Raw genomic sequence first — 72,089 nt, 5'->3', positions numbered from 1 at the left:
AGAACGCAGATACGCACGGCTGGGGGGCATGTAATTACTCCTATTGGACAGTGCACGGCTAGAATCCAGATTCGTACGTCAACGTTTGTTGTCAGCTGCGTCGTTCTCCGGGAATGTTCTCGTGATTTGTATCTCGGTGTGGATTTCCTGCGCGAATATGGCGCCATCATCGATCTCCGACAGCGAACGGTCTCGTTCTCAACGGAGAAAGCGGCTGCCAGCCCCACGGACGGCCAACGTACGTGCGCCCTACGAGTTTCAGCCGAGTGTGTTTCAGTGCCTCCCCGCACCAGCTTGTTTGTGAGTGTTGTATGCGACGGGCTTCGTGACGGGCCTATAATTGCTGAAGGTAACCGTTCGCTTTTATTTTCTCATGGCATCTGTGCAGCTCGAAGCTTAATTATTCTCAGCAATGGTCAATCTGAGCTTCTGGTCACGAACTTCACGAATGAATCTCGCCACCTCTATTGCTCTACTGCCATCGCTTTCGGCGAACTGTTAAACGAAGTTTCTGAATGTTTTGCGTTTGACATTATTGACACTCCTAGTGTTCTAGACCACATCCATGTTAGCAGTGACCTTTCTGTCTGTCAACAACGCGACCTGCGTGTCTTACTGCTGGAGTACGCCCCGTGCTTTACCTCATAATCGGAAGTCCGGCAAACTTCCATCACCAAGCATCGCATCTTAACGTCTGACGATGCCCGACCTATTCGACAGCAGCCGTACCGTATTTCGACCAAAGACCGTGAGGCAATTCGGACACAAGTTCAGGAAATGATGCTTAATGAGGATGTTATTCAGCCGTCTAAAAGTCCGTGGTCGTCGCCACTCGTGTTGGTTAACACACAGGATGGCACGCTGCGTTTTTGCGTTGATTACTGGAAACTGAATGACATCACGAAAAAAGATGTATATCCGTTGCCCTGTATCGACGATTCGCTCGATCGACTTCGCAACGCCAAGTTCTTTTCCTCCATTGATTTAAAAAGTGGTTATTCGCAGATAGAAGTGGATCAGCGCGATCGGGAAAAGCCTGCCTTGTGACACCCGATGGCTTATTGAATTTAAAGTATTGCCTTTCGGTCTGTGTTCAGCGCCAGCGACGTTCTAGAAAATGATGGACACCGTACTTGCTGGTCTTAAATGGCAAATCTGTTTGGTTTATTTGGACGACGTCATCGTGTTTTCAGAAGCGTTTGACCAACATCTTAAGCGGCTGCGAAGGGTATTGGACGCTCTTCGCTCGGCCGAATTGACACTCAAACCGGAAAAATGTCACTTTGGATGTGAGCAGCTGAAATTTCTCGGTCATGTGGTTAGCGCTGACGGTGTCCGGCCTAATCCTGACAAAACAGCCGCTGTAGCTAATTTTCCCATCCCTACCACGAAGAAAGCAGTCCGACGTTTCTTGGGCCTGTGCTTGTACTATCGCCGTTTCATTGCCGATTTTGCCAAGATTCCAGAACCTTTGACGCGCCTGACACGTGATGACGTCCCATATGTCTGGTCTTCCCAGCAGCAGGAGGCATTCACCGAGCTGCGCCAACGGTTGCACAACCCTCCCGTTCTTGCGCACTTCGATGAGGACGCTGCCACCGAAATTCACACCGACGCCAGCAACGTCGGTCCAGCACCAGCAAGGCAAGGAAAAAGTGATTGCTTATGCCAGCCGCACCCTTTCTCGGGCAGAATCAAACTATTCAACTTCTGAAGAGGAGTGTCTCGCCGTCGTTTGGGCCACAATGAAATTCCGACCTTACCTCTACGGCCGTAAATTTTAAATTGTGACAGAACATCATGATTTGTGTTGGCTGGCTAGTCTTCGAGATCCATCAGGACGTCTTGCACGGTGAAGTCTTCGTATGCAGGAATTTGATTACTCTATTGTTTATAAATCTGGACGTAAACATGAAGATGCTGACGCACTGTCTCGATCACCCGTGGAGTTGGCCCATGACAGTACGGATGAAGACGCCCGTTTTCTTGGCATTATCAGTTCATCTGATTTAAAGGCCCGGCAACGGGGTGATCCTGACCTCAAAACTATGATCGATCATCTGGAGGGTTTTGATTCTACAGTATCTCGACTGTTAGCTAAGAATTTGTCATCCTTCTGTACGCGTGTCGGAATCCTCACAAGAAAAGCGCCGGCAACAGTGACCGAGCCTATCTTCTAGTCATCCCTGCAGATCTCCGCGATGAAATCGTTCATATTTGCCATGATGAACTCACCGCTGGACACTTGGGCTTTGCACGCACTCTTACCAGAGTGCGCCAGGCCTACTACTGGCCCAAACTTGCCGCCACCGTTCATCGATATGTTAGAGGTTGCCGCAAGTGCCAGCGACGCAAGACACCGCCATTGGAGCAACCGGGTTTCCTGCAGCCTATTCCCCCACCGGTGGTCACATTCGACCAAATTGGAATGGCCTTTCTCGGCCCTTTTCCTCTATCGTCAGCTGGCAATAGGTGGGTTATCGTGGCTACAGATTATCTGACACGTTACGGGGAAACTATGGCGGTACCACGTGCAACATCCTCCGAAGTTGCACAATTTTTCATGACGCAGATTGTCCTCCGCCATGGCGCCCCTTCATACGTCATCACTGATCGTGGCAAGGCATTCACAGCGCATCTTCTTGAAGAAGTTTTCCATACTAAAGCACACTTCACCGAAAGACTACTGCTTACCATCCTCAGTCTAATGGCCTTACAGAGCGACTAAACAAAACAATAGCGGACATGCTCGCCATGTACGTGGATGTGAGGCACAAAACATGGGACGAGATATTGCCTTATGTCTCATTTGCATATAACACTGCCGTCCAAGAAACGACTCGATTGACTCCGTTTCGCATAGTATACGGACGCGATGTACAGACCATGCTCGACGCTATTTTGCCATAAGCGGCTGACGACCAGCTGCTTACTGCTGAAGCAGAAGGATTCGCCAACTACGCTGAGGAAGCTCGCCAATTCGCCCGTAATCACATTACAAAACAGCAAGCAACAGATGCACGCCGATATAACGACCGACATCGCTATGTCGTGTTCCATCCTGGTGACAAAGGCTGGGTGTGGACACCTGTCCGGCGCCCAGGCCTGTCAGAAAAACTTCTCAATCGTTACTTCGGACCCTACAGAATATTGAGTCGCCTCTCAGAACTTACGTACGAGGTTATTCCAGACGGAACTGTACCGAGTTCTAGTCGTCAGTGCTCGCCTGACCTAGTGCATGTGCTTCGCATGAAGCCGTATTTCACCCGCTGAAAGTCGTATTTGCCATCCGGATCAGTTTTTTTTTTCTTTGAGCTTGCGTTTTTTTTAAAGGGGGGGAATAATGCCACCTAACGGTTTGAGGTAGCGCTTTAAAGACGAAGAAGTTGGAGTCTCTCGCGCGCTTCGGCTATATAGGTCTGTGGACTCTTGAGCCTGTCTTTGTGTTACCGTTTCCCGTGAACCTCTGTCTTGACTCTGTGTCTCTGCCCCTGTCGCCGATTTCCAAAAATCCCTGCCATCATGACAATATAAAGAAGTGCAGCGGTGATGCAGCGGTAGAACATCCGCCTCGCATGCAAGACGACCGGGGTTCAAATCCCGGTACCGCGCAAGTCTCCACCAGATAAAAAAATTACAAAATCCGCGTGTCGATGGAATTGCTTAAACAGGTTTGGAGTGCGGCCTGATGCTGTTGAACACCTCCGGCAACGCACTTCCTCACCAGAACAGGAGTAGGCCACCCTGGTGCGGTAATTGGCAGCAATCTCTCGTGATTAGTTCCATAAAACGGCGGCCTTCAGTCAACAGCGCCTGCGGAACAACTGACCACGGCGGCGGTCAGACCTGTGACGCAGCAGGGGGTGGTAAAAATTCCTGGGTCCGCTGGACATGTCGCCATTGGAAACTGACCCTGGCAACGTTTAACGCTAGAACCCTAGCTAGTGAAGTTAGTTTAGCAGGGCTGTTAGAGGAACTAGAGGATATGAAATGGGATGTCATAGGACTAAGTGAGGCTAGGAAGCCGAATGAGGCATATACTGTACTGAAGGATGGGCACGTACTGTGTTATTGAGGTTTACCGGAGAGGCGAGAACTGGGAGTAGGTTTCCTTGTCAATTCATATATAGCGGGCAATATCGATGAATTCTACAGTATTACCGAGAGGGTAGCAGGCATCGTAATTATGCTTAATAAGCGGTATAAACTGAAGGTTGTACAGGTCTATGCACCTACAAGTAGTAATGATGACCAGGCAGTTGAAAGCTTCTACGAAGATCGGCAATGCGAAAAGTAAAGACGCAGTATACTGTACTAATGGGCGACTTCAATGCCATGGTAGGGAAAAACAGGCAAGAGACCAGGCAGTAGGTGACTTTGGCATTGGTTCTAGGAATAACAGGGGGGAGTCATTAGTTGAATTTGCAAAGCGTAATAAGTTAAGAATCATGAATGCCTTCTTCACCAAACGGAAGAAGCGGAAATGGACATGGAAACGTCCTAACGAGGAGACTAAAAATGAAACTAACTTCATACTGTGTTCAACCTCCGCCATTATGCAAGATGTAGAGGTAGTTGGGAAAGTGCGATGCAGTGACCACAGGATGGTGAGGTCCCGAATTAGCCTATATCTGAAAAAGGAACGCAATAGATTAGTAAGAAACAAACCCATCAACAAATTAGCAATGAGGGGAAGGGCAGAAGAGTCAGGACCTCGCTACAGAATATATATTCAGCTCGAACCAAGGATACCGATAGGCTGTCTAAGGAGACGAAAGATTTGATTAAGAAACGCCATATAGTATGAAAGCTTTCAATCGAACACACAGGATAGAATTGGCCGAGATATCAAAGCTAATCAATAAGCGCAAGTTGGTCGATATAAGGAAGTATAGCATGGAAAAAATTGAGCATGCTGTAAAGAAAGGGGGAAGCCATAAAGCGGTAAAAAAGAAATTGGGCATAGGCAAAAACCAGATGTATGCGCTAAGGGACAAGGCGGGCAACGTCATCACGAATATGGACAAGATAGTCAAAGTAGCCGAAGAGTTCTATACAGATTTCTACAATAGCCAAACTAGTCAGAACCGTAATGAGATTGGCGGTAGGGAAAAACAGTCAGACGTTCCACCAGTGACGAAGGACTAGGTCAAGAAAGCATTAAAAACTAAGAAAACGGGGAAATCAACTGGAGTGGATCAGATAACTACAGATTTGATTGAAGGACGGGGGGACATCGTTCTAGTAAAAGTGACCAACGTGTATACGCAGTGTCCAGTGTCATCGACGGTACCGGAACCATGGAAGAATGCAAATATTATCCTCATTCATAAGAAAGGGGACGCTAAGGACCTGAAAAGTTACAGAATAATCAGCTTACTGTCTGTTGCGTATAAGGTATTTACTAATTTAATCGCTAATAAAATCAGGACAACCTTAGACTGCAATCAAGCAAAGGATCAAGCAGTTTTAGAAGACGGTACTCTACTAGCGATCATATCCATACCATACACCAGGTGATAGACAAATTCTCGGAATATATATAACCAGCCCTTATACATAGCATTCATTATAAAGAAAAAGCATTTCACTCAGTAGAAACCTCGGCGGTGATGCAGGCATTACGAAATCATGGGGTAGACGAGCCGTACGGGAAAGTGCTGAAAGATATATGCAGTGGCTGCACAGCAACCATAATTATGCATAAAGAAACTAACAAAGTTCCCATTAAGAAAGGTGTTAGGAAAAGAGACACGATCTCCCCAGTACTATTCACAGCTTGCTTAGAGGAAGTATTCAGAGACTTGGAAAGGGAGCAGTCAGCGGTAAGGGTAGATGGGGAATACCTTAGTAATCTACGATTTGCTGATGACATTGCCTTGCTAAGTAACTCGGGGGATGAACTGCAAATAATGACTGATGATCTAGAAAGGAAAAGTAGAAAGATAAGTTTGAAAATCAATATAGAGAGGACTAAGGTAATGTTCAACAGCCTCGGGAAGGAACAGCAGTTTACGTTAGGTAGCAAAGCACTGGAAGTAGTAGGCGAATATATCTACTTAGGACAGATAGTAACCACAGATCCGGACCATGAAAAGGAAACAACGAGAAGAATAAGAATGGGATGAAGCGCATTTGGCAAGCACTCGCAGATTATGACTAGCAGCTTACCGGTATCGCTCAAGAGGAAAGTATGCAACAGTTGCATCTTACCTGTACTCACCTATGAGGCTGAAACGTGGAGGATAACCAAGAGGGTTCTCCTTAAGTTGAGTACAATTCAGAGGGCTATGGAACGAAAAATGGTAGGGGTAACATTAAGAGATAGGAAACGTGCAAAGTGGGTCAGAGAAATAACTCAAGTTTCTGATATTCTAGGGGACATCACCCCTTCATGGATCACTGCCTTGTCGTGGCGGAGGGGCATGCGAAACTCGATGAAGTCGTGAACTCTGCTGTGTAGGGCCACCCAAGATGGACAGGTCACGGCAGAGAGTTCTGACAAAATGTGATTCACTGGAGAAGGTAATGGCAACCCACTCCAGTATTTCCTGCCATGAAAACCCTACGGCCAGTCACAATACCATTAATGATATGGCGCCGGAACATGAGCCCCCCAGGTTGGAAGGCGTCCCACATGTTACTGGGGATGAACAAAGGGCGATTCCTAGTAGCTCCAGGCCGAATGAAGCGGCTGGGCTAAAGCCAAAAGGACGCTCAGTTGTGGATGTGTCGGGAAGCGACCGGAAGTCCGATGTTGCAAGGAGATGTATCACATAGCAACATGGAATGTAAGATCTATGACGCAAGGTAAACTGGATATCGTCAAGCGAGAAATGGACAGATTGAACATTGATATCTTGGGTATCAGCGAGCTCAAGTGGACCGGAATGGGAGAATTTAACTCCAGCGACCATTATGTCTTTTATTGTGGGCACGATTCCAAGAGAAGAAATGGGGTAGCTCTCTTAGTAAACAGAAGAATGGGCAAAGCAGTGCTAGGGTACAACCCCAAAAACGACCGAATGATTTCACTTCGGATCCAAGGTCACCCTTTCAACATAACAGTTATCCAAGTCTATACACCGACCCCTACTGCTGAAGAAGCTGACGTTGAGAGATTTTATGCGGACCTACAATGCCTTTTAGACCGCACCCCATCTATCAGACGTCGTTTTTCTCATAGGAGACTGGAATGCTAAGGTAGGGAGTGAAGAAATATCCGGAATTACAGGCAAGTTCGGTATTGGTGAGCCAAATGAAGCTGGGCAGAGGCTAGTAGAGTTTTGTCAAGAAAACAACCTGACCATAGCGAATACTCATTTTCAACAGCACAAGAGGTGCCTGTACACATGGACTTCACCGGACGGTCTGTACAGGAATCAGATCGATTATATTATTTGCCGACAGAGATGGAGAAGCGCTATACAAGCAGTAAAAACAAGGCCTGGGGCCGATTGTGGCACCGATCATCAGCTTCTTGTTGCCAAGATGAAGCTTCGATTGAGGAAAACGCAGAAAACTAGAAGGCCTTTCAGGTATAATCTGGATCAAGTTCCATTAGAATATGCTGTGGAAGTGAGGAATCGATTTCAAGAATTAGATCTAGAAGACAAAGAGCCCGAAGAGATGTGGACTGATGTTCGTGATATAATACAAGAAGTTGCTACTAAGGTAGTTCCAAAGCAAAAGAAATGCAAGAAAGCAAACTGGTTATAAGAAGAGGCTTTGCAAATAGCTGAGGAAAGGAGGATGGCAAAAGTTATGGGGGAAAGAGAAAGATACAAGGTTCTCAATGCGGATTTTCAGATAATAGCAAGGAGAGATAAGAATGCCTTCCTTAACATATAGTGCCAAGCAGTTGAGGACAACAGCCAATTAAGGGACACAAGAGCTCTGTATAAGACAATCAAATATATCAAAGGAGGCTTCTGTGCTAAGCTCGGCGTGATAAAGGACAAATGAGGCAAGGACCTCACTGAACCCGCAGAGATAAAGAAGAGGTGGCAGGAATACACAGAACTGTACAAGAAGGACCCGAATGTGCAAACCCAACATAAGACGGTTGTGATCACTGATCTCGAGCCGGGCATCCTGAAGAGTGAAGTTGAATGGGCCTTAGCCAGCCTTGCTAAGAACAAAGCTAGCGGAATTGACAGCCTTCCAGCTGAGTTGCTTCAAAACCTCAACCATGACGCTGTTAACATTCTGCATACATTATGTCAGAAGATTTGGACAACCCTGCAGTGGCCACAGGATTGGAGGAGGTCAGTTTACATCCCCATCCCAAAGAAAGGCAGTGCCAAAGATTGTTCCAACTACTGCACGATCGCGCTTATTTCGCATGCTAGCAAAGTGATGTTGAAAATCCTCCAAGGTAGGCTGCAGCAGTATGTGGATCGGGAGCTACCGGACGTGCAAGCTGGGTTTCGCAAGGGCAGAGGAACTAGAGACCAAGTTGCCAACCTTCGCTGGATCATGGAAAAAGCAAGAGAGTTCCAGAAAACCATATACTTCTGCTTTATTGATTATGCGAAAGCGTTTGAATGCGTAGATCACAGCAGATTGTGGCAAGCTCTCCAAGAGATGGGAGTTCCAATTCACCTCATCTGTCTCCTCAGGAACCTGTATGAAGGGCAAGAGGCCACAGTCAGAACTGGGCATGGTCTTACTGATTGGTTTCCGATTGAGAAAGGAGTGAGGCAAGGCTGCATACTGTCGCCCTGCCTATTTAACCTATATGCAGAGTGCATAATGAGGAAGGCTGGTCTGGACGACTCTTCAGCTGGAGTGAAGATTGCTGGAAAACGTATCAACAACGTGAGATATGCGGATGATACCACTTTAATGGCAGAAAGTGAAGCGGAACTCAAGAGACTTCTGATGCGCGTACAAGAAGAGAGTGAGAAGATTGGGCTTAAACCTAACATTAAAAGGACAAAGATCATGGCGTCGTGCCCTATCAAGTCCTGGAGCATCAAGGGACAAGAAGTGGAAGCTGTGACAGATTTTCTCTTCTTGGGCTCCAAGATTACCTCGGAAGGAGCCTGCAGCCATGAAATTAGGAGATGCCTGCTTCTGGGAAAGAGAGCAATGGTTAGCCTTGACCTCCTAGTAAAGAGCAGAGACATTATTCTGCCAACCAAGATCCGTATAACTCGTGCTATGGTCTTTCCAGTTGTGATGTATGGATGCGAGAGTTGGTCTGTGAAAAAGGCTGACCGCCGAAGAATTGACGCGTTTGAATTGTGGTGCTGGCGAAGACTCTTGAGAGTTCCTTGGACTGCCAGAAGATCAAATCAGTCGATATTGCCGACCAAAAACCCTGACTGCTCATCGGAGGGTCAAATTCTAAAGTTAAAGCTCAGCTACTTTGGTCATCTGATGAGAAGAGAGGAGTCGCTGGAGAAAGATTTGATGTTGCGAAAGGTTGAGGGTCGCCGGAGAAGGGGTAGGCAGCGAACGCGATGGTTAGATGGCATCCTCGAGGCACTGCAGATGAAGTTATGTGATGTTAGGAAGATAGTGAGAGACCGGAAAGCGTGGCGTGACATGGTCAATAGGGTCACGAAGAGTCGAACACGACTGAACGACTGAACTGAACTGACAGGGAACATCAAGAAGGAGAAACGGGCATGGACATGTAGTGCGAAGAGAGGATAACCGATGGTCGCTTAGGGTAACAAATTGGATTCCAAGGGAAGGAAAGCGTAGCAGCGGGTGGCAGAAAGTTAGGCGGCGGATGAGGTTAAGAAGTTCACAGGGGTCAAGTGGACGCAGCTAGCACAGAACAGGGTTAATGAGAGAAATATGGAAGAAGCTTTCGCCATGCAGTGGGTATAGTTAGGCTGATGATGATGATAGGTAGGTTGGTGATGGGAGTAGGTTTCAGTGAGCCAGTTTACTGCATAACGTCCACTTTACGATAAACGCGACTGTTCATTTCCAAAGTTTATTGTCACAATAGTTTCGCAGAATGGCATTCCGTCCGGCAGGGCAGCGTTAAAATGTATATATCTTGAGGGAACAAGACGTACTTGACTGCCTAAACAAATAAAAGGTGTAAAGCGAGGTGTACGCTTCATTAAAAGAAACATTTATCTGACTATACGTTTCGACCGGGGGATCGATCCTTTTCATGAGAGTACGTACGTACCGTCTTTGCCAAAAGTAACCAGGCTGCTCCGAAGGCTGGTGGAGCAAACACGCTGCCGTGTGGCGGTGTTGCGCTCGCTGTGGCTTATTGGTGCGCGTCGGCTCCGAGGGTACAACAGCTGACGTAACTTCACATCCTCACTCTCGCCCGTTGGATGATAAAAAACTAGGCGTGTATGATGTGCGGGTTACGGTTTCACGCGTGCGAAGCCTGGTTGTGCCCAGCGAGGGCGCGCAGTATAGCGACGATGCTATTCGCCCTTCTCGGCAACTGCGAAAAATAGAAAAGCAGGTTATAATAGACACGGTGAGCTGTTGTTCTTTCTAGGACGAATATGTCCTAGGTTTACCCGACAGTGTCGCCCTGAAATAGCGGTTCCGCGAACGAGAAAGCAATCATGTGCATATAACGGCTAAACTCGAAGAAGGTTTCGTTTTACTTCCTTACTTAAACCAAAACTTATTGTAAGGCCGCGGTGAAAAGCGACTCGCACGTGGAGTCGAGCTGGCGGTCGAACCCCCCACGCGCCGAGGCCAAGGAGCGAGCGCTGTTGTTTTTTTGTTCTCCTTTTTTCCCCTCTTCTTGGATGCCCTTCTTGGATGCTGAATGCGCCTCGCGGGGTGCGCGGGAGGCTTGGTTTGTTTCTTTCCCTTCGCCCCGAGGCGTCGCCAAGGAGCGAACGGCAGACGCACCCAATTATCGGCCGGGAACAACAGCAGCACGCTTCTGCGAACCACTTTACGGCCAGCTCGTCCAGCAATCTCAGCGATCTCCCGCCGTGGCGCCAAGCATGGGTGCAGGGCGACGCCGTTAATGAAGCTTTTTGCACTGCCACAAGCGCTCGCTAAATGTCCTGCAGAAGGCGACAATAGGCACGACCCTCGGCCCTCCAAAGTAGGCAATCAGTCCAGCGATCTCCCGCTGTGTCGCGAAACATCGGGGCAGAGAGACCCCGATAATGAAGCCGTTTTGCCCTGCCTCAAGCGCTCACTAAACGCCCTGTAGAAGGCGACTGTACACTGCTCTGGGACAGTGCCCCCCCCCCCCTTTTTTTCTTCGAACGGGACGGCGGGGTGGCCTAGTCTCCAGAATCCCCCGCGGCGTTTCTTTCACAAAGGCGGCCGCTGCAAGGTCGCGTCGCAAACACGCTGAGGAGGGGAGGCAAAGATAGGCGCCGTGTGAGAGGGTTTGGGGACCAGCGAGTGGAGAGAGCGTGTGTTTTGAATGTTGTATTTTTATTTGACGTAATTAAGGACCTGGGTCCGAGATTATTCCCAACCCACAGGAGTTGTGGCATGTTTTTAAATAATTTGATTGGCTGCTTCATTTTCGGGGCGGATCATCTAAGGTGACCGCCCTTGGGTCTTTGTTGATGTCTGGTATCAAAAAGCGGTCCTCGGACCATGTTCGTCAGATGAGATTGAGGCTCCGTGCTTAGCACCTATTTACACCCCCTAGGCTTTAACCGAAACGCTCGGTAGGAAAGTAAGGGCTTGCAGAGTGACTTCTCTGTGGGAGAGTCTATTTTGTTTTAAGTTGCAGTTGTCTGTGTGACTCTTGGTACTGTAACTTACAGTTTGCCAATGTAAACTATTTTGCTTCTGAAAATATATATCTCCTCCTGACCATCATCAGATCATCGTCTTCTGCTTCTCTACCTGCCGAACACGAACTTAACATCACTCTTACCTACAAGCAAATGCAAACATTTGATATAATCAATCATAGCACTTATGTTTAAACAGCCTCCCCAATGGGCTAACACAATTTCGCAAGCATAAAAGAGACGTAAGGTGGCTTGAAAGGGTTCACAAGCTTTCCCATATCTTTGTACTAGAGTTACGACCCGTGATGTGGCACTACGCAAGGCACCTTGGAGAAAGCATATTGAAATTTCGAGGTGCGTTATATTTCTTCAATGCACCGGCGCATCAAACACGCAGGAAAGCGCAATACTGCTGGGGCGTTTAGGCGGCGTATTACAGAACACAAGCACGTGAGAAACGCGACATAATATCTGCTTCAGGGAAGTTGCCGAGAAGAGCGAATAGCCCCGTCGCTATACTGAGCGCCCTCGCTGGGAACAATCAGGCTTCGCACACGTGAAACCGAGCCCGCACAACTATGCGCCTAGTTTTTATCATCCAACGGGCGAGAGTGAAGGTGCGAAGTTACGTCAGCTGTTGTACCCTCGGAGCTGACGAGCACCGATAAGCCACAGCGAGCGCAACGCCGCCACACGGCCACGCTCTTGCTCCGCCAGCCTTCGGAGCAGCCTGGTTACTTTTGGCAAAGACGGTACGTACGTATACATACATACATACATACATACATACATACATACATACATACATACATACATACATACATACATACATACATACATACATACATACATACATACATACATACATACATACATACATACATGGTAATATGTTTATTGGTAAGAGCACTGCAACGACGTTTTGGCCGTGGGACCGTCCTTCGTCAGGAAGGGTGCAAATGATTACCAGTGTAACTAACCATCTCATCATAGACTACAAAATAACAAAGCTATGCAACCCGTGGAAGGCAGGTGGCGCTGCACTAAAATAAATTTCAGTCAGGCAAACAAGATATGTGCTATAGTGTATCTATTGTAGTTTAGGGACGCTGAAAAGACTGAAAAAAGCGATTCCACGGGGCAAATTGCCGACCAAGCACAATGAAACTTGGAGCAAGCAGTCGTTTCCTAAAGGCACAAAATAAGCGTGTAAGATGAAAACGATACACATTAGTAGGAAATATGGTAAGAGTACTAGGAAATCGACAAATACAAATGCAACAGCCCGTAACATTAAGTTTTATGCACAAAATGAAAGGTTTCGTTTGGTTTGGTTTCTAGAATTTAGCGTCCCAAAGCGACTTGGGTTATACGAGACGAAGTAGTGGAGTACTACAGAAATTCCGACCATTTGAGTATCTTTTAACGTCCACTGACATCACACAGCACACGGGTACCTTGCTTTTCGCCTCCACCGAATAGAGGCCTCCGCGGCCGAGATACGATCCGGCGTCATTGGGCTCAGTAGTGAGCGCCTTAATCACTGAACCACCGCGGAGGAGCACGTTTTGGAAGGGATATTCTTTATGTGGCTTAACAAAACGCACCTGGAACAGGACATATATTATACCCGTCATAGAAATGCCCTGAAAATGAGGTGCTTCGTTATGCAACACATATGAAAACAGCCAGCGGCCTCTGACCCCCCAAAAAATACATCAGCGACCTTTTTGATGTTGTATCAGTGTAAAACTATGATGGAATCGTTTCGATAATGAATCCGTAGATTGTCACAGGAAGAACTCGGGGGCTGAAGTCTTTTTAAAAATAAGTGCCGAGTCACTTCCGTTCCTTCAGCACATCACTTCTATGTGGTCAATCTGTGGGTTTAAATGACACTCAAAGAGGTCATTAAAACTCATAGCTGTCATCTATAGATTTCTATGGATGACAGCTTGCATCCATAGAAAACTGTTGTGTAGTGTGTGGGACGTTTTAGCGCCCTCATGACATCGCTAAAAGGGTTTTGTTTTCGCGATATTTGAAATTTATTATTTTTATTTCACCCGACTTTACTCAGGTTTCTCGCTCAGCGTGCCTGGAAGTTCTCACTCTTCAGGAGACTTGGAATACCGGGACCTCCTCCCAGCTTCATTTATGGAAATCTTAAGGAGATCCGAACAAAGGTATTTATTACTGGACACCTGCCGTGTTATGTCTCTTAAGTGGTAACACTGCACGAAAGTCCTGCACGATTATTCCACTTCATTCCTGCATGCTAGCCTCTGATGCTGCCTTCCCAGATCACATTCTTTTGCTTTGATCGGTCGTTTCGTCTTATATTTGTTCCGATACCTCCTCTTAACAATCTCGCTCTATTGCACCTCTCCCGCCTGGCTTGGTGTACATACTTCCTCAAAGTAGCGTGTGTATGGACTGGTATAGTTCCTTATGTGATTTTACTATTTTGAAACCTTGCCATAGATAACACTTCAGTTTGATTCAGCATAGAGACGAAATAGTAGGGGGCTGGTGTAGTGACTGCGCATTGATATTGCGTGCTTCTCATCCTATTGTAAGCCCCATTTCTCTGCCATCAACCGATGCACGCAAGACGGTGTCAAGCTGTGCGCATTACTTCGTTCAGTTCAGTCGTGTCCGACTCTTCGTGACCCTATGGACCATATCACGCCATGCTTTCCGCTCTCTCACTATCTTCCTAACATCACATAAATTCAAATGCAGTGCCTCGAGGATGCCATCTAACCATCGTGTTCGCTGCCTACCTCTTCTCCGGCGACCCTCAACCTTTCGCAACATCAAATCTTTCTCCAGCGACTCCTCTCTTCTCATCAGATGACCAAAGTAGCTGAGCTTTAACTTTAGAATTTGACCCTCCGATGAGCAGTCAGGGTTGTTGGTCGGCAATATCGACTGATTTGATCTTCTGGCCGTCCAAGGAACTCTCAAGAGTCTCCGCCAGCACCTCAATTCAAACGCGTCAATTCTTGGGCGGTCAGCCTTCTTCACAGTCCAACTCTCGCATCCATACATCACAACTGGAACAACCACAGCACAAGTTATACGGATCTTAGTTGGCAGACTAATGTCTCTGCTCTTTACTAGGTGAAAGCTCCCGTATTATGTGACCTCGGCAGAGGCTCATGGAGACAAAGACGGTTGCGTGTAGCTCAGTCCATAAAGTTACATGCACTATTTGGAGTCGACTTACGCACATTGCAGGAGCCTGATTTTCGTTTTTCAGCATCAAGGAAGCGTTTGTACAAGAGTTTAATTTCTGTGCTCTTGTCTCCATGCGCCCATGTGACGTTCTTTGTATCTTGGTTTTACCGAAACACTGTATACTCCAAACAGCAGAAAAAGCGCATTTATTGGCATGTACAAACACTTTCTTTTATAAGCTATTTATTGAGACTCTGCCCGTTAAAACGTGGTTAGGAAAAAATGGCATTTTTTATCTACGGTAAATTCCTGCCTTTGCGATTCTCTAGATACAGTTCATCATTGCTTTTAAACTTCAAGGATGCAATACTGGTCTGGAATATTATGCAACGGACACTCTAAAAAGACAGTTTGACACCGCATTCTGTGCGATATTTCATAGCACTGCAGTTTGTTGATGAACCCTTGAGCAGGTTCTAGATTCCATAAACTCTGGAAAAGGTTCATGGTAAACAGACATTGTGATTCTGTTGTTTTTGCAAAATACCGCTTCTGTAGGATAATTGTTCGTTTAGAGAAATAGCATGCGTAAGCCGAATGCATAGGCGGAACATCTTCACGGCGGCGGAATACACTAAGCGTACGTTGAGCCGAATGCTGAAAGGTGTGGAGGGCGTCGTTTCACGATCGACGATATTCTTGTCTTCGGGCATTCGAAGGAAAAACATGCCCGACGTGTCTGCCAAGTGTTGCAAAATCTAGACGAATCAAGCATTGAAGTGTACAATCGTCCAATTTAAGGGTGAACACGGTTCAGCGTGGCCGCGCTCCACGGAGCGCCAGTGCATCCGGTGCGGTCGCGCTTCGAAGCGAAGCCGCGCACGCACGAATGAACCTAGGGGAGGAGCTTCGTGTCGTCTGCTGCAGCGCTGGAGAGCGCCGCTTTTCCTTTGCAGCAAAGCACACTGAGATACGCCCGACGGCGGGAGCATAGAAAAGAAAAGCGCACTTCACTCTGTTTGGCATATTGTAGAGCTCTGTTTTAGCTTTGCGCCGTCTTTCATTTTCCGGCACATGCGAAATAGCTGATGTCAGAAAGCGCTCTGGAAATGAAACTGCCTTGCACTGTTAGAGCTTTTTTTATCGGCGAAGAGAATAAAAAGCAACTCATTTTCGATAACTCATAACGCGATGTTATCGCAAGTTAGACAGAAGCACGTCCAGTGGATACAAGTCTCACGGATTGGTTTTTGACAAATAACCAGAGCATAATGCACGTGTGTCTGACTGGACATTTAGTTGCGCAGTGACTTGCGGTCGTGTATCAGCATCACAAGCCGATAAGACAGGGCCGGATGGCTCTTGCTACCACGGTCCAACAGGCGATAAATGTAGGCCGAGCTCATGCTCGGGCTGTACGACAATCCGTCTCTACGCTGTGAGCAGCATTCACACAGGCACCTGAACTAAAAGTAAAGGTTTTTTTTTTCCTGTAGTCGCACAGGCAGGACTTTGATGAATAAAGTATTCCTGTTTTTTTTTTTTATGGAAAAGGGGATTTTATGTGCCTCGACATACCAGTGAGCAGACAAAAGCCAGCTTTTGCTATTTCGCGTATTGACAGCAGAGTCTCTGGCTCTCATCCATTATCGTACTCATCATACCAAATTTATCCAGATCCCTCAACTACGGCCCACCAATAAGCTCATGTGCCACTTCGATGCAAATAATAACTAAATATAAAATTAAAATTATCGTTTAGGTCAGTTGCGGTCATTCCAGTCTTATTTTGTCATATTGCTCGTTTCGTAGTCATGATAAGTCATGCCTATTTGCTATAATCGATATCACTCATCAGTAAGCATTTTTACTCCTTTCCAGGCCGTTGCGGTCACTCTAGTCGTCGTATGACATATTGGTCGTTTTGTAGTTATGATGAGTCATGCCTAGTCATTGTATTCATTACCACTGATAGCAAAGTATTTTCAATCAGATGCGTCATTTGAAGCCGTCGGTTAACATTAGCAATCATGATCACTCATGCCTAGTCATAGTTATTATTACTACTCATCGCTGAGCTTTTTACTCATTTTGAAATCGGTTGCAGTCATTGCAAATCGTATTTTCACATACTGGTGATTACCGAATATTTTAGTCGCTATTAATCCTTTTCATTGCCATTAGAATTATTCAATAACTCTATCCATGCCTATGACTTATTCATTACTTATCACCTTCAATCGTTTTCATTCCTAACCTCTCACCTCACACGTTCTTTACTTACGAGTGACACATCAGCGCACAGATACGACGCACAGATGACGCGCACAGCTCCTGCGCACACATTTTTGCTTCATAAGAATGGAAAAGCTTTCGCTTTAAAAATTACAGAATGAAAAGGCGTTTTTAAAGATGATATCGTGTCTACTCTTACGCCAAAAATCATCCGTTCAATTATTTTCTTTACATCCTTTTTATTAAATCTGATGAGTCGCCGAGTGAGTTGCGAAATAGTGCTCTATGGATTTATGAGGTTTCCCACTTAAGTAAAGCACGCATAGCCCGAACCGCAGAGAAAAAAAAATGACACGAAGCTAGTACTGAGCGCGAGGGAACACCTCGTATTTCCTCCACCCTCATCACGTCTAAAGAAAGTTAGTTTGCGTGGTGTGAGAAGTGTGTTTCAGTTCATGCAGTTAATTGAAATTGCAACTAGCCGTTCACTCGCTACAAGGTAATTTGAATTGGTGAAAAAATTGCGCTGAACCAAGCACACCACAAGAAAGAAGACGAGACACATCTCTCGTGTCTCGTCTTCTTTCTTGTGGTGTGTTTGGTTCGGCACAATTTTTTCACCAATTCAATTATGCTCCAACTAGCCCAAGAAGCGGTGCTAACGCTACAAGGTAAACCAGGTGCAGTATGCCAAACTGAGTGAAGTGCGCTTTTCTGGGCCGTGCTCCCGCCATCGGACGCCGACACGTATCTCAGTGTGCTTTGCTGCAAAGGAAGTTGCAGCAGATGACGCGAAGCTCCTCCCCTAGGTTCATTCGCACCAGCGCGGCTTCGCTTCGAAGCGCGACCGCACCGGATGCACTGGCGCTCCGCGAAGCTTGGTTACGCTGAGCCGTGTTCACCCTTAAAATGCACGACCCAGTACTTCCTCTGCAAATAAAGTCGGGCAATTTCGGTGGGCCAAAAGGTCTAATCCACAAAATATGGAGGTATGATCACGCTGCCAACACCTGAATACCTGAGTGTTATAAGAGGGCAGCTTGGCACGACTAACCTTGTAAGATGTTTCAGCCCTCTTCTTCCCTACATCACAGCCCCGATCAAAGCGCTTCTGAAAAATAATGGTTCGTTTTAAGAACTAAGAAACTGTTTCTTGAAAGCCTGCATGGTGAAGTGTGACCTGTCCTAGTAGGCAGCCGTTTCAGTTGGTGGAAGGTCATACTGCCTCGGTGTCGTCTTTCTACAGGATCAGCCATCGACTGAGAAGAGCCGTAGCTTATAAGTCGAGGTCTCACGCTGCCGCAGAGACGATTTACAGTTTAACAGAGAAAGACTCTTCACTGCGACATGGGCTGTCGAGCGTTGCGACCAGTTTGCTGAGACATCGAGCTACAAACCGAACCGGATCCCTGCCCTCTCCTCATTATTCTTGAGTTAACTGAGCTAAGTATTTGTCACACTGCCTTGAAACCAGAAACTACGGATCCGTCTCACGTAGTGCGAGTAGTATGGGTGATAAGGTATGCCTGCATGCTTCTTTTTTCTTTCAGTTAACGAGCAATCTGTCCGTGTAATCAAATTATCTGCACTAAAAGCGACGTTTCTTGTAATAATTACGTCTGGTTCGTTTCTGCTGTACGTGGCAGTGAGCGCGTAGAGTACGGCACAATTATGCACTACTTGGTCAGATATTTAGGGGAGTCCCCCAAGGTGGAGTAGATTTCTAATAAGGGAACTTTCTCAGAACTTACTCTGACAATTACTCTCTTATTACCCTTCCCAATTCGAGTTACAGATCAAATCGCTCTCACCCTACCATCTGATCCGCTGACCATTTTGGTTAGCTCAGTCGATAGAGCGACTGTCCTGGAAAAGCAGTGGGGCCGATTTCAATCCCCGGACCTGGACGAATTTTTCTTCAACTACGAAGTTGTAAAAAAGCTGTATAGCTTTCATTTGCATCCGCATGGCCGCGCTTGGGTGGATGTCGAGGAGTAATTACTCCCTTGTGCCCCACTTAGTCCACAAATATTTCTCTAAGCATATGGTTCTTGTTTGTTGGCTTTCTTTTAGTCTACATTTTAAATCCCTGTCGCCTTGTCCTCGCTCTCGCCGTGGCATTCTCCTGGTTTAATGAACTTGGATTCCATATGGGGTAAAGCGTGTCCCCTGCCGGAATCGTTGAACTGTTTTATGCATCCAGACTATATATCAAGGAAACGTGCGCACAGTATATAAAACTGAGCAGTACGAATATAAACAAAAGGTGTGATTACAAAGGGGATTACATCAGACCTTCCTGCAAGATTATCCGCAGCCATTCCGTGCGTCACCGTCAGTGGCCATATTGATAATCGATAGAACTACGGTCATCGATCATCTCTAGTGTCATGCATTATCTTTGGCAACTAATCATCCCATTTGTCTGCACTGCGTTCTGAATAAAGCGGCCACCTGTGCAAGTAGGGCTCCATGCTGGAGGATGCTGTAGTTGCGAAGGATCAATAAAAGGTCCTCGGCCCCAGTGCAAAGTCTGCCACCGAACCATAGTAACCTCCCGCTCAACTTTTGATCAAGGTCACCTTTTACAACGTTCGAGGACTGATGTTGAAGCGCGTATATGTAGAAATAATATGGAAGGGAACACAAGAACCCATGATGATCTGAAATGATCGTGCGCTAGTGGGTTTTATATACACCCGAGGTACGCATTGTCATGCTCTGGCTTTGAACCTGGTGCGATAGCTCTTTACGACAATGTACCTGTTTACCCCGTATTTCGATCAAGGATCCAAGTCCCTATTCTTCTTACCCTTACCACTTTAAAATTTGCACGCATGCATTGCCGTGCTTGCGACCGGACGCGCGCCCAGATTTTCGAATAGCCATATGCGCCCAGTTTGCTTGCATCCCCACGTGCTTACACGTTCCCTTTTCTGTTGCTTCTGCCTGTACCTCCGAAGTCGCTGAAACGCTTTCAAGGTGAGGGTATGCGTGATACAAGTGGAAAAAACGGTTCGCTACTTGAATTAAAAAACCTTAACCAATGCGCCGTTTGATTAAGGAGGAGGTATGTGTGCTAGTTATTTTGGGCTGTGCCAAATATGGTCCAGTTCATGTTCCCCGCCGAGAAAAGGCGTTGTCGTTGGTGTTATAATGTGGGCAAGTGCTTTTTTGGGCAGTGGATAAGTCCGTTAACAGAAACAGTAAGTAATATAGAATGACTGCCACGACCAAATATCCGCATTTCTCCACACGTTGTGATATTCATCTCAGGTGGCTATTAAGATGTTAAGTTGCGACATCTCGTCGTATCTCGCGCTCTCGTATGTCGCGAGCGAACATCTCGTTTCACTTCGGCTGACGAACCCTTTTTAATGCGATCTCTTTAAACACGCTTCATGGATATTTCAGGGAACTGGCGCTGTGTTTGAAGAATGGAGCACGAAGTATGGAGACCTTGTTGGGTAAATATCACCTAACGATTCTAGTTTTCGCCATGTTGGGGAAAATCCCCTGAACACAAACGATGACTATTCGTACACAATTACTTTGTCCCTGCTATACTGAAGCTGGTACAACAAGCCGAACAGTGTATAGCTGTCATTAAAAGAGTATAGTCACCATTTTTGAAGCATTGGAAGGAATACGATTGCTTTCCAGGTTACACAGAGATGCTCCACAAGCAATCCCAACCTCGCACGTTTCCACGAAGATATTTTAATTTGATTTTAAAAACAAGCCATGCAATTACTTCGTTTTTCAAAACCCATTGTCATCAACATCGTTGTGACGAAAACGTGTGCATAGGTAAACAACTTGACGTAATCAAACAACTATGACGTGGAGTCGGCAAAGGAAAGAGCAGTGGCGACACATGGCCGGACTCGAACAGCGCCGCTGCCGCTTCCGGTGCTGCCCTGAGAAAGACTATGCTTCTGCTCGCTTCCCTCGATGGCTTCATCGTTGGTGCATGTTACAATTACCTCACCGGTGTACGTATAGAGACTGCCTACTAAACTCAGGCCCCGACAGCATGCCTGCCCAAGTGCAGGGCTTACGGCAACGGTGCCTCTCGACAGCGCGCCGGGAACATACTGCGCCGCTCCCCGCCTACCCTAGACGTCGCTAGCCCTAGCTGGTGTCACTTCGGAGCCCCAGCGGAAGGCGCTTCGGAACAGGCTAACGCTGTAATAAACGTCGGAGTTTAGCGCCGCTTTACTGGCAAGCCCATCTCGTAAAATATTCCTTGCTTTGCGCGACGCCTTCAGCAGCGGAGCTAGCAGACATCAGGTGCGTCGCACCGGGCAGCAGCTGTAGGGAAAAAAAGTTTGCTTGTATCACTGTAATTATTTCTACCAGGACCTTCGTATTGGCCGAATAATCCTCGCAACGTAATCGTGACTCATAGTCCTTTATACAAATAGTTATGTAAACGAATGAACAGCGATCCGCGATAGCTAGATTACCGATAGCGGATGCTATGAGGCAGCTATGACTTGGGAGCTGATCGTGGCAGCCACGGCTTTACGCCCCCAGATTGCCTTGACTGCGCCAGATGGTGCCACACGCTTGGACGGCGGCACGCAGGCCTGTCGCGTCGGGACCAATCAGCGCGTGAACAGGCGTGAGCACGGGAGCCATCGGGAGAGCTTACGGGTTACGGTGGCTGATCGCGTCATTACTAAAACATTTTTTTTAAAACAGCTTGGCTCACAGTGTTGGCCAAGCGGACCGATAAAACGACATCTTCACGGTTCCTTTCTTCAACATTCCTATCAGGTGACATTTCCTGCGCGTCAACCCAACAAGCTTTTGTGGCTGCTGCTGATTCCTGCTTCGTCGCTTGAGTCGCAGGCGAACGGGTAGGGATTAAAGTTTCCGGCAATGTTAGTAACATCCACGCTATTGGGCGCGAAACAACGTCCTAATTCGGCTACGCTGAAGCGTTGCTCGACGACGATATTTTCTTGCACGTACGACAGCAAGCAGACGAAAAACGCGACTCGAATGCGTCATCAGATTTTGTGTTTACGCGATCACCAACCTTGCCAGTAGGGGGCGCTCGTGTGGCATAATGTTAGTAATGTAGGAACAAAATTTAATAAATATAATGGTGATTTAGTTAACCATTATAAATCAATAATTAAGATATATGGAGAAAAATGAGCATGATAGCTACTGCTACCGCCCCGTTTCAAAGGGGACGCTCCTATATTCCATCCCCATTCCATCCATCCATCCATCGTATCTTTGACGTCAGCGCGCTCGTGTCCGGAGAGATCGAAACCGAAACTGGTCCTGATAAATGCGTTAATAATGAATTAATTGGTCTGTGCTGGGGCTTTTTGGGTCGCAGTCCCTCTGTTTTCGACCACTGCGGATCGATTAAAGCAAACATACCGGAACAGAAAATGTACGTGTCTATACTCCTTTAAGCTATGCCATGCTGAACAAAAATTCTGAAATCGGCTTCTATGCTGAATCTGCGGGGCATCTCCGAGATTTTCATCTACTTGTTTTTTCGCTTGTGCTGCTTCAGGACGCAGAGATAGATAAGGCTTGAGAACAGAAGATATGAAAAACGGCGATCGATATTCGGAGGGTTGCGGATGCACGAACAAGTTTTTTTCTGTTTTCTGCTTTACTTTCTTTTTGATTTGCGGTCGAGCTGTTAGAGCGAGGGGAAAGGGAAGGTATTTTTCACAAATTCCGATAACAGAGTTGGCGCTGGCGCGCTATTTCTTATGTAACAGATATTTTGTCTGAATATGGGAGAAGAGGGGTTGAATATTCCATACTTGGCGATGAATCCAGGTAATCAGGTATCACGGTATGTTCCGGCTTTGTCGCGGGTGTAGAAGTGCAGCCCGTGTTCGTATGGTAGCATGCCATACGTAACTGTCAGAAAGGAAAATTTTAGAAGAGCTGATTAGCGATGCTGGTTATTTCAGAAGGCCTATGGATGAAAACTTACTTGTCCAAGATATCGCGAAAGAGGGCTTCAGCGATATTCGTCAATGTGCGCCTTACAGGGAGAAGTAACACTCCTTGCTGCAAGTCCTAGCTTCTGCATGAAACTTGATGCCGGTTATGGAATTCATTTTTCCTCTATCAATGCCCAGAGACCGGTGCTGGTGTTTCTTACTTCAGGTACTTCCATGGAACCATACCGGCAGTGCTGACGAGAGACCTTGAGATGATCAAACAAGTGTTTATTAAAGATAGCAAGAAGGTTACCGGCAGACAGGTGAGGACTGGGTTTGCTATAGCCACTGCCTTCATCGTGCCAGAATAAGAATACAAAATGCTGGCAGATTCCACCTTCAGCTGCCAGCTTGAAGTACCGGACGTATAGACATATATAGAACGCAAAGCTGTGTTGCGTTTCTCCCTGCGTCTCACAATTCGAGCTGGCCCCCGCAAATAGAATTGCGTCAACTATCCGAGAAAAATACAACACTGGGAGATACTTGTGTGCAGCTTGGAGACCTGATTCATGGGTTTCAAACTGCAGTTACAAACAAATTACAATGAAATTTTCGTTTTAAGCACATATAAAAAGGTTTAGAATTTCAGGGACACAAATGGGTTCAACGTGTGAAAGCTACAGGTAAGGGATAGGAAGCCTTTTTTTGTAACGCTAAATATTGGCCGTCGTTAAATAAAACAGTTGCCGTAGAGAGCGACTGTTAGGGCGTCCTTTGCACTGCCCTGGTGGCAGTTTTCTGCACTACATGCCTGATGTAAGGAAACGTCTGACGATTGCTGCGAATTAAAAAAAAAAAATTTCGACCCACAGTTCAATGCCGCCGAAAAACAAATTGATATGCCTATCCTTCAAGCATGATGCATTCGAGTCCTTCAACTCTGTTGAAATCTCGCTCAAGCTTCCCCCTAGAAATCTGCAAAGTCTTCCAAAAACACGAACTTATCGTAGAGAATAAATCTGTCAAGCATATAAAAACTGCGATTCCATTACACCTGGATGGGTTCCAGAGCTGTCTTCAAAGGAAGCAAAAGGACCTTATCTGATTAGTGAAGCCACGGAACCCTAAGTGGTGGTAATCAAGCTGACATCCGGTTCCGATGTCTTCACCAATCCGCCAACTCGACATGAGGGCGAAAACGGCACTTCATAATACGACGCAAACTCGCAATGAGGGCCAAAGAAAATGACTCACTTTTAAAAATACCCAACGAAACTGCACGCCTAGCATTCTCAGGACTCGGTAGAGCTACTGGCTAACGCCGTTGTGTTGTCGTTTATCTTGCTTAAGATGAAGCAGACTACAGATTGGGTATGACTAATCGCACTGATAACGAAGTGGATTTTTTATTTCACAAGTGTCAGGTTCTACGCGAGCACCCGAACTTTTCAAAGTTTGTGGGGCCTCAACAATGGTTGTCTAACGTTGCTCTCAAATCATTCAATGTTAAACAAAGAACGGCAATTAAAAATGACGAAACTTGTAGAGACATTCTTGGGGACCAAAACCTAATTTCACACGGAAAATCTCCTTTAAGCCTCGGCCCCCTCCCTCCCCTTTACTTTTTTTTTTCAGGCTTTAACGCAACTGAACACAAACTGGGTTTTCCATTAGTAAGTTCACGTCTGTTGAAATACAGATAAAAATTACTCCAAAAATTTACTTTTGGCAGCGCGGTTACCCATATATCTGGCCCTGCAGCGCTGCGATCTAAAATAAACGAACGAATCTATAGCTCTATGCCACGAAATATACCGCTACCCCAAAAACTAATGGATTTCTCATTTCAGATTGCAGCCGCGGATGTGTCTTTTATAAAACGAGATATGGTATAACTTCCTGTTAGGCGATAGAGAAAGATAAAAAAAGGGACGTAAACCGTTGACGTGCATTACGAATATCTAACACAAAGCGCTGTCGTGTTACGTTACGTGGCTATAAAATGACGTATAAAAAAGGAAGATAGGAGGCGCGTGCACAAATGTTTTTCTCCGGTGGAGTGATATTGACGACATAAAATAGCGAGGAAAGCGCTTTACAATTTACTCTACGCTAGAACACACGCTGTTGTCCTCGCTCTAGCCCTGGCTCTGCCGGTGTTGAGCACGTGCGTTGACTTTCTGCTCCGATCTCGGTGCTAGATTAAGCTTCGAGCATTCTTTTTTTTTTCTCTGCACTTTCCCGGGATTTACCGATGGTACCTTTATCCCAGCTAGTGACACATTTCTTCTAACTGTACAGCGCAAAGGCTCGTAGTTTTATGTCCTTGGGCCCAACGTAGAAACTTGATTTTTGCCGTCTCTTAGCTTAGATTGCACTCTACTAGTCCACATCTTGCTATAATAACTTATGTCATCTACGCTCACGACAGGGACCCGGTAGCTTTCACGCAGAAATTCAGCCCTTCTGGTGGTGTTTGCGTTAACTACCAAGCGAGGACATAGTGCGGGCTTTGCGCTAAACTTACCACCTCTGCTCATAGCACCTCCTCCTATTACTCCTCGCAAGGTAGACGCTCGTGAGTGCGCAGTTGAGAACTCTGGACCAAAATGGCACAGTAACGGGATATAATGTTATAATGAGGCCACATAAGCCACCAATGTAATCAGAACAAAAGTTTAATTTAATTTTAAAACTATATATTGTAAAGCAGCCAACGCATAGGGTAGATGGTTCCCTGATTTCTTTCTTCAACTCCCATGTTGCGCTAGTGTACAATGTTCAAAATAAATGTTTTCATTTTATGGTATAAGCAAGCCTAACTGGCGCCAGGTGTAGTGGACTTATTTTTGTTTCATTGAAAGTCAGAGACTGAATGGTTTTTACAGAGAACCCCCCTCTGCAACTAAAACGATGCTTCACCTTAAAAGATCTTTTTTTTTTTTTGTGAAACCGAATTTCTGGACTCACACTTTTTTTTTGTTTGCTTGAGCTATAACAGTAAGCAAGGGAGATGCTTTAAAATCTAAAACGGGGCTCCTCATATCCGGAATTTTTAGTTTACGAGGGAGAGAGTGTCTGAATGCATTTTTATAAATGTTCTCTCAAAAAACCTTCACATTGGTTTTTATTGATATATCTCTTACTTGCTCTGAGTAAACGACACACTTCAGAAGCAAATATTTCGTACGCATAAGAACCTCGAACCGTTGCTATCAATTATTATGTTCAAAATCATGCATTTGCCTCAGAATTATTTAAAACGCATCACATTGGTTTTCTATGGATAACATTAACTACTGTGAGCGCAGGCCAATCTTCAGAAGCAAATTTCGCTAAGCATAGTAGGCTTGGACAATTTCGTATGTTCATAAAAGTATTACACAATAATTCGCAAACAGGTTTTCCCGTTCCAATTACTAGTCGCAAGAGTAGGGAAACTTCAAAATCAAACGTTACCCACGCACTGAAAACAGATACATTTCCATCAACGCGCATATAGCAGTATCTTATAATATACCACAACTGTCTCAGTTAAAAGTTGTCCCAAAAATCTTGGTGCGGTGTATGACACCCGTGAACATCAACGCAGCTGCAGTACGCATATATAAATCTACGTAACCCTACACGTTGTCTGCGCGAAAACCGTATCGTTGCAGGTGTTCACAGCAGTGACTCAGCATCTACCTCTCAACCAAATTAAGCTGACGAGGATTACGGGGAAAGCCTGGAGGGAACTGAGGAGTCTCATCTCTCCGGCATTCAAGTCATCCAGCATGAAGCAGGTCGGTTCTTCTGAATTCCCCTCTTCCATTCTGTTCTAGGAATTCCACTCACTGATATTCCATTCAGGAGAATAATGCACTGCGTTAAGCATGCGGTAACGTGATTTGAGCGAACAAACAAAGTGGATGACAAAAGACGTCAGCCCTGTCGTGGTGGCTTATAGGTTACATCGCTCTCCATACCAACGCATGGTAGCGGGTTCGAAAATGCTGCTGTGGCTGCTTTTGGATGGAAACGAAAAAAAAAAGACTCCCGTGTGCTGAGCTTATATCGGTGCACGTTAAAGAATGCCAGGTGGTCGAAATATCTGGAGCCCTCCACTACATCATCTCTCATAGCCTGAGCTGCTTTGGCACGTTAAACCTTACAGACAAAACCAAAGAGAGGTCAAGAGTATGCACGGTGTGGAAAGCGAGGTCAGTTCGCCGAAATGAGATCCGAAAGTTTTCATTGATAAGGCGGCCACTGATAGGATTGGTTTAATCGGAGGTATGCAGGGAAGGCCCTTGTCATACTAGGGCTAATTATAACAATAAATACCAATCCTAGCAGTTTATTTCTCGAAGGTGGTGGGCAGAGCTTGAATTTGTTACTTCACATTTGCTTCGCTGTACTCCTTTCTGTAGAGTTAACCAAAGAGACACACAAACCAACAGGGTGCAAGCGCAGTTCGATTAACACTTGAATAAAAGACGGAATCGTATACGCGCTACCTTGAACATGCCAGGCGACAAAAAGAAGCCTATTGCGCGCAATGAACAACTGCACAGAAACAGGCTATAATCAAACGAAAGTAATAACTAGACAATACCACAAGGCGAGAAGCTACGGAATATACGTGCTAACCAAGCAGAGTCGTGGAATAAAGGCTGTTTTTACTGAATGTTGCACAAACGAATTGAATCCAGTGCTTGCTCCTGCTTCCTTGCTTGAGCCAGTTGGTGCTCCTTCAAGAGAATGCCAACAAGAAAACCGTAGACACAAAATTGTATACTGAGAGAACAGGATTGTACGAAAATTCCCAACATCGCGGTGGTGCAATGATTAGGACACTCGACTACAGTGCCCAAGGACGCGGGATCGAATTTTGGTCGCGGCGGCCGATTTTTGATGGCGGCGAAAAGCTAGTCGTCTAAGTACTGTGCGATGTCAGTGCAAGTTGAAGAACTCCAAGTGGAAGAGATTACCGGAGCCCTCCACTACGGCGTCACTCACGGCCTGAGCCGCTCGTTACACCGAAGCAAACCGTAAATCCCCGATGATATATATCTGAGAGAGAACTCGTGAAATATTAAAGTCCTAGTTAATGAGATTGAGGCAAGCACCAGGACATTTAAAACTATCGCTTAAAGGCCCCATTTTCCAAACCTCTGCGTGGGCGTTGTCAGCGAAAAATCACAGGCATGCATCTGCCAGATGGTATAGTTTCAGGCTAAGTGGTCGTGCAGTACTGGTCGTCCGGTTGTGTGGCGTTTCGAGAACACACGGCCCGGCTGAGATGGCAGACAATGTAACCTGAGCTTCTCCTTTAACTTGGAAGGGTCAAATCAAAATCCAGTCCTCCAGGACATTTGGATTAAAAATTAAACACCCTGCCCCTAAGCCAATCAGGCACGCTCATGCATGCGACTTGGTTAAAGCGGTGCTTATACATAATTAGATGATATTTCATTCATTCTAGTAACTTACGAATACGACTGTGTGATAAGTATGTACGGGATAACAGTGGTCAATATGAAAAGAATACTGATTTATCCAGTATCAAAGTGCATATAGGCGAACCGTGATCCGCAAGGGGGCAGCAGAAGGGAGGCATCGACACCGTCGCGTCGTGCCCTCAAACGCGGAGCTTAAGTGTCGTTGTGGGGATCCCCACAGTTCTTAAAATTATGTTTGTGTTGTGTAGTGTCATGTTCGCCTTGTGTGCATTTCGCAGTGACCTTGACCTGCTTATAGTTTCCTCTTTTGACTTTAAGGGTCGCGAAATGGCTGGTTAACTCGAGAAATTTCTCAGCCCTGTAACGGTAGTTAATGAAAAACAGCGCGAAAACGAAGACGACACCACACAACACAGGCGCTGTGTCGTGTGGTCTCGTCTTCGTTTCCGCGCTGTTTTTCATTAACTTCTATTATCCACCAACTAGCCCGCCAATATGTTCCCTTGTAACGGAAGGTTTTTGTTTAAACGTACACGTCGGTCAGTGACCTCATAGTGTCTTTACGTTTGTTTTATCAATGCAGATTTAATGACCAGGCGTGTACGATCCTAAACTTATCGTGTTCCACCATTGCAAAGCATTGTGTTACGCATGCTCGGCGTCAGGGCCTGTCAATGTGGCACGCCACTGCGGCACATTATGTCTAAAAGAATGTGCAGTTCGTGTCACCAACAGTGAATTGATTAATCAAGACTATGACGTCAGCAAGTGGGTCGGTCAGTTCATATCTCTTGCTAATAACCGGAAACGTTCGGCAAAACTAATAATATGGCTTTGCTTGGTTGAAAAATGGCCAAACGTCCATTACATAGTAACTTGCAACAAGTCCACCTTGGCGATCGCCAGTGAAAAGGCCAAGCGGAAAGTCACCTGTAGGCTCTGAGCGAGAGAGTTTAACCTCAATACAAAACGCGCAATAGGGTTGCCCTCCGCAAAACTCAGTTAACTTCGAGTCCCTACAGAATCACGCTCTTTCGATTATGTTCACTGCGGTTGCAAGGTTTCGAATTTTGTGAATTAGGAATGCTTATCTGTGTTTTCGATGTGAAACAGATTCAATGTCTGACTGGTGGGGAGCAAACAGTTAATTTGTTCACGAAACTGCCTTTTGAGAGGTTCTTTGTTGTGTCAGCGCGGTATCCTTTGAGTCTTCTGGCAGCTAACGGCAGGCGCATTATAGTATTTCATCGCCGTTGTGTTTCTATCGGATGCAGGCAGTGGAAATAATGAAAGACCGAGCACACCTCTTTGTGGACATGGTCCAGGCGGCTGCCGCGAGGCAGGAGGGAGCGGCCAACCTTCACGATCACGCCCAACGGCTGGCCATGGACGTGGCCATGGGAGTTTTCCACAGTACTCAGACCGACGTGCAGCGCGGTGACGAGATGGCCTCAAAGCTCCTGCTCAAGTGTCGCCAGTGCACGGGCATGTTCGGGGAAACCAACGTTGTCTATGCCAGTGAGAACCACTACCTTTTTGACTTGCCTAAACAGACTTTGAAGGCGACAACATGATTTTCTGGTTGTTCGTGAATGTTGCTAGATTTCATTTGGGTATCATGAATTCAGGTATAAGACAAAAATATTCGGGCTGACGTCGAATATTTTCAGGAGGTTCCTGCAACAAAGAAAAGAAAACAAAATTTTCTTAATACAGGGGGAGTGGGGATTGATGCCAGGAGTTTTGCATTACGAGACAGGAACATCAACCATGCCCTAGACCACTAAGCCTTGTTGGTTCAAACTGGATAAAGGTGGCCATAATGAGCGTGCGATGTGAACGAGAGGGATCCGATAATGCAGTCGCCCTCAAATAAGATTTATAAAGAAAGGCAAAATGAGATATCAATTTATCCTTTTATAAACGCAAGTGCCTTCACGAGGTAAGCAAAGAGACTGCTAGAAAACATTATTTTATATGATTTTGGAACACGCAGGGTGTGTTCGTGTGTTCTCTCAAACTTTCGAGCACCTGATTTCATCCTCCTTCACGCGTCGTGTTCACCGCGATCGCGCGTGTCAGTAGTGGCCGCGTTTGTTTTGTTGGTGTTCGTGATTGTTTTGTGTACTTGGTTGGCTCTCTGCGTGCACCTAATATCTGCAGGTATGCCTGTGCCAACGCTGTGTCGCCTGTCATGTCTACCTCACTCGGAACTCACACGGCAGAATTTGATAGTGAGGGAAAAAAACTGCTTGTGACAAGACATCAATAACAGTTAGGCGTGGATTCTATATGTCGTAAAAGCTAAGGCGTCGCTTCTGTAAGTTCTACTGAACTGTCTAAGCGCGTCCAAGAGCCCTTAATGCGGCTGCCACTGCTATAGGGGTTCAGTTTGCAACATGGCAACCTCAAATGGAACAAGCAAATGAATGGAGCAACTTTTTCGGCGGACCATTCCAACCAGGGACAGAAAGTTGTGAAATTTAGCCCCAGCATCTGTGGGTACTTCTGCCTTAGCAGCACGGGAGGTATATATCATTGCGGCATACAATCGATCTCGAACATTATTTTTCCGCTATCGCAGACTGCATCTCAGAGCTGCCTATCCTCTTCAAGCCGCTGCTTAAGTACGCGATGTCGCAAGGAGTTCCTATGGACGCCGTGCTTGCATATTTCGGTCCCAACTTTGATGAACGAAGGAATATGGATGGTGTGAGTCGGTGCTTTCCTATCATTTACGATTCGCGCCAATATTGACAAATTAATTGTCGCATGCGGTCTGCCCCATTCTAAGGTAACAAAGGTTTTTAAAAGTTATACTGTCCAGAACGAGTGTAAGCAAGTGATGACTGTTGACAGTCGCCTGGTCTGGTCTGGGACATTTTGTTTTCTTCTCGAAAGTTAAATTCTTCAGTACTAATTAGCTAAAATTTATTATTAACTTCGGTGGAAAAAGCTTGAACATTGTAGACTGTATGCAAAACATTCCGTTGAAATGTAAGACGCCAGGTGCTATTTAGGGAATTTTGATTTTTTACCGATTTTTAATTGCAACCTTCACCACGCAGTAGCTTGCGCGCAACAATGGAGCTGCTTTAGCGGCCCATAATGCGTTTCCAGAGAACTAAGTTCACTGCGCGCTATTCCCATAGGGACTTACGCATGTGCACTTGGGGAGAGGCATGCGCCCGCGGCCCTCAAATGCTAGCTTTCAGGACCTGTAAATGAAACTGCCAAGGGGTACGCTTAGCGTATGCACCTGTTCTTCAAGCCGATCTCCAGTTTCTAATACGTGGTTTATTCCTAAATCGGATATTCAAAGTTAGCTAAGTAGTTCTGGGTAATGAATAAACTTTGCAAAGAGAAAATACAAGCTAGCCATGTGACTCGCTGCAGCTACATTGTAAAAACCACGATTACCTTTAGCTGGGACGCCTGGTGTATTGGAAGCTAGAATGCCTGCGTTGCAATCGGGATAAGAGAAGTCCTATTACTTCGAATTCTCAAGAAAACGAAAGCTTTTTTGTTTGTGGCTCTGTCTAAAGTTATTAAAAGTATTTGCATTTGTCGCTAAGCCCTTCGAAGCGCTAAATGTTCGTTAGCTTCAGCATCTCCATACAAATGCATGAAGTTATTGCCAAGTGCAGTGATGGACGTGTTGCAACATTTTTTTTTTTTTTTGTATTTCACAGAGGGACCGAAACGACCTTCTGCAGATGCTTTTGGACGCAGAATCCGAAGACAGTCCATTAATAAAGCCCCACTCGGACAAAGGAAAAGGTAGTAAGGCCACAAATGCTTCCTAAGAGCTGCATTAGGTCGATGTAACACTGAATTACTTGCATTCATTTTCCCGCTACGTGCAATTTGTTTAAAAAAGCGAGGGAGCAATCACGGATACTAGGTGTTGGCATCAATAAAGCACGTTGCCGGGCTAGTTGGTCTAACATCTTTTAAAACCGGGGAAAAAATTCTGCCGCGAAAACTTCACACACACATCAAACCTACGGCTTTGATAATGCACCTTTTGTTAGGTGGGCGTAGCTTGACGCTATAAATGGATGCACCTGCATTCTGAAATAAACAGAAGTTGGCGCCTGTCCGTTGTCTCTTTCTCTTTTCTGTATGTGAAGTTTTTACGCCAGGGTTTTTTGTTTCCCATTTTTAAAGACAGCTGTTGGTATGCTGGCTCCAAGTCATATTTTTAGTATTGGCCGTGGACAGAAGACGAACAGTATGCGTCGTACTTATTGACAGGATGAAAACGCGCAGCAGCCGACAGTATGCGAGAATCCCCGGCAAAAGGGCATGTGCGGTAAGCGTGGCTGGCTGCTGCGCTTTTCGTGCATACTCATGGTGTCGCATTTTCGCCGGGTATCGGCGGCGGCGCTCCGCGAGAGACGGCGCCCACGCGTTGCATTGTGCCCTCTAAGAATGGCGCACGCTGTACCTCATATCGTTTGTTGCAATATAGCGTCGGCCCTGCTCGCTATGAAATTAAACAAAATAAAACATGCAGTAATGTGAAATGGAATGTTTTCGAAAAAAGTATAAAGCTTACGTGCAATGCTAAAAGACATGTTGCTACTTTTGGCTGGTATGACATCATTGTAATCAGTTTGCAACAAAACTTTGCAAAGTGATAAATTTACCTTCGCCGTAGCTGTGTTTATCACGACTTCAAAGTTCAATGGCGAAACTATGCAGCGAAATTCACGGTGTAACCAGCAGTCATTTCAAGAGCGGTTTTCCCATATCGACAAAACACCAAGAATACTTTACGCAAACGTAATTTTGTCGCCCACTGGGTTATTATACTCTGCACATATACAACAAGGACGCTAAATTTAGAGCACGCCATTTTTTCACGCTCATTTTTTGCTTATGCGAAGGCAGTAAAAAAGTATCTACAAGTTGTCTTGCAAGTAAAAGAGTGGCTAATTCCTTGCGCACCTCTGTACTTACAGGCACGACAAACAAAACGCATCCAACGTGTCGCACTCGAACGCTGTCGAATGGATCGCTTTTCGTAATTGCTGCGTGAGTAGTAAGCGTTGGATAACGTTTCATTTTATTCCCACGCCTTTACAAGCATGCCTGCGTGCTTCATATGAAGTTACTCTTAGCTACACTTTTGACGCAGTGTCCCGAGTGTAATTCGATAATAAAATGCATTTATTACGGCTATCTCCCTCAACGGTGGAAAAGCATCAATACGTTTTTATTTTAATCTCAGTGCGAACTTTATTTTCAAATAATTAAATGAGCATAGAATGCCTCAAAATGCGTCGAGTGTGCTGATCGATTTATCTCAAACTTTAATGAACTACAAGTATTGCAGGGCATCAGCAGTCCAAAGTTTTACAACTTCTCCTTTGCGAAAACAACTTATTGGCATTATAAGGTAAAAGAATACTCGTGTGCAAATAATTAACTAAGATCTGAAAGTATTTAGCTTATTTCAAGCTTCATGCAGAGCGGAGGATCAAATAGTTTTAGTATTGCTCTCCGTAAGCATCTGGCTAAAAGTGCTATCCGATGCGCGATTTCCAAAACTCAAAGCAGGACGCGTATTTTACAAACGTATACAGTGTTTACCCAATTCTAACGCACATCTTTTTTGGGCGGAAGCAAAATCACCTGCGCGTTAGATTCCAGTAAACTGAACCTAGTCTATAGCTGCCCATTGCCATCGCCACAATGCGGGTGCGGCAGCTCACAAATGCGGTTGGCAACCATACCTAATCATTTGCTCGTCATTTTCGACATCGAAGGAACCATTTGCAATCGGTGTGGTGCTGTTGTCCTATCCGTAACCTCTCTTCTCCAAGAATTACGCCGCAGCGGCGAAGAAAATGCATCGTGTCCGCCACAAGAACAGTTTTAAATGTAAAGTTATTCTAAGCGCTCAAGAGAGTGGCAATAGTGAAGCAGCCCGCCATTTTGGAACAACTGACACTTGTGTCCATGACTGAATATTTGAGAGCAAGATATCAAGCAAAGGCTGCCACGGTCCGCAAGCGGGGAGGTTTCCAGACCTTGAGTATGAGTTGGGTGATTTCACGAGGCAGATGTGGGTGGATTACACACCGAGGTGCTCAAGGGGAAGCCCCTTGAACTAAACTAGTACGGGCTTGAGTGATGAAGTTAATGAGAATAAACAGCCTTTTTCTACCTGAAAATAGGAAAATGTTTACGTGTTTTACAGTTGCGCCTGGATGTAACGAACCTCTATGTAACGAATTCCTGAATTTAACGAAGGTTTTAAAGTTCTCATGCCACACCCATTGAAGCCAATGTATTTTCGACCTCTATGTAACTAAGGCATTGCGGCGGTCAACCTTGATGTAAACAACTCACAAAGCTGATAAGTCACTATTTTTCGAGCTTTTACTGGAAATTTGGCCGACGAAATGCATTAATTTAGTGAATATTAGAACTCTAAGAAGCCAGCAGCTACATGAACGCCTGTAATCACAGAAGCCAAGCAAAATTGGCGATGAGGATGATAGTATTATCTTCTAGCGCCGCTCCATGGCTAACGCAGCAGCCTCCTAAAGCGTAGGTAGTATAGAGCAACACCAGGTGGCATTAGTGGCTGCAGTCTGCCAAACGGAGAGCCTATACCTCAGACCACCATCTACAGGTCATTATCATCATCATCAGCTCGACTATACCTACTGCAGGGCGAAGGCCTCTCCCATATTTCTCCAGTTAACCCGTTTCTGTGCTAACTGCATCCACTTGACCCTTGCGAACTTCTTAACCTCATCCGCCCACCTAACTTTCTGCCGCCCCCTGCTACGCTTTCATTCCCTTGGAATCCAGTTTGTTACCCTATACCCAAAGCGACCATCGGTTATCCTCTCTTCGCACTACATGTCCTGTCCATGCCCATTTCTTGATTTCCACTAGAATGTCAGTAACTCGAGTTATTTATTTGACCTAATCTGCACGCTTCCTATCTCTTAATGTTACCCCTTCCATTTTTCGTTCCATAGCCCTCTGCTTTGTCCTCAACTTAAGTAGAATCCTCTTGATTAGCATCCACGTTTTAGCCCCATAGGTGAGTACAGGTAAGATGCAACTGTGGTATACTTTTCTCTTGAGCGATACCGGTAAGCTGCTAGTCATAATCTCAAAATAAAGGCTTGAGGGGCTAGTTGGTGCTGCATCGTATTCAGATATGTGGCGCAAACAACACAAACACAAGAGACAAACACACATGCGTGTGTTGTGTCTCTTCTCTTGTGTTTGTGTTGTTTGCGCCACATATCTGAATACGATGTAGTCATAATCTGCGAGTGCTTGCCAAATACGCTCCATCCCAATCTTATTCTTCTTGTTATTTCCTTTTCATGATCCGGGTCTGCGGTTACTACCTTCCCTAGGTAGACATATTCGCCTACTACTTCCAGTATTTCGCTACCTAATGTAAACTGCTGTTCCTTCCCGAGGCTGTTGAACATTACCTTAGTCTTCTGCATATTGATTTTCAAACCTACCTTTCTACTTTTCCTGTCTAGGTCATTAATCATTCTTTGCAATTCATCGCCTGAGTTACTTAGCAAGGCAATGTCATCAGCAAATCGCAGATTACAGAGGTATTCTCCATCTAACCTTATCCCTAACTGCTCCCATTCCAAGTCTCTGAATACTTCCTCTAAGCAAGCTGTGAATAGTACTGGAGAGATCGTGCCTGCTTGCCTAACAACTTTCTTTATGGGAATTTTGTTACTTTAATTGGGCAGAACTATGGTTGCTGTGAAACCACTATACATATATTCCAGCACTTTCACGCATGTCTCGTCTACCCCCGGATTTCGCAATGCCTGCATCACCTACAGGTACATCGGCGTTAAAATCAGTGCTCAGCGAGACGTATATGCAGCACAAGAGCACGTGCGACGTTCCTCCCAGCGAGCGTGCTGTATTTTGCGCAAACGGTACCTATGGGAATGCACCCGATACGTGATACTCCACGAACTGTGGAAGGCTGTGCACGTTCGGGTCCTGACGTTCGAGAATGCTGTGGTATGCATATTGGCCTCCACGCGGGCTTGGCTGGAGCGCGGTCAACACGAAATTGGCCGAGTAGCCCTGGGGTGCCACGGGCCAGTTGCCATTGAGGCAATTCAGGGTGACCTCGACTGGTCGTCGTCCGAAGCACGAGAGGCCAGCAGTAAAATTGCATTCGAGGAACGGCTCCGCATATTACCCGACTCACGATGGCCACGACGAGTGTTTCGGTACCTCCATTTTAAGGAGACCAGAACGCGATGATGGTCCCGGGTACAGCGGTTGCGTTGCAAGTATAGTCTCTTTGAAAATTCCACCCAAGAGAACAACGAGCTAACTGAACGGAAGAGGGGACGCGCGGTTCGGACCCGGGTGCAAGCAGCAGAGAGCGGCCGCTGGCAGTCCGCTATGGAGACCAAAACAACACTCCATATGTACCGCACGCACAAGCAGGATATTGCACCAGAACTCGTGTACGACAACAGCAGGGGTAGTGCCCTTCTATTCAAAGCGCATGCCGGAGCTCTGCGCGCACTTGTGTACCGCCGCCACTTCGATGCTTCCGCCGAGGCACAAGCCGCCACCTGCAGAGCCTGCGAGAAACCTGAGGAGCTCGTAGAACACTTGGTGCTCTACTGCGACGGGTTATCTCCTCGACACGCAGATGGCGCCACCCTCTTCCGCGCATTGGGCTCCAAGGCGGGCGACGAAAGCGACAACGAAACGAACACTATCGCATGTCGCAGTGTTTTCATCACGAAGGCTCGGCTGCAACAGTGGTGGCAGATAACTCGGTGATGACCGCTAAACTACTGACCATCGCACTCAGTGGCTGCCACAGTGCGTGTGTGCCAGTGCGTGAATTTGTGCCAGTGTGTGTTTTGTGCGACAATGTGTATGCGTGTTTTAAGTGATTTTTTTTTCTTTTTTTTTACAACTTATTGTTCTGATCCAGGGACCCCGTTGATCTCCCGATACGAAGAGAAAGACCACAGACTCATAATCATCATTTCTTTTGTAGGTACTGTACGTGCGTGTTGCACATGCTATTTTTGAGCACGTTGTGCATTCGCCATCCTGTCTATTGTTCTGCGTCTCGTGCACGTCTCGTGTGTCTGCGGATTTGCGGTGTTGGTTCACCCGACGTGTTTCGGAAGTGCTAGGCCAGCCTTTCTGACTGCATTCACGGGGCTCCGCTTGTATCTGCGGCGTCAGTTCGTCGTGATGAGTTCAACGGCCAAAAATTAAAAGTTTTGTCATTACAAACTTGTCATTTTAAGTGTGGTCTCCGCTGGCGAAAAGAAGAAGGACGTCGCCACTCATTTCAAGATTCCAGTGAGCACCCTGTCAACAATTTTGAGTGCGGAAGAGAAGATTAGAAGTGCAGGAGAGTCGGAAACAAAGGCTAAGAAAAGATTGAAACTGTCAACATATGATGATGTGGACAAGGAAGTGTTCACGTGGTTTTTGGACACGCGAGCTAGGAATGCGCTCATAAGCGGAGCGATATTACAACAGAAGGCGAACGATTTTGCGTGCATCTTGGACCATGATAACTTCAAGGCAAGCAACGGGTGGCTAGAAGGTTTCAAGAACCGACACAATGTCATCGGGAAAGTTATCTGCGGCGAATCTGCCTCTGCAGACAGCGATGCTGCTGCTTTATGGGTGACTGATACGCTTCCTGTAATACTGAGTCGCTTCGAAGCGGCTGAAATCTATTATGCCCACGAGACGGGTCGCTTCGGAGCGGCTGAAATCTATAATGCCGACGCGACTGCTCTTTTTTATCAGATGCTTCCGGGACGCGTGCTAGCGCTTAAAGGAGATGACTGCCCCGGCGGAAAGCAGAGCGAACTCCGCGTAACAGTTCTACTGTGCACCAACCTCGACGGCACTGACAAGCGAGTCCTGCTGGTTGTTTGAAAAAGTGCCCGTCCCAGGTGCTTTAAGGGGACGAAACGTATGCCTGTGAAATACACGGTGAACACTAAAGCGTGGATGACTCTGACAATATTTTTTGAATGGCAGAAGACTTCAACCAGGATGTCAAGCAGCAAGGCCATCATGTTTGCCTACGTCTGGACAGTTGCGCTGCGCACCATGTTGAAGGCCTGCAGCTGTCTCGCATCGAACTGCACTACTTCCCAGCTGATTGCACATCATTAATACAGCCGCTGGACAAAGGAATAATCAACAGTCTTAAATGCTCTTACCGGCGCCGACTGACACAGAACCTTCTTCTGAACATCCGTCTGAAACGGGAGCTGAAGATCGATATTTATCAGTCAGTTGAAGTGCTAGGTGCCTCCTGGCAAGAAGTCAAGGCAGAAGTTATTGACAAGTGCTTCATGAAGGCAGGGGTTACAAAAAACGCACAAGCTGGTGCCAACGACGATGAAGAAGAGACTTCAGCTTCATCCGATGTGGCCGAAGCGTGGGATGAGCTACGCAGCAAAGGTGATGTCCCCGACTACGTCGACCTGAGCGACTTTTTGTTTGCCGACAACGCCGCCGTCGCTACGGAAGAAATGCATGATGAGGCACTTGCCGAAAGCGTGCGAAATCCTGATGTCTGTGATGATGGTTCCTGTGAGACAGATCCGTGTGACGTGCCCACTGCGAAGGAGGTGATGAACGCAATCAAAGTATTGCACCGTTTCGTCAGCTCGCGCGACGACGAAGGAGCATTACATGATTTAGCTTGATTGGAACGCCGTGTTGTGCCTTCGCTCGCGCGGAAACAAGTAGCGATTACGCAGTTTTGTACTGTCAAATAAATGCCTGAAGGGTGAGTTCACCTTCACTGATATCTGAAGCCTTTCGGTTTCGTTTCTGCATCATTCGTGCGAGCCTTCATAGAAAACCTGCATGTAACGAAAAATTGTGAACTTTTTGTCGACTTGGTTATATCCAGGTTCAACTGTATTTCATTCGCGGAATTCATATGGCCGTTATAATCGGAGCTTGCAGATGTTCTTTTCTTGGTCACGGGAATCGGCCACATGCGCGTCAGAATTAGGTCTTCCAGGTTTTCTGCCATTAGGTCATGTAAAATGGGCGCACGTTAGACCTAGGTATGTACGGTACATAGTGCACAAAGCATAGAAATATCCCTACTCATAATGTACCAGCAATGACAAACCTTCTATGTGACCTATGCCGTAAAATTCTGCCCTACGGAAAGTTCAACGCTCGTGTATCTCGTCGCTTTTTCAGGATTGATTCGGTGGCGTCGCCACTAGCGTTTGCCACATACCTGTTGGCTATGCATCAAGACGTCCAGGACCGTTTGAGGGAAGAAGTCCTATACGTGTTATCAAAAGATGTACGTAATCGATAATTTCTTATATATTTGCATGATTTATTCATTGTTCAGTTGGTTTGATGAACACTTGCGAAGTGGTGTAAGCATTATTTAATGAATGAGAAATGTTGTCGAAAGCGATATCAATACTATGAAAGTTATCGTTTCTGGCCGTAGTCGACGCCCGTAATTTTTGTGGTTTTTTTGTTTTTAGCCTTTGTTCAAAGTCCAGAAGGGCTGTCGAATTAAGCATTTGCGGCGCTCACAGCGCCTAATTATTTTGAGAACAAGCTGAACTCGCTCACGCATTTTCACGCTACGCATTTAACATGTATGACCTTTAACCTTAGATCGAAATATGTGCCGAGGTTAATAATAATTCAAAGAAAAGATGTAATTTCGCTCCACGATGGCAACCGCAACTGAAGCCAAATATGAGTGGTTGGCAGCGAAACGCGACATGCACCAAGTGCAGCACTGTTTTCGACTGTAGTGGGATGGAACTTTAAAAAAAACGTCAGTTCTTAACCATGGGTGCTGCTGCGCTGAACAGCCAATAAAAAAACAGTTTTTAATATTTCGCTATACCGAACCAGCCAAAGGCATCATGATTCTTGAGCTAGCAAGTTGGTTTGACACTTACCTTTTATTTCCGAACCCAGAAATACTAACAGCGACACAGTGCGGATGAATTTTGCATGGTGGTTACTACAGACTTAAGTTGTATCCGACTATATACCACCGGTTTTCAGAGCTAGGCAGCGTCATGTAGCGCTGTACTAAAGCCAAGTATTCCGTTAACCATAAGATCAGTATTTTGCCGCAGTCTCGGAGCATTTGTTGTACGTTTGGCATCTCTTTAGAGCTGGTCTACCAAAAGAAAAAAAAAACATTTGAGTATATTCCTTGTGCACATATTCACATATGCTACGACACTAAGAGAAATTGGTGCTAAGCCGGACACTGCCAAGCGTATACACGCTTAGTTCCTTTATTTCGTTTTAGCTTCTGAATTATCGATTTTGTTCAGTCGTGAAAATGTGTCGTTTTCTTTGGCAGCGTTATGAGAATCCTAGTCAGCTTAAATCGAGAAAACAACCGTGCAAATTTCAAGGCAAAAACGCTTGTGTCGCAAATGCGTTCACGGTTAATGGAAGCAATTGAAGTGGACAGAATTAGCATAAGTATTGCACCACTGCCGTAAACTATAATCTGACGAACGAGAAAGCATTTCAGGCTTTATAATTGCAACCTCTCTGCTCTGTCGATAGTTTTAAACACCAACTCTAGTACGGCTTCGGCAAAGACTGCTCTTTTGATGTGACCATATGAACGTGAACTGTCATATATCATTTACGTCAGCATGTTTTAGGGAATGTTCTATCATCTGCTTTTGAATTCTACCAGCTATATATTTAGCAGTGATTTTAAATGCTGCTGATCGAATTGCTTGCTCGGGCTTTATTTCGATTCGTGACTCCGCGCTCGTGGGCACCGTGGTTTTTCTTGACTGCGATTTTAGGAGGTGTCTTAGTCAATACAGAATGGTTCTTTTATCACATCACGCAGGGCGGCTTAAGCTACGACAATGTGTGTGAGATGGAGTATCTTGGCCAGGTGATATCGGAAACATTGCGCTTGTACCCCTCGCTTCACGGGTAAGTTATGCTAGTGAGAACCTATCTGCTTGTTCAGAGTGTGCCGCTTTACAGGGATGTCGCCATTGAAGAACCAGAAGGTGATGTTTGTCACTGAGCGAGGCGCAGCTGATATTTTTCGATTAGCATGAACGACCTCACAGTATTCGCCCTTCCCTCCAAAGCAAATCATATAGTGTGATATTAAGCTGCCTTCAAGAATAGTCACAAAATTGCAAGAAACAGATGCTCTTTCAACATCGCAGAGGCGGATTTATGAGAGGGGTAAGACAATCGAGACATTCTACATGCGATGACCGTTCTTTCCCTATATATTGAAGAAAAAACATGAAAATGAAATTGAATTCCACCTCTCTAAACAGCAGCCCATACTTTCGCCCCTGGACGAGTAACTCTATATGATGAACATGCCCACATGAAAAGGAGGTATAGATCAGCTTTTCTAAAACCAGAATTCATCAATCTAAGCATCTTCGTGAAGTTACTGTCCCCCCAGTAGTAAATCATGTTGCAGATATTGTAACGATAACCTCAGCCTAGCTATGCTTTCGCATTCCTCGTGCAGTGCCGAGTATGCGAAGCCGTAGAGTGATGTTCATTTAAGAAAATTTCTTCTTGTTCGAGGAATTTGAGGTTAGAAATTCGAGAAAATGCTTACAAAGTTTTAGGAAGTTTTAAAGGCCAAAATAGTCTCACTTTCTCAGTATTGCTCGAAGCGTAAAGTTGCTGCATTTAAGAGGGCCTCAAATGAATAGTTTATTCCAGTGACGTGTACTTTCGGCTGTGATGTAAAGACCTTGCATGCAGGGCATAATCTTAACTAGGTGGAAATAACTGTTTCAGGTTTGTTCAAAGAGAATGCGATGACGGCTACGAATACAGAGGCATGCGCTTTCCTAAAGGAACAGTGGTTGGAGTACCGGTTCTCAAGATGCACTACGATCCAAGGTTCTGGGAGGAGCCCAAGAAGTTCGACCCGGAAAGGTATCTTAGTGGCCAGTTTCACTGTCGTTGGCCTGGAAACAAAATTCGCCTGAGTCCAGTAGAAGATTCTGGTTGCTTACCCTAAACTGTAAAAAAAAAGACAGAATTAGAGAAACGCTCAGGTATTTTGGTTCTTCAGTGCCAGGTAAGGGTAATAGGAGGAGTACCAGCAGAGCAACAAGTTTGAGAACGCTACGCTCAGCGGCGTTCATAGAGATATGAGCCAGGCATGCCCAACTGGGATTTTTGGTCAATGGATAGAAGAATGGATGCTTGCTTCGGTGAGAGGCATATAGGAAAAGGTATAAATGGAGGACCACGGGACTGGGGTGGTACATCTTTATATATGCCATTCCCTAACCGTGACATCATAGGGCGACATTTAGGACCATTATACGTAGATGGTTACCCGCGTTACCAAAAAGCTAATTTCAATCAATTTTCGAAGCTACACACTTTTATGGCTTGCCCTGGCATCAGATACTCGCGAGCACCGGACAATACCACAAGCGATGGCGATGGCGATATGGTCGTACCCTTTTGAACGGACGATCACCCAGTGGGATCTGACCAACAAAAAAAAAAGGGAAAAAGGAGAGTACAGATGTTAGTTCACTCCACGTCTTTGCGCCGCTCCGCCCGCACTGCTCCTCGTGTCCACCAGAACTCCAGGCGTCTCTTCGTACATTCCACGACTGCACCAAGGAATTCTACTCCGCTCCCCTCTTCATGTGACGCCGCGACGCCGTCGGTGCTTCCCTCTGCCGTGTCAGCCGTGTTGCCTGCGAAGCCAAGGGCGACCGGCAGCGACGCCGTGCGAGGGGCGGGAGAAATCGAACACATCCAAGTATCACGTGCTCCAAAGTTTCCTCCTCCGCTCCGCAGAGGGCGCAGTCGGATAGGCACTTGCTATTGAACCTAGATCGACACTGCCGCGTCCTCAAGGCTCCACACCTGGCTTCAGCCAGTAGCCCGCTCCCCACGGAGTTGTCATAAAATGGTTCTGAGTAGCTGTTGATGGCATAGAACTAGTGATTTGCCTAGGCGTCCCATTAGAGGGTGAAAAACTACCTCACATGTTTTTCTGAACACACGCCCTTAAATCGTACCGATTTCTTAATACTGACCACCACCAAAAATGACTACAGTCCAGCCCACTTATAACAGCCGCAGATATAACGAACGCTCGCTTAGTACGAACGAGGGCGGTGCTACCGTCAAAATATATATTGGGGCAATGGCACAGTGTCTCACATAGAACGAACTGTTGTGGCCTCAACACTCGGTTAGAGCGAACGCGAAGCTGTCGGGTCCCCGCAGTTGACCGATCCGGCGGCGTTTGGCGCGGTTTCGCTCGACTGCGAACCCGCGGCAGGCGAATTTCGCGCATTTTGTGTTCCCCTGACACGACGCGAACACAGAGCGAACAAAGCGTCCCCCGGCGCTCCTTTGCGGGTAAAATAAAGTAAAAAAAAGCGCGCGTTGAAAAATGTAAACGAAAAAGCGCACCCGGTGACGAAAGAGAAAGTGGCGCCGCCCGCGTCGCTGTGATGCATCCACGTGATCTGCGTCGGCCAATCCGGAAAGTCAGGCGCCTGCTCTACCGGCTCAAACCGGTTCTCCACATGTTGCTCCGTTGCCACCCCGCGCTGAGGGCATTGCGCTGTCGATACTTTCTGTGCGATGGCACTGCGTTGACATCGTTGCCGCATCCGTGCCTTTCCCAGATCGGGCAGTTGAAGGCTGCCTCAAAGCGCGAGCCCAAGGGCTTGACTTGCGCCTGGTGCGAAGGAGGACTGTACGCCGACCTCTTCAGGTGCAAAAAGGAAAGCTGTCGACATCGCAACGAAGATGGCCATTGTTAACGAACTTGCTCAAGGTGCAAAAAACCGCGAACTGGTCAAGAAGTACGGACTGTCAAAATCGACCATTTCAACCATTGCTAAGGGTAAGGAAAAGGTTCTTGGTGCTACCTTGAATACCGACGCAACGACTAGAAAGCGCCTTCGCAAGGCGACCTACGCGGGCGTTGAGGACGCACTGCTGAAGTGGTTCGCTGACGCCCGGTCTCGCAACGTTCCGATCAGTGGACCGCTGATGCTCTCCAAGGCTAAAGACTTCGCCTTTCTTTTGGACTTTCCCGATTTCAACCCAGGCAATGGATGGCTCCACCGGTTTAAGGCTCGTCACGGAATTGTTTTCAAGGCGGTCGTCGGCGAGGTCGCGTCTGTGAACAACGAGGACGTCGATGCGTGGCTTTCCGACAAGCTCCCAACAATCACGAGCTATGCTCCACGGGACGTTTACAATGCCGACGAAACTGCGTTGTTTTATCAGATGTTGCCATCTAAAACGCATGCCTTGAAAGGCGACAAGTGCGCAGGAGGGAAGAACAGCAAGTTGCGCATAACCGTTCGTCGGTGCGTCAATATGGACGGCAGTGACCGGCGGCTGCCTTTTGTCACTGGCAAGTCACGTAAGCCGCGATGCTTTGGAAGCTACGTGCCCGTATGCTACAGCAACAATAAATACAAAAGGCTGGATGAGTCGTGACATATTTGCCGAGTGGCTTGTCGAGTTCGACCGCGACATGGCACGAAAAAACAGGAAGGTCCTGCTCATGCTGGATAACTGTGCGGCGCACCATGTGCAGCCTTCCTTGAGTGCGGTGACAGTGCTCTCCTTGCTTCCCAATGCAACCTGCAAAATTCAGCCGCTGGATATGGGCATCATTCATTCGTTCAAGGTGTGCTAACGGCGGCGCGTCATCCAACGCTTGTTGATCGCGATTGATGCTGCCATGCCAGTTCGCATCAGCTTTTTTGCCGCCGTTGAGATGTTGAAAACGGCGTGGATGGAACTCACCGCGGAGTGCATAGCAAATTGCTTCCGCAAGGCGGGGTTTATGGGCCCAGGCACCGAGGACGCCTTAGATTCCCCACCGGAAGGCCGGTCGCACGAGTGCTTGTGGCAACGCGTCGTTGACACGCAGCTGGCCGGGCCTGACGTTGCCTGGGACGATTTCGTTTCTGCTGATGACGACGCCGACATTGCGGAGCCATGCACTAACGAAGCTATTGTGCGTGAAGTGCGAGCCCTTCCAGAGACCGACGAGGACGATGACGAGGATGCTGCTCTACCGCCAGTTGCTGTGAACGCTTCAACCGCGATCGATTACATCGCGTCGCTTAAGGAACTCGTGTGCAGCAGAGGCCTTGGCGATGAACATATTACCGCGCTGGAAAAATTAGAAACGACAGTGATGAGATCAGCTTTGAAGAAGCAGACATGCATCTCGGACTTTTTCAAAAATAAAGTTGACTTTTGTCTCGCTTGCTCTTTTTGCCCGTATTATAGGTGGTCCACTTACCACAAACTTTGGATACAACGAATAAATGCCGCGTGACGATCAAATTCGTTATAAGTTGTCTGGACTGTATTCTGTTTCGCCTGTACCCTAATAAGCCCCCTACTCCTATCAGAAATTCAGAGATCCCTTAATTTCATCTATCGGAGAATTACTTTAGCATAAACACACGTGATCCGCACAACATTTCCACAATCCCTGAGGTTAGTTTCGCGTTAGGAGGCAGAACTGCCCGCGCGAGAGTTAATTTTTCGCCTCCACGATAAGAGAACGTCCATCGCCAGTGCGGCGCCGGCACTGGTCTAGTGGACGAAGATTAGAGCTAGGCGCGGAAGTCTTCGAGGCAAGGAGTGAGGGTGCACACCGGCGCGCAAACAGTGCCTGGCCTCTTGCTTTCTCATTATGTTCCAGCAGACGTGGCGCGCTGGTAATAACGAGGTCCCTGTCGAGCAAGCGGAATCTCAAGAGCGCGTAATATCAAGCATCGCCATAATCGTTACCACCCGGACGCCCGGGGATCTTATTCACCCGCACCTTGGCATGCTATGGGTGAAAAAGCTTGATGTTGTGCCGTCACAAGTGCTGCCTGAAGAGCCTGCTGTGTTTTTTTTTTTTGGTCATACTTAACTTCATTTTTGAGGTTTTGTATTAGTACGGCACGTTATGAAAAACGTTTTCGCGGTAGAGAATAAAAAAATGACAATTAATGCGCTGCCAGATATAGGTTTGAATGTTTTCACAAGCAAATGACCGCAGTAACGACTGTTTCTATAAGGACTGAATCGTGTCCTGGGCCAAATTGGAGCGGGACACATCAAGATCATGCCTTTGATAGCTCCAAACCACATTTCAGCCATGGACAAAGTGTACTTTCGGGTAGCCAGGGCCAGATCTGGGTTTGCCCCCCCCCCCCCCCCCCCCATGTTGAAACGCCAAAGCATTACTCAATTTTCACACGATTGTGTCTCCATCTCGTCAGGCATGTGTCGGGGTAATGGCAACAAACAATTCCTTTGTAAACTCTTTATAACTATCTTATTATCTCCTTACCACTTTCTGTCACAATCGAAACATCCGTCCTATAACTTTCTTACCAAAAGGTACTGTCTTTACATCACTCACAAAAGCACTACAAGGTTAATTTGAGTTATAATTGCTTCCCACGAGAAATTCTTTGGTTCTTATCCGCTTCAGCCGAGCTTTTCTGAGACTTTTGTTACTTCTCTGACGCACGAGAACCACATTCACATCGCTCAAATTGCACAGTGTGGCCAGCCCATAAAAATAAAGATTCAGTTCGAAAACGTCGACCACTTTACGTGGTAGCACAGCCAAGGTGTCGGTCCCCTCTCTTCCCAAGCAGGGTAGAAGAGTCGTGGTTTGTACATATGATACTTCTACAATACACTAAACGCGCTGCACTCGTTTTTCAAGACAGTGCTTATATAGGTCACATTTTCAACTTAATAGAGTAGCAGTCAAAATAATCAATTTCATCCTAACAAATTTTTCAGGCACATACGGTTGCAACCACCTTTCATAAATGAGGCCAGCTAGTAGCAGAAAAAAGCACTAGCGCAGGCAGCAACCCTAATAGAAGGCCGGCTGCAGACAGAGCTTTTGGCTAGTGCCACGTACTCTACAACCCTCTAACTTTTTTCGGCACTCAAAACAAAAAGTTGTCGCATAGTATATACTCAAACACTGAGATGCGAAAATAATCTTTCCGGCAAGGTGTACCGAATTACGCGGTAATTTACCAAGGAATAGTATCAAAGGAAGCTTCTGTGCTAAGCTGGATGTCATAAAGGAAAAACGAGGCAAAGACCTCACTGAAGCTTCAGACATAAAGAAGAGGTGGCAGGAATACACAGAAGAACTGTACAAGAAGGACCCGAATGTGCAAACCCTACATAAGACGGTTGTGATTACTGATCTCGAGCCGGGCATTCTGAAGAGTGAAGTTGAATGGGCCTTAGCCAGCCTTGCTAAGAACAAAGCTAGCGGAATTGATGGCATTCCAGCTGAGTTGATTCAAAACCTCAACCATGACGCCGTTACATTCTGTATACATTATGTCAGAAGATTTGGACAACCCTGCAGTAGCCACAGGATTGGAGGAGGTCAGTTTACATCCCCATTCCAAAGAAAGGCAGTGCCAAAGATTGTTCCAACTACAGCACGATCGCGCTTATTTCGCATGCTAGCAAGGTGATGTTGAAAATCCTCCAAGGTAGGCTGCAGAAGTATGTGGATCGGGAGCTCCGGACGTGCAAGAGGATCATGGAAAAAGCGAGAGAGTTACAAAAACCCATCTACTTCTGCTTTATTGATTATGCGAAAGCGTTTGACTGCGTAGATCACAGCAGATTGTGACAAGCTCTCCAAGAGATGGGAGTTCCATTTCACCTCATCCGTCTCCTCAGGAACCTGTATGAAGGGCAAGAGGCCACAGTCAGAACTGGGCATGGTCTTACTGATTGGTTTCCGATCGAGAAAGGAGTGAGGCAAGGCTGCATACTGTCGCCCTGCCGATTTAGCCTATATGCAGTGTGCATCATGAGGAAGGCCGGTCTGGATGAGTCTTCAGATGGAGTGAAGATTGCTGGAAAACGTATCTTGATATGCGGATGATACAACTTTAATGGCAGAAAGTGAAGTGGAACTCAAGAGACTTCTGATGCGCGTACAAGAAGAGAGTGAGACGTTTGGGCTTAAACTGAACATTAAAAAGACAAAGATCATGGCGTCTTGCCCTATCAAGTCCTGGAGCATCAATGGACAAGAAGTGGAAGCTGTGACAGATTTTCTGTTCTTGGGCTCCAAGATTACCCCAGAAGGAGACTGCAGCCATGAAATTAGGAGACGCCTGCTTTTGGGAAAGAGAGCAATGGTTAGCCTTGACCGCCTAGTAAAGAGCAGAGGCATTAGTCTGCCAAACAAGATCCGTATAACTCGTGCTATGGTCTTTTTAGTTGTGATGTATGGATGCGAGAGTTGGATTGTGAAAAAGGCTGACCGCCGAAGAATTGACGCGTTTGAATTGTGGTGCTGGCGAAGACTCTTGAGAGTTCCTTGGACTGCCAGAAGGACAAATCAGTCGATATTGTCGACCATAAACCCTGTCTGCTCATTGCAGGGTCAAATTCTAAAGTTAAAGCTCAGCTACTTTGGTCATCTGATGAGGATAGAGGAGTCGCTGGAGAAAGATTTGATGTTGGGAAAGGTTGAGGGTCGCCTGAGAAGGGGTAGGCAGCGAACGCGGTGGATAGATGGCATCCTCAAGGCACTGCAGACGAAGTTATGTGATGTTCGGAAGATAGTGAGAGACCGCAAAGCGTGGCGTGACATGGTCCATAGGGTCACGAAGAGTCGGACACGACTGAACGACTGAACTGAGTACTTTGAAGGAATGTTTTTTGAATAATTACCCTTTTTGCCGCCATTTTAAGAGTCCCAATTTTTTTTTTCTTTTCAATTGGCCAGCCTCGCCATTGATAACAGATCCAAAAAGGCAATATGTGCAGCCTGTGAACGGGCCATCGCAGGTAGTCAAATAGAAATAAGACAGCTGTAAAATTATAATCGGAATAAAGGCACGGATTTCATGGACTATTCTAATATTCAAAAAGCAGTAGAGAGGCAGCCGAACCACGCTCAGCTTCACTACATCCTCAAAGCATACTCCCGTATATGGTCAAAAACGTTTTTTCACGTACCAACGACCGCCGCCCGGTACACTGTAAATACGAATAAACCCGCAAGAAAGTACAAAGGGGGTGACATGTCTAGCGCATTTAATTTTAGACCACGGCATTCTCTCTACGCTCTGAAGTGGATTTTAACCACTAAACGTACGGAATGATATACTGTTGGCAACAGACATATATTCCCTCCTCAAATCATGTTTATTTCATGCAGTCAGCAACAGCAAGAAACATTTAACGGCTGCAAAAGGCGTTTTGAGGTTCGCCATTCGAATAAGTTAAAAGATCAGATTAAATGTTTATAATTGCTGGATCTCCACATGTTTTCAATTGAGAATCAGCTTCTCTTACTATTCTTTAATTCTAGTAATGCAATTCTATCCCAAAGTTTGGTAAGAAAGCCATGGCTTTACAAAAGAGTGCGCTAGAGCACATGCTTCCTTGTTTTTACTTTCTTATGGATTTATTCGTGTTTTGAATGGAGGATTGGAAGTCCATTTGTTACTATCGCGAAAGTGTTCACAGTACTTCTGCATCAGTGTAAACCACAAGACCAATTCAAATGTTTGTAAAGCGAAAGCTTTACTGGCCTAGCTGGAGCCAAGGTTATCGGCGTGCCAGATTTGACCTCAGGCGCGGCGCGTAGAGCTGGTGCCGCGCTCCTTCGCACTTGCAGCGCCCAGAGCCGGCGGAGCTCGCTTCTGCTGCTGTTCCGCTTCTCCTACTTCGCCCACCTGCTGCTTCTTCTTGTTCTTCCTACACCCTGAAAGCTTTATTCGTTACGGTGCATATCTTCACAGATATACGACGTTGCGTGATACAATGCCACACAGCCCTCCAGTCCACTGCCTACTATTTCCTTCCAGCGCCACCATTAGCTACCTGGCTCGCCGCCTGTGACTTCTTCTTTCAAAATGGCCTCGACACATTCGTGTCGTCATGATCCGGCTGTGGTGTCCTTGGGGTTCGCAAGGAGGCACGGAGGCACGGAGGAGTTAAGCCACAGCAAACCCTGTCTGGCCATGCTTATATTCGAGCTTTCATTCAGTACACTACAGGTTATATACGAGCTTACCTGGCTTGGGAACACAACATAATCAAAGCTTTTGCTTGTATAACCGGTATTAGCCGAAATAAGTCGCAGCCATTTTTTCTTCGAAAAGTCTAGCAATTTCAAGCCGTCACAATTCTGCACTAAGGAGCACTTCACTGGCTGCTATAGGTTTTGGCTGGAAACTTATTTTGCCTGCTGGCCCACACAGTGCTTCTTGAAATGTTTGCTATTTTCGGGAACTTCTTTTGATACTTCTGTGGAAAGGAGAGAGAATTCGCTTTCAGACCTGGTGTCTCTTGGAAAGTAACAACACTTTCCACGCGTGAAATTCAGGAGCTCCCAACATTAAAAGTATTGATACGATCTCTGATACACTCTCCTTTTATGAGTACCAGCAGGGCGAGGGGTCGAAGCGCAAAGTTTATTTTCAACCGTTCTGCTTAGACAGACGTCTTATCAATTTCAAACTGTCCTAAACTGAAAATATTTGAAAACTACTTATTTTGGAAACAAAAATAAGAACATATCATCTAGCTGGAGATTCGCACATTCCTCCCTCATTTTGACGCAGGTTCAGCAGTAAAAACAAGCGCAAGATAACAGCGATGGCCTACTTGCCGTACGGAGCTGGCCCCAGAAACTGCATCGCTCTGCGCTACGCGGAACTCATGCTCAGGGTGTCCTTGGCAACGCTCGTATCTAGGCTGAAGCTATCGCCTAGCGAAGAACCGAAGGTGATGCTTGGCAGAATTTCCACCTGCCGCTTTAAGAAAAGTTGTCTCTGTATCCGTACTGCAAACTTTTCACGAACAAATGGAAAGGTCAATTGTAGGTTAGGCTGTTTCCTCGCAACCAGAAACTATGCAAGCATCATACAGGGGCACATATAGTCTATTACAGCTCTATTAGATTGCCGTTTTCAGGAAGTTTCCTTTACCGTGATGTACAATTTGCCACACTAACGCTATGTTAAGCTGTTAACCCATACAAACAAATGATCTCAGTAGTTCTTGCGTGCACGCTAGTTGGATAGATGTTTCTGCAGACCTCTGGCGCTGCACAGAACACTCTCTCTCCGTGGTGGCGACATTAAACAATCCAATCCAGTTGGGATTTCTGTATTCAGCGGCCTGTAAAGCCACACCTCTTCTGTCACTCTCATTTTGCACGGACGCCCCTGAGCATCAGGGCGCCAGAAATAGAATCTCTTAACATGGCACCAAGTTTTGTTGAGTTAGTGATTAAAAGTGAACTTCAACAGTTACAGTTACATGTAATCGTACAGACGCTGAATGTCTTGTGAATATAAGGAAATGGTGTCTCTAAGGAAGAAGCAAGTAGCAAAACATTACGCCGTTACTCTTCAGTGCACTAACGAAGTAAGCAGGATAATAAATACCCGGCTCGAGTTTATTCATTTTCAATAAAAATAACAAATTATGTGGTCGGAAAACGTCGTGTTCCTGTCTTTCTTTACTTTTGTGCTTAAGCTTGTGTTTCCTTCTCTGTTTAGCAGAAATAAGTGGCTAACAAAACTAATATTACTTGCTCACTCATTTTATGCAGACTCAAGGCAGCTTCCGGTCAAGCTTCATCGTTCTGGTTCCTGACAAGGGCATATGGCTGCGCATAGAGAAGATTCCCTCCGCTTGATGCCCCTGTCTTAGGCGGCTACTGAAACATCAACCATTTCTGCTCTGTGGAATGCGCTTGATCGACAGACATGAGATGAGCGAATCATCCTGAATGAAGACTCCTCCCTCTTCTTCTATGATTCTTCGTGATTTATGCAGTGTTTCGGTTTCACAGTTTCGTTAGCTGAAAACATACCCAGCTTTCCTGGGTGTTACTGGTTGACCGCGATGAGCTCTATCTGTACTTTTGTTCCAGTGAATTGCACCGCGCGACTTAATGTAATTGTAAAACTAAATGTTTCAGGCGGATACAAAAACGTGCGAAATATATTGAACAATCGATGTTCGTGGCATGACATCGAATGGTCAGCGCAGCCCCACTCTTGGTGCTGTCTACGCAAACTATAAACAGCTGCTTGAGCTTCCGCTCCCGCTACAGCTATGCTTACAACATTCACACATACGAAGACTGGACAACCCGCAGTGCCGACCTCAATTAGTGTAGCGCCCTCACCTAACCACTGACTGAAGTCATCCTTGTGAGTAAACATACCTATATAAAAGAATGAATAAATTTTATGGCCTCCTGCCGCCAGGGAAACTTCACTTACCGAGTTCTTTACTAAATTTGCTACGTTTTACATCTCTTATATGAAGGAAAGAAGCCAACAGTCGGCGAGGCCAAGGAAAGCGTTGGGGATGGTACTTTATGTCTTTTTTTTTTATGTTTACTTGAATAATCACAGAAATTAGTAATGTAATCTGTTTAGGGGAAAGATAATTAAACACAAAGTAGAAGAAAAAACAACGTGCCGATGGTGGGAACCGAACCCACGACCTCCGAATAACGCGTCCGGTGCTCTTCCAACTGAGCTACATCGGCCGCTGTCCCCCCTGCTACTTTCTTGGGTATTTATGTTGTCTGTATACGAACCTTGAGAGTGTTCACCAGCGCCACCCACAGCCATAGCGGCGGACGTGGAACGTCTTTTATACCGCCAGCGTCACGTAGAACGTGATCAAGAGCGAGGGCGAAAGCTGTGCTAGAACCCTCTTACGCTACCTATGGCTTCAAGACTGCCAGAACCGAGACCCCCGTAAGCTACAAGCAGATCAATTAAGGGGAAATGAGGGGGCTCGTTATAATACATGAAGGAAAGAAGCCAACAGTCGGCGAGGCCAAGGAAAGCGTTGGGGATGGTACTTTGTCTTTTTTTTTTAATGTTTACTTGAATAATCATAGAAATTAGTAATGTAATCTGTTTAGGGGAAAGATAATTAAACACAAAGTAGAAGAAAAAACAACGCGCCGATGGTGGGAACCGAACCCACGACCTCCGAATAACGCGTCCGGTGCTCTTCCAACTGAGCTACATCGGCCGCTGTCCCCCCTGCTACTTTCTTGGGTATTTATGTTGTCTGTATACGAACCTTGAGAGTGTTCACCAGCGCCACCCTCAGCCATAGCGGCGGACGTGGAACGTCCTTTATACCGCCAGCGTCACGTTGAACGTGATCAAGAGCGAGGGCGAAAGCTGTGCTAGAACCCTCTTACGCTACCTATGGCTTCACGACTGCCAGAACCGAGACCCCCGCAAGCTACAAGCAGATCAATTAAGGGGAAATGAGGGAGGAGGAGGAGGAGGAGGAAAAACATTTATTATGTAAACTTCCTTTTCTTCCTGAGTGGAGCCCTCAGTCCAGGGCTCCATGTGCCGCCTCAATCCTGCAGGCCCGCCAGAACAGCTGTCGCTGGTCTTGCGGTTTGGTGCTGATGAAGCGGTCTCAGAAGAAATAAATACACGTCAGTCCATAAGCCCATGGGCCACGGCAATCCTCTCGGCCCGCTCGATTAGCCAGCGTTGTTCGGCCAGCTCCGTGCGGGACAAGGCATCTTCCCAAGATGAGAGGGTGGGGTGAGGTACAGGTGCAATGCCGCCGGGTGGCTTTGGGCAGGCCCAAACAGAATGGTATAGTGTAGGTCGGTGTTGTTGGCAGGTGGGGCATTTATCTGGGTAGCGGGTGGGGAAGAACAAATGTTTGTGGTACAAATTTGTATACGTGTGAGTCTGCAATTGTCGCCATGCCACAGCTTCGGCCTTGGTGAGTGTTGGGTGCGGCGGTGGTAGAGTTCTTCTTTGTGTGCGGTAATATAGTGTAATGTGGGTGTAAGACTGTGGAACTGTGCTGGCGTCCTCTGTGTCTACTTCCTCATCCGCTTCCGTCGACAGCGCCCGGAAGGTTGCTGCTCGGGCGAGCGCGTGCGCACTCTCGTTGCCAGGAAGGGAGGAGTGACCAGGAGTCCAAACAATTTTAACATTGGGAAAGGTATGATAGTTTATAGTTGAGAGCACGCGTGAAGCCTCGAAAGATAATGTATTCTTCGCGAAGGCGCGACACGCAGCTTGTGAATCTGTGATTATTGTGTATGTCGAACTGGTGGGATGTTTGTAACCTGTGTCCATGTGGTGTATGAAGATGAGTGCTACCGCTATGGCAGTCTCCTCAGCCGTCGTGCTCGAATTCCTGCCACGAACGGAGCCCGTAATCTTAATTGAGCCGTTGGCGTCCGTAACAGCTAGCGCCATAGCGTCAGTGCCCGATGGATATCTCGCCGCGTCGACATATAAAACAGTTTGGACACCTCTGTACTGGCGCAGGAGTGCCTTGACTCTAGCGGTCCTACGACCAGTGTGGAGTGCGGGGTCCATATTCTTCGGAACTGGCGCGACCCTGATCTTAGCTGCCAGTTTGGGCGAGATGGCATGGTACCTCTGTTGCAGCGGTGTTGTCGGCTCCGGGTAGCCTAGTCTACGGAGAACAGTCCGGCCCACTCTAGTGTCTCGAAGGCGCGTGAGTTGGCCATTCCTTTGGGCTTCTATCAGCTCTTCTGCGGTATTGTGGCGGCCAAGCTGAAGCAGGCGATGCGTCGAGGTGTACGGGGGAAGTCCGAGGGCTGTCTTTACTGCCGATCGTAGAAAGATGTTCAGATGATTTAGTTCAGTTCGATTGAACTTGTGATAAGCGGCGTGAAACGTCATACGGCTGATTAATAGCGCCTGCACGATTCGCATGGTATCTCTTTCCTTGAGCCCCCCACGTTTATTGGAAATACGGCGGATCAAGTGCGCCACCTGCGCGAATTGCTTCTTGAGCAGCTGTATAGTGTAGGTCGCTCTGCCGTTGCTCTGCAGATACAGGCCCAGTACCCTTAGTCGATCCACTCTAGGGATGGGAATTCCTTCGAGATGCAAGCCGATTTCCCGGTTGACTACTTGGGTCCTCGCTCGTGCACGAATGACAAGCAGTTCTGATTTCTCAGCCGCGCATGTAAGCCCGCGCTCAGATGCGTAATGCTGTATCATCTCAATTGCTTCTTGAAGGCTGTCTTGGATGTGGCCGTCAGAGCCTTTGGTGATCCACAACGTGATGTCGTCAGCATAGAGCGAATGATGCAGATCAGGAATTCTTGACAGCAGCGGAGGAAGTCCTGCCATCGCCACGTTGAACAATGTGGGCGACAACACCGAACCCTGTGGGGTGCCTCGACCAGTGAGACGTATCGGTTCAGAGCATACGTCTCCGATACCCAGGGTAGCAGTTCTATCCATGAGGGTGCTCGTTATAATACATGAAGGAAAGAAGCCAACAGTCGGCGAGGCCAAGAAAAGCGTTGGGGATGGTACTTTGTCTTTTTTTTAATGTTTACTTGAATAATCACAGAAATTAGTAATGTAATCTGTTTAGGGGAGAGATAATTAAACACAAAATATATATATATATATATATATATATATATATATATATATATATATATATATATTATGCGTGGTAATCTTCGTCTTCATAGCCACTGCCATGCATCGCGTGCTGGCACGCTCGAGGACGAAGAATTTGGTCGTTGTCTGGGTGAATCGCTACGCCTTACGCCTCGCTGCGAGTTCATCCCGAGCAGCTGGATTCATCTGTGTCAACTGAATAAACACACCCCTACAATTGGTGCAGGTGCTTCTGGGTACGTTCCCGTCCACACTGCAACTAAGAAGCCGCACATTACCCTCTGCTTCCAGCATTCCGGACGACATTGCCTCGACATCGTCGCCAATACCAACCACCGTGCTGTGTTCTGGAGCTCTACGGCAGCGTGATCCGTGCCTCTTCAGTAGCACAGCCAAGACGTCGACGACTGGTTGTCGGCATAAGAGCGCGTCAGTAGTTACAACAGATGGGACGACGCTACCAAGCTAAGTAGCGCAATCTTCTGACTGACGTGGCGAACCTCTGGTTTCGCAACCATGAGGCAGACCTGTCATCTTGGTCTGAATTTAAAAAGATTTTTGCGGAAGTGTTCGGCCGCCCTGCAGTTTGCAAGCTCCGGGCAGAACAACGCTTGTGTGAGCGCACTCAGCATGCCGAAGAGTCGTTCACCAGTTCTATAGAAGACATCGTGGACCTGTGCAAGCTTGTCGATCCGCTGATGTCCTATGCGGAGAAGATCGAAAACAACCTGAAAGGCATCTCTGACGACGCGTTCCAGATGCTCTGGGTGAAAAATTCTACCACGGTCAGTGACGTTATCAAATTTTGCCAGAGCTACGACGTGCTTCGTAAGAAGCGCGCTTCTACCCGGCGGTCCGGTGTTACAGATGACGCCATCTCTACACTGGCGCTTGGCGGTTCTACCCCATCAGAGGACAGCCCTTTGCTTCAACAAATCAAAGTTTTCGTTCGAGAAGAGGTCGCCCGCCAGCTATCACTGGTCCCTCAGTTACAGGATACTGGCCGCCTTGCTCCTGACATAGCTCCGTCTTTGGCCACTACCATACGGCGTGCCGTGCAAGATCACATCGCTGATGTCCTTCCGCCCAGCTCCATGCTCCCGCCCAGCCCTGTGCTTCCGCCCAGCCCCGTGCCAGCGCAAGTAACAAAACCACTGATTTACGCCCAATTTGCGGTCAGGCCGCTAATGCCATCAGCATCTTTTTCCTACCAGGCCGCTCCTTCCAACCTTCCTTAGCCTTTGCCTGGGTCTGCATTCCATGTCCCTATTCCAAGGGTACGCCAACGCCCTACGAACCCTTGGCGTACCGCGGACAACCGGCCAATCTGCTACTCTTGCGGGCTGCCGGGCCATGTCGCACGCTTTTGCTGCCAACGCCTTCCACCTTCTCGACCTGACCTCTGGAACTACTCCTACGATACAGACCAGCCCTCGCCGAGAACTCCGCCCTGTTCCGACTTTGTATTTCGTGACAATCAAATGTATACAACTCGCCGATCATCGTCCCTCGTCGCCGTTCCCCGCCCCCTCTTCCCCGACGTTCTACCGGCGCTGTTGAGGGAAACTAAGAGTCGCAGTTCCCGGGGCAAGAACTGCGCTTGGTTAAAATTTTTCAAGTCCTCCGTGTTCCCCCGCTAACGTAATACAAGTGTTTGTTGACGGCGTCGTAGTTCTCGCTCTTGTCGACACGGGTGCTGCCGTATCCGTCATCAGTGAAGCTCTTTGCCGTCGTCTTAGTAAGGTGATCGCCACGCTTTCCGATTTTTCGCTTCGCACCGCCTCATCACAGCGCATTCATCCCTCAGCGGCGTGCACGGCCCGTGTTCTCATCAAAGACGTCTTATACACCATCGAGTTTATTGTACTGTCTCACTGCTCACACGACACCATCCTGGGATGCGATTTCCTTTCCACTCATCGGGCCATTATTGGCTGCGCCCGCGCGGAAGTTTGCTTTTTAGCTCTTTGTGATACCGTCTTGTGTGACGTCCCTACCCTGTCTGCAAAACTCCTTGTAGCCAATGACACAGACATTCATCCCTTTTCTCCTGCGCTCGTTCCACACTCCTGTGAAAGCGCTACTGCTTCAACTGTCTTCTTCGCACCTTTCGACGCCGCTTCACGCCATCCCTGCCTCCTGCTTTCATTTGCTGTTCTCAAGTTCGAAGATGGCCTTAGTGCAATGCACGTCTCAAATCCATTTTCGTACCCGTCCGTCCTGCTACGCCGCGAGTGTCTCGGTCGTATTGAAGAATTTGATCCCGCGCTCGTAAATACTCTTCCTGCCACGCCTACTTCATTAAACGTTAATGTTCTCAGCTCTTGCGATAGAGCGACCGCTTCGACACCACCCGATGTTCTTCAACACGCTATTGACGCAGATCTTCCACCCGCACAACGCGATCAACTCGCTGCTCTTCTACAGAACTTCACATCTGCATTCGACCTTCCTCACACTGCTCTGGGTCGCACGTCTGTCGTTACGCACACACTCGACACTGGTACAAACGCACCTTTACGACAGCGTCCTTATCGCGTGTTGGCCTCTGAGCGCCGAGTCATTGCTGACAACGTGGACGACTTGCTTCGTCGGGGCGTCATACAGCCATCTAACAGTCCATGGGCTTCTCTGGTTGTTTTGGTCACCAAGAAAGACGGTTCCACCTGGTTTTGCGTCGATTACCGTAGGCTTAACAAAATCACGCGCAAAGATGTCTATCCTCTGCTGCGAATCGACGACGCCTTGGACTGTTTACAGGGAGCCGAGTATTTCTCCTCTTTGGATTTGCGCTCTGGCTACTGGCAGGTACCGATAGCTGATGATGACCGCTCGAAAACTGCCTTTTTAACACCGGACGGCTTATAGAGTTCAACGTTATGCCCTTTGGCCTCTGCAATTCCCCAGCTACTTTCGAGCGCCTGATGGACACTGTTCTTTGTGGACTCAAGTGGGAGACCTGTCTTTGTTACCTGGATGACATCAGAGTTTTTTCTACCGACTTGTCTTCTCACCTTCTTTGTCTAAAGCATGTCCTCACGTCTCGCCGATGCTGGGCTTCAATAGAATTTGAAGAAGTGCCACTTTGCCGCTCGAAAACTCACAATTTTAGGCCACCTAGTCTCTAAGGACGGCATTCTTCCCGACCCCACCAAACTTCGCGCAGTTGCAGAGTTTCCGAAGCCAACCTCCCTGAAGCAACTCCGGAGCTTTATCGGCCCCTGCTCCTACTTTCGACGTTTTCTCTTGAATTTCGCCTCTATCATCGCTCCTCTGACCCAGCTCCTTGCCCGCAGCTCCGACCTTTTTGCCTGGACTTCAGCCGGCGATAAAGCCTTCGACACTTTACGCCGCCTTTTGGTTTCGCCTCCCATTCTATGCCACTTTGATCCGACTGCGCCTACGGAGATCCACACTGATGCCAGCGGTATTGGGCTTGGTGCCGTCCTTACCCAATGTAAGTCTGGTTACAGCGAGTATCTTGTGGCATACGCCAGCCAAATATTGACGAAAGCAGAATCTAATTATTCAGTCACAGAAAGGGAATGTTTGGCCACTATTTGGGCCATCGGAAAATTTCGTCCCTATGTGTATGGCCGACCGTTTTACGTTATGACCGATCACCCCGCTTTGTGTTGGCTTGCCTCTCTGAAAGACCCATCCGGTCGCCTTGCTCGCTGGGCTCTCCGTCTCCAGGAGTTTGACATTCATGCCATTTATCGATCAGGCCTGAAGCATACGGACGCGGATGCTCTTTCCCGCTCGCCATTGCCTAGAGATACTTCGTCTGACCACGTCTGTGTCTACGATTTGTCGACTCTTGCCACTATCGAAATGGCTACCGAGCAGCGGAATGACCCCTGGATCAATGCACTTTGGATTTTGTCTCAAGTCCTACTCCCGGTCATTCATCCAAAGCGCTCGTCCGCCAACCCCACCACTTCTCCATTCGTGATGGTCTTCTCTATCGCCGCAATTATTTGCTTGATGGACGGATGTGGCTTCTAGTCATCCCGCGTCATCTCCGTGCCGACATTTGTGCTGCGTACCATGGTGACCCTCAATGTGCTCACGGTGGCATATTGAAAACCTGCACGCGCCTACGTCTGCGATTTTACTGGCGTGCAATGTACCGCTTTGTAAGACATTTCTTGTGCGCTTGCGAATCTTGTCAACGCCGAAAAACTCCTCACAAGTCCCCTGTTGCATTGCAGCCGTTAGCCTGCCCTGCTCGTCCGTTTGACCGCGTTGGCATAGATCTCTATGGCCCTCTTCCTACTACTCCTGCTGGAAACCGATGGGTTATCGTGGCAAGTAGACCATCTTACACGCTGCACTGAAACATCACCGTTACCCTCTGCCTCCGCAAAAGACGTTGCTTTGTTCCTTCTCAACAATTTGATCCTTCGCCACGGGACTCCGAAGGAACAGCTCAGCGACCGCGGACGCGTTTTCTTGTCCGACGCTCTTGAGGCCCTACTGAACGAATGCCGCATATATATATATATATATATGCGGCATTCGAATATATATATATATATATATATATATATATATATAACGAATATATATATATATATATATATATATATATATATAACGAATATATATATATATATATATATATATATATATATATATATATATATATATATATATATATATATATATATATATATATATATATATATATATATATATATATATATATATACATATATATATATATAAAACTAAGCGCGGTCACCGCCACATACACGTGTTCTGTTAGGATGTTCGCTTCTTGTAGCAGCCTGGTGTTAGTTTTTCGTTTCGTCAAAAAATGAAACGAGCCGTGCGGTCCGGAGGTTTCATGAATGCACTTAGGAGCAAAATAACTATAATATACAGCTGCATTAAATGAGTTTTTAAACCAACTGCCAACACTGGCGCGCTCTAGCAGTTCACTACATTCTCTACTAGAAGTGGAACGGCACGAAAGACACGCCATTGCAATATATGGCATGAACCAACTAGCTCGACAGCAAGTACTGCTACAGTACTTTCAGGAGAGAACGCAAAAGCCTGGATGAATATCGGCGTCCAGGAAGAAAGAAGGCCGACCCAAATAGAACTCACAAACTTTCAAGAAAGCTACTAGCAATTTTCGAAACTGTGTAAGGTTATGGTATTTCTCAGCTGTTCATTATAGAATGAATGAACTTAGTGAGAGGTGTCGGAAACGTGTCGTGTCTGAAATCGCAACCAACGCGGTTACTAACATTTGCTTTGCATTAAAAAGAGCTCTAAAAAGTATAAATGGCCGCCTGAAGGTTTCTTTACTTGGATGGTCTCGTTTTTTAAACGCGAAAGCTTTTACTACTCCTCTCCGTAACTTCTTCGCAATGTGCGTGTTTTTCCTTGAACCGAGGAGAAACCACGTGAAAGCTACGAATTCTATGGAGGCTAAAAAGAAAACTGAGAAAGCGTGACGTCACGCAGCCAACCTTCGCAGGCCAGGGAGAGTTCCATGCCGACCAAGCTGGAGAGCGGACGTGCAATCGATGGGCTTCTTCGACCCCGAACACTCGCGCTCTATTTCGGCCACTGGTTTTCGGAAATTTTTTGGGGATCCACTCTATTCAGGAAGTGCTCACCGCGGATTATCAAGACTCCAAGGTGGGCCGATTCTTTCGCAGATTTGTGAGGCTTTGAACAACTTCGCAAGCCATGGGGGACGCTAGGACTAGTTCGGCCTAGGCAAACAAAGGCACCCCCGGCCGTTTAGAAGCTCGACGAAAATGATGGAAACCGTGGAGGGAAAGAGCATAGAACCTGCGGAGCTGAAATAACCTGGTCAGTGGTTTATTGCTAAGAAAAGAGGAAAGGCGGTGCCAATTGATAACGAGGAACGCAGCGTCACCGATGATCAAAGGAGAGAGCGAGCCGCGTCCAAGCTCGCCGGAAAGAGATTGGCAGCAAAGTCGGTTGAAAGGCAATCGATCAAAATACCCGACGGAACTGACAGAATAATTATCCGCCCGCGGGGCGGAGTCAGCCGCCTACTTAAGTAGGGCAGCATTGAACTTGCGGAGTTGATCGCTCGCAACGCGAATATAAACATCAGAGAGGCTGCGGAAGACACTTTCTCGGTCAACACAATACAGCAGTGTATCCTCATTGCAACAGACAGCGAAGAACGGAAAAGAAAATACGTCGCACTACGCATCCTCGATATCGAGGGTCAGAAAATTGAAACCATGGCGTACGTCTCTATGCCCGAAGACTGCAGCAAGAGAGTGGTACACGACATTCCCCTTCGCATCACCGAGGAAGAAATAGTGCAACGGCTACGCACGATCAAAGGCAAACCCCCCCGTGCTAGGAGCCAGGCGCCTGGGCAGGAGCTCAACCACCGTGCTCATACTGTTTGAAAAGTCAGAGGTTCCGAGGTGGGTGAAACTCTCACTTACATGGCAAAGATGTGTATTATATAGAAAGAAATACGAGGTTTCCAACGCATGCGGGCGCCTAGGGCACCACCAAGATGTCTGCCCAGATCCCAATAACGCTATGTGCAGAGGATGCGGAGAAGAGCGCCCAGATCAGGGACACACCTGCGAAATAAAATGTCAGCTCTGCGGTAAAGACCATCCGCTTGGCGACAAGAAGTGCAGAGAGCTCTACAGGACTCCCTACCAGACCAAAAAACGTCAATGGGAGCAGAAAATCGCCGAACAGCAGGAGCAGCAGCAGCACAACAAGCAGCAGCAATATCCCGACACCACACCTGAGAGCGGCCGCAGAGGACGCTCGAAATTCAGAAAATACCACCTTGACCAACGCGGATATTCTTAAGACGGTCGGAGGCTTCCGGGCGCTGAGTGGGAACTTCCCGCAGTTGGAGGACGCCAACCGACGTCACCACTCAAGCTCCCGCAGCAGCAAGGAGCGGTCCGGATCCAAGTACAGGTCGGGGTCCGAATCCAGAGCCACGGCCAACTCCAGGGACCCAAGAAAACAATCGGCCACCCAAAAGAGAAGCCCGAGCGGGGACAGCAAAACAGGGAGTTTCAGCAGTGGGGTACCCCAGACTAAAGATGAGGAAAACAAAGGAAAAGATAAAGAAATAGAAAAGTTGAGAATGGAAGTCGAGGAACTGAGGGAAATAATTAAGAAACTCACCAGGGACCTCCGCCAATCCAAATCACAGCCAAATTCCGGGGCTCCGCCGCCTCCACAGGCTCCCCCCGCAAAACAAGTAGCCAAATCGACACCTCCACCTGCGACGCCAGAGGTGCTAACACCACCCGCGGCGTCAGACACGGAGGAGGACGCAGTGATCACTAACAGTGCAGACCACCTCCCCCGCAGAAACGAAGAGGTGGAGAAACGGATCCGCTGGCGGCAATAGGGCATAGACTAGACGCCAAATACTGGGCGAGACTAGAGCGGCTCGAGACAGGCATTACCAACATCATAGGCGCCCTAAACCGAATTCAGGAACAATCTAAACAAACAAAAGCGGCTCTTGCTGCTATGGCAGAAAGGAAAACAGTGAGAGAAGGGATACGTGACCAATTCCAACATGGGCAAAACGCAACCACAGATTAATTCGACCCCATGGCAGTGGAATTGCAGAAGATTACCGCGCAAGCGAGCGTTAATGCAACAACATCTCGAGCAAATGGTTGAAAAACCTCTAGCCGTAGCCCTACCGGAAACTGGCAAAGGAGTAATGACATTATCAGGATATCAAGCGTTTGCTAGTGGTCGGGGGGAAAATCTCGGGTCACTACATTCGTCAAAAGGAACGTAGCGGTGATCGAACATGAAATTAGTTCTCGCGATATTGAGGCGGTTTTCGTTGAAATCATCACGGGCAGGAAGAATGTACCCAGTATTTTCGTTCTAAACATATATAGCTCTCCTCAGCAGCGCAAAGTTAGGTTCAAGACATTATTTCGCAAAGCAATGAAGGCAGCCGGAGCCAACCCCCTGCTAATTGTAGGAGACTTCAGCATTTGCCACCAAGAGTGGGGATATAATAGGCAAGATCCGAAGGGCAGGCAGTTATGGGAAGATTTTCACGAATTAAACCTCACCCTGCAGACAGACTCTGGCTTCCCAACCAGGGTAGGAAACGGTGTGAGCAAAGACACAACCCCTGACTTAACATTCACCAAAAACATAGAGGAGCTTAGGTGGAAGAACATAGCGCTCAACTTTGGAAGCGATCATTACGTCCTCGAAATAACGCTTAAACGGGGAGTCAAAGTAAGACGACAAAAGATCATCAGCGCTACCGAATGGGAGAAATTCAGACAAATTAGGGAATCCGCAAACATGGACGAAAATATTGAAAACATCGACGATTGGACAGAAACCCTCATGCATCACGTTAAATCCGTAACCATTACCCTAGGGAGGGACGAAGCACCGAAAACAGTTGACAGGAAACTCCTACACATGTGGGAAGAAAAAAAAGGTATGAAGAGACGCCTCCGGTGTCAGAGATGGAACCGAAACCTAGGGCGAAAAATAGCCAGGCGCAATAAGGAAACTGAGGATTCTGCAATTAAACTCTGCGAGCAAAACTGGTGTAAAAGGTGGGATGAAATGGAGGGCAACATGAGCCTTTCAAAGACGTGGAGACTGCAACGATATCTTCTTGATCCCGACAGTTCGAAAACACAATCAAACACAACAATAGCAAAGGCAAGACGCGTTCGAGGGAACTGACGAGGAACTAATAACTAAGCTTGTAGACACATATGTTGGCGATACAACATCCCTCTCTTACACAATACGCGGGCCCTCCGAACGAGGCCCTCAAAGCCCCCATCTCAGAAGCGGAAGTTAGAGCCGAAATCCTGAGCTTAAAGACGCAACAAATAAAATGCTACAAAACCTAGACGACGCTTTCATAACGGCACTCACCAACTACATGCAAGAAGTATGGAGTAGCGGTCGTCTTCCCCAATAGTGGAAAACTGCAAACGTTGTGCTAACTTCAAAACCTGGGAAGCTCACGAAATTGGAAAACCTCAGATATATTTCTCTAACCTGTAATTGAAGAGACATCTGGGCGAGTTGGTATGGTGACATGATGGAAAAACACCTCCGTCCACGCATGTAGCGCTGTTTTTCCATCATGTCAACTTCTCTAACCTCATGCATTGGAAAGCTTATAGAACACGTAATCCAAACAAGTCTAACCAATTTCATGGAGAAAAACGACCTGTGGCCGCACGAGATGGTCGGATTCCGACCGGGCGTGTGCACACAGGATGTAATGCTCCGATTACAACATGACATAATTGACTCGAAATCCAGAGACGCGAAGGTAATTCTAGCACTAGATCTAACAAAAGCATTTGAAAACGTAAAACACCAGGCAATTCTCGCGGGACTGCAGGAATTAGAAGTCGGCGAGAGGACATATAATTACGTAATGGATTTCCTGACAAACAGGACGTTGAAACAAAGTTTCAGAATCTAGAATCCCCCACTGTCCACCTGGGAAGTAAAGGAACACCGCAAGGCTCGGTGCTCTCCCCCTTCCTCTTTAACGTGGTGATGAGAGGCCTTCCTGCCGCTCTTAAAGCCATGAAAGATCTAAAGTTAGCATTTACGCGGACGACGTTAATCTCTGGATGAACAATGGCAGCGATGGCAGCATAGAGGACCGCCTACAGGTGGCGGCGGACACCATCGTGTCCTACGCGGCCGAAAGGCGTCTTGCGTGCTCTCCGCAAAAATCCGAACTTTTCATATATAATCCAAAATCAATGAGATGCAAGGGCGACTTTAACGTAGAAATTAAGGTCGACGGCAAACCCATACCAAAAGTCCAGCAAATCAGAATTCTCGGACTTTTTATTCAAGAGGACTGGTATAACGACGGAACGATAAAAAACTCACTACCTACGCGACGCAAGTAACAGGGATATTTAGGAGGATTGCATTCAAAGGCAGAGGCCTCAAAGAGAAAAGCCTCTTGAGATTGATGCAGGCGTACATAATAAGCCGAATATGCTATGCCACACCATTCCTCAACATCAGGACCAATGAAAAAGATGAAATAGACGCACTCATCAGGCGTTGCGTCAAGAGGGCGCTGGGTCTACCCACCTCCTCTTCTACGGAACACTTGATAGAAATGGGAGTGCATAATAGCTGAACGGAACTTGCTGAAGCGGTGAGCATCGCCCAACATGAGAGATGAAGTAGGTCGAGCACGGGTCGAACCATCTCAGAATGGGTGGGTCGAAAAATAGATAGGGGCACAGCCGACAAGGTTGCCCTACCGCCACAATGTCGCGAGAACATCACTGTCCGTCCTCTCCCCTGCAGCATGCACCCAGAATACCAGAAGGAGAGATGGGAGAAAAGAGCAGAAGCACTGGTTAAAATAGCAAACGAATTCAGAGTAAAAGAAGTTGCCTACGTAGACGCTGCAAGCAGCCGATCAAGGGCGGCAGTCGCCGCGGTAGTCAATGGTAGCAGCACACCAGTCGTCTTCACCACCATCCGAAGCAGAAATATAGACACGGCTGAAGAGGTCGCAATAGCGCTCGCTTGCGTCGGAACGAAGGCTAGATTGATCTTTAGCGACAGTAAAACTGCTCTCTGGAATATCGGAAAAGGCAGGGTTTCGCAAGAAGCCGCCCGAATTCTAACAGCTGTAGCTAAAATCGATCGCAAAATCACCCTAATTTGGGTCCCAGCACACACGTCCATCCCCGGCAACGAGGCGGCCCATGATTTAACCTCGTCCTTCGTCAGTCAGACGTTCCACCAGTGACGAAGGACGAGGTCAAGAAAGCACTAGAAACTATGAAAAGGGGGAAATCAGCTGGAGAGGATCAGATAACTACAGATTTGCTGAAGGACGGGGGGGATATCGTGCTAGAAAAACTGGCCACCCTGTATACGCAGTGCCTGGTGTCATCAACGGTACCGGAAGCATGGAAGAATGCAAGCATTATCCTCATTCACAAGAAAGGGGACTCTAAGGACCTTAAAAATTACAGACCAATCAGCTTACTGTCTGTTACGTATAAGGTATTTACTAAGGTAATCGCTAATAGAATCAGGACAACCTTAGACTGCAATCAAGCAAAGGATCAAGCAGGGTTTCGGAAACGGTACTCTACTATCGATCATATCCATACCATCAATCAGGTGATAGAAAAATGCGCGGAATATAACCAGCCCTTATACATAGCTTTCATTGATTACGAAAAAGCATTTGACTCAGTTGAAACCTCGGCGGTGATGCAGGCATTGCGAAATCAGGGGGTAGACGAGCCGTACGTGAAAGTGCTGGAAGATATATATAGTGGCTGCACAGCAACCATAGTTCTGCATAAAGAAAGTAACAAAATTCCCATAAAGAAAGGTGTTAGGCAAGGAGACACAATCTCCCCAGTACTATTCACAGCTTGTTTAGAGGAAGTATTCAGAGACTTGGAATGGGAGCAGTTAGGGATAAGGCTAGATGGAGAATACCTCAGTAATCTGCGATTTGCTGATGACATTGCCTTGCTAAGCAACTCGGGAGATGAACTGCAAATAATGATTGATGACCTAGACAGGAAAAGTAGAAAGGTAGGCTTGAAAATCAATATGCAGAAGACTAAGGTAATGTTCAACAGCCTCGGGAAGGAACAGGAGTTTACATTAGGTAGCGAAATACTGGAAGTAGTAGGCGAATATATCTACTTAGGACAGGTAGTAACCGCAGATCCGGACCATGAAAAGGAAATAACAAGAAGAATAAGATTGGGATGGAGCGCATTTGGCAAGCACTCGCAGATTATGACTAGCAGCTTACCGGTATCGCTCAAGAGGAAAGTATACAACAGTTGCATCTTGCCTGTACTCACCTATGGGGCTGAAACGTGGAGGCTAACCAAGAGAGTTCTACTTAAGTTGAGGACAACCCAGAGGGCTATGGAACGAAAAATGGTAGGGGTAACATTAAGAGATAGAAAGCGTGCAGAGTGGGTCAGAGAAATAACTCAAGTTACCGACATTCTAGTGGAAATTAAGAAGAAGAAATGGACATGGGCAGGACATGTAGTGCGAAGAGAGGATAACCGATGGTCGCTGAGGGTAACAAACTGGATTCCAAGGGAAGGAAAGCGTAGCAGGGGGCGGCAGAAAGTTAGGTGGGCGGATGAGATTAAGAAGTTCGCAGGGGTCAAGTGGATGCAGCTAGCACAGAACCGGGTTAAGTGGAGAGATATGGGAGAGGCCTTCGCCCTGCAGTGGGTATAATCAGGCTGATGATGATGATGATGATGATTTTACATCCGGGCAAACGCGGAGCCGCCTGACTGCCAGGCGATGGACGAACGTTTGCAAACCTATAAAGAAGTAAACGAAAATTAGAGATTAGGAAGACGTCTGATGACGCCACCGGATCCTAACTTAAATAATAAAGAGGCCATAGCGTGTCGGCGATTACAAGCCGGAAATTTCCCGAACCCTGTCTGGTTGTTTTACACCCAGATAGATGAGAGAAAAAATATAAATGTAAAGCCTGCGAAGCGAGGGGGACCCTCGACCATATATTTTGGGAATGCCCTAAGTCTCCGGGCGCTATGGACAACATTAAAAGTAGAGAAGCCTGGGTAACCCTGCTGCGAAGCGACGTCCCCGCTGACCAGCAGAAAGCCGTCCGCCTGGCGGCTGAGGCCTCGAATAACCAATGTATATTCGCCAGTCCTTAGTAGCGGAGGTTCCAGCCCCCGTATCTCAGGCCTGCTTGCCAGGAGCGGGGAGTAGGGGGCCTCTTAAATCGGTGTAAACTAAAGTTTTAATCAATCAATCAGTCTTCGCAGGCCAAGCGCCGAGGAAGCCGTTCCCTCTCCCGTGTTTTCGCTCTCCCAGTCTGTTCCTGTGTCTGGAGGTCAGTATGTTTTAATGCGCGCGTCTCCCTTGCCGCGGCTGTCTGCTGTGGCCAGCATGGGTTATCGCGCCGATTCCCCGGTGCTGCGCACGCGGCAAACCCGCGCGGCGCCGGTTCGCGCATGCGAGATGCGCAGCGGGAGTAGATTTCACCGCACACTATTACGTGGTCTAATCACGTAGATACCGACTTGCTCTCTTTTGTTTTTTCATGACTAGGCTTCAAGAGTGTTGCCGCGTGCTCCCTCCTTAGTTTTCTTTCCTCCATGATGGCTTCACTCAGGCGCCGAGACCTAAAGCCCCTCGATAATTAAGCCGAAACCAAGGCAACCGCACGCTCGCCTCTGCTTAGTCAGGTGACAAACATTACGTCACTCAACCGCAGACACGCCATGGACACGCTGCAGTCGTGGCAATTGCGCGGTCTTGATAGCCTGCACTATACCTACGCTGCCTCTTAACCGGTGCCAACAGATCGCAACAGCTCCCGACGTGCCAGCAGTCGTCATGGATTATCCCGTCGAGGCGCTTCTTCAAATTGACTGCGTCTCAGACGTTTCGAAGACGGCAGGTCGAATCCTAACACCCAGTGGACGTATAGCTCGCAGAGAGGCTGCCGCACAAAGACGAAGCGAGGCGGGTCGAGCGAAGCGAGAGCTTTAAAATTACGTACGTTAACCCTTGCTAAATGCCAGTCATTATTGTCACGCAAAATCCAATTCTAGACAAGCTTTATCAGGCTTAAGTTACGTAGGTTTTGTGGAGGCAAATCTTTGTCTAATTTCGTCTGTTCATTTTTATTCATGTTGTACAGTGTCACGCCAAAAGATTTGGACAAATTCTGTGAATGTTTGGTTTGGTTTGGTTGGTGGGGTTTAACGTCCCAAACCGACTTAGGCTATGAGAGACGTCGAGGTGAAGGACTCCGGAAATTTCGACCACCTGGGGTTCTTTAACCTGCACTGACATCGCACAGCCCACGCGCTCCTTGCTATTCGCCTCCACCGAAAAGTGGCCACCGGGGTCGGGACCGATCCCGTACCCTTGGGAACAGTATTCGAGCGTCGTAACCACCGCGCCACCCCGGCGGGGTGATTCTGTGCATGTGGTTTTGAATGTAGCTTGGTGACATCTTTTAGAAGTGCACGATAGCAATCAAAATATTAGCAGATACTCCATCAATCGACGCGGTTCCAGTTTTTTGCAATTGTTTTTTTAAACACACACCTCATGTGGTTTGCTTCACAGTCTTATTAACCTCACGTGAGAGCAGAACAAACTTCAGAAGTGAAATTTTCCTACGCATCACAAGCTAACACCATTTCTAAAAACATATTCGCAAGTGTTTTAAAATAATGCACAGTTGTCTCGCCATTAGGAAAAAAAAACGCACACAACTGGTTTTTATGGCAATCCTCGTTACTCAGAGAGAATGCAGGACAAACCCCAAAAAGGAAATTTTTAAGCATTATAAGGTTCTGCCATTTTCATAAATATTGTCACGTGGTGGTGACAAGGTTGTCAACAAAGAATGAGGCTTGATCTTCACTCGAATGAATTCTTTATTGAGCTGACGCACCCAAAAAAAAAAACTGAACAACTCGGTGGCAGCGATAGCAATTATAGTGCTCGGCGGTCGTAGATCTACGAATCCCTATCGCGCCCGTCAACACTCATTTATAGGCGACGAAGAAACGTCGAGATAAGGCCGCAACCGGTGACTAGCATGACTTGGAACATTGTAGAAACGCACGAGACTGTTTGGAATATTCGAGATACCTCTCGACGCATCATGCGCGACAAATAAAATGATACAGCATCGTTTCTGGACAACAGGCATGAATAAACAAACAATACAGAATCGATCAGCGTGCTATACTCACACTGATAAGGCCGCATGCCAGCGGCTGTCTAAAAAGAACAAATATTCGAATGATTGGCGGCCTTGCTCCACCCTCCAAAGGCATCGCCTCGATGCTTACGAAACAAGCACAAAATAGTAAACAAAATACGAGAAATATAAACAGCTAGGGCCTTTAGCGCTCGTAATAAGGCTTTAGGCACACAACATGAACAATTTCAGGGCGCGTCATTGAGGTCGTGCCGTCGGGGATGACTTTATAATTAAGCGGTCCGATGCCCCGAAGCAGTTTGTATGGGCCGAAGTACCGCCGAAAGAGCTTTTTCACTTAGTCCGCGGCCGCGTATCGGCGTCCAAACCTACACTTGATCTCCCGGCCTGTACTCTGCGTCGCGTCGTCGCACGTTGTACCGCCGGGTGTCGGTGTGTTGCTGGTCTTAGATGCGCGGCTGGGCTTGTCGTCGGACTTCCTATGCACGCTGCAGGTAGGCGCAACATCGGGGTTACCTTCTGTCACGTGCGGCAGCATCTCATCGAGCGTCGTCGTGGGCTCCCTGCCGTACACAAGCATGAATTAACGGGGTGGCTCTGGTTGTCTACTGGATGGCCGTGTTATATGCAATAATCACGTACGGCAAGATCGCGTCCCAGGTCTTGTGTTCGGCGTCAACGTATATGGCGATCATGCCCGCGATCATTCAGGCGCTCCGTAAGTCCGTTGTTCTGGCAATGGTGCGCAATGGTTCGTCGATGGCTTTTATAACTGTAATACTGGATGGCTTGCGTCACCTCTACCGTAAATGCCGTTCCCCTGTCATTGATGAGCACTTCTGAGGCGCCGTGTCGCAAAAGACAAAATATTTGGCGGCTTCTGCTGCGGTACCATTGGGTAGCGCTTTTGCTTCGGCTGGCGGGTAAGGTAGTGGGTCGCCACGATCATCCACTTGTTACCCGTAGATGAAGATAGGAAAGGCCGAGGAGATCCATCCCAATTTGTTGAAAGGGCAGGGTTGAGGGCGGTATCGGGTTCAGTAGTCCAGCTAGTCTGATTGGCGGCGTCTCGCGTCGTTGGCGCTCACAGCACGTTTTCACGTAGTGGGCAACGTCGGCAGGCAGTCGCGGCCAGTAGCACTTCTCCTAGATTCGATGCTACTTGGCCGCAAACCCGAGATGGCCTGCTGTGGGCTCATGGTGCAACTCGTGCAGAATTTCCTGCCGGAGGCTTTTAGGCTTACGAAGCTGCGTGGTCCTGTTGTGTGCAAAGCTCTTAACCAGGACGCAATAGCTTAACGCGAACGATGATAAATGACGCCTAAACACAGCAGGAG

The 72,089-nt window shown here is 47.1% G+C and overlaps 1 protein-coding gene across 2 annotated transcripts; it reads left to right on the top strand.

The window, feature by feature from the left end:
- The first annotated feature begins 13,785 nt into the window (after window positions 1-13,785).
- On the top strand, window positions 13,786-52,463 carry LOC146195160 (cytochrome P450 3A31-like). 2 transcript variants are annotated; one of them, XM_084596196.1, is made up of 12 exons: window positions 13,786-13,888; window positions 23,274-23,370; window positions 26,710-26,835; window positions 29,769-30,012; window positions 31,079-31,206; window positions 32,187-32,274; window positions 33,462-33,534; window positions 39,733-39,841; window positions 41,390-41,478; window positions 42,322-42,462; window positions 51,162-51,324; window positions 52,157-52,463. In XM_084596196.1, exons 1-12 carry the CDS (start codon window positions 13,860-13,862, stop codon window positions 52,241-52,243), a joined length of 1,374 nt encoding a protein of 457 aa, XP_084452322.1. In that variant the 5' UTR covers window positions 13,786-13,859; the 3' UTR covers window positions 52,244-52,463. The 2 variants fall into 2 exon arrangements, with proteins under 2 accessions (XP_084452322.1, XP_084452323.1); XM_084596197.1 differs by lacking the exon at window positions 13,786-13,888 and adding an exon at window positions 20,539-20,587.
- The last annotated feature ends 19,626 nt before the right edge of the window (window positions 52,464-72,089 follow it).

This window comes from Amblyomma maculatum, chromosome 3 (genome assembly GCF_055883805.1).
Source record: "Amblyomma maculatum isolate TAMU_Amacu chromosome 3, ASM5588380v1, whole genome shotgun sequence".
NCBI classification, from domain to species: Eukaryota; Metazoa; Arthropoda; class Arachnida; order Ixodida; family Ixodidae; genus Amblyomma; species Amblyomma maculatum.
This window is presented reverse-complemented; position numbering and strand designations above follow the sequence as displayed.

Bases quoted from the DNA above. Each gene is read 5' to 3' on its own strand.
- LOC146195160 (XM_084596196.1), top strand. From the start codon at position 13,860: ATGGAAATCTTAAGGAGATCCGAACAAAG. The intron at 30,013-31,078 runs GTGAGAACCACT...CCGCTATCGCAG, and splicing joins AACCAACGTTGTCTATGCCA to ACTGCATCTCAGAGCTGCCT. The intron at 41,479-42,321 runs GTAAGTTATGCT...TAACTGTTTCAG, and splicing joins TTGTACCCCTCGCTTCACGG to GTTTGTTCAAAGAGAATGCG.